General features: G+C 35.3%; 2 protein-coding genes across 6 annotated transcripts in view; both read right to left on the bottom strand.

Annotated features, from left to right (window-relative positions):
- The window catches only part of LOC110456159 (transmembrane protein 2-like), a 36478-nt gene extending 32372 nt beyond the window's left edge, over positions 1-4106 (bottom strand). The window contains exons 1-6 of the mRNA XM_021506731.1: positions 4089-4106; positions 3710-3944; positions 3210-3373; positions 2008-2170; positions 623-802; positions 244-465 (exon numbers count right to left, since the gene is read on the bottom strand). Coding sequence (XP_021362406.1) covers positions 244-465; positions 623-802; positions 2008-2170; positions 3210-3373; positions 3710-3944; positions 4089-4106 — 982 coding nt within the window. The remainder of the gene's footprint in view (positions 1-243; positions 466-622; positions 803-2007; positions 2171-3209; positions 3374-3709; positions 3945-4088) is intronic.
- An 18368-nt stretch (positions 4107-22474) lies between these two features.
- On the bottom strand, positions 22475-64895 carry LOC110456125 (outer dense fiber protein 2-like). 5 transcript variants are annotated; one of them, XM_021506682.1, is made up of 21 exons: positions 64771-64895; positions 63360-63472; positions 62403-62537; positions 59974-60129; positions 58044-58231; positions 57540-57669; positions 56196-56402; positions 54024-54095; positions 49751-49867; positions 44776-44891; positions 42879-43058; positions 37845-37980; positions 37013-37123; positions 34746-34850; positions 29823-29981; positions 28407-28427; positions 26951-27051; positions 26389-26470; positions 25502-25615; positions 24707-24799; positions 22475-24341 (listed from the first exon to the last, which is right to left on the bottom strand). In XM_021506682.1, exons 1-21 carry the CDS (start codon positions 64781-64783, stop codon positions 24174-24176), a joined length of 2517 nt encoding a protein of 838 aa, XP_021362357.1. In that variant the 5' UTR covers positions 64784-64895; the 3' UTR covers positions 22475-24173. The 5 variants fall into 5 exon arrangements, with proteins under 5 accessions (XP_021362357.1, XP_021362358.1, XP_021362360.1 ...); XM_021506683.1 differs by lacking the exon at positions 28407-28427; XM_021506685.1 differs by lacking the exon at positions 34746-34850.
- Positions 64896-67642: the final 2747 nt, after the last annotated feature.

The following is a 67642-nucleotide window of genomic DNA, read 5'->3' as shown; positions in this document are numbered from 1 at the left end:
AGACAGGAGAGACGACGGTATGAGGGTGGTAACAGTACAGACAGGAGAGACGACGGTATGAGGGTGGTAACAGTATAGACAGGAGAGACGACGGTATGAGGGTGGTAACAGTATAGACAGGAGAGACGACGGTATGAGGGTGGTAACAGTACAGACAGGAGAGACGACGGTGTGAGGGTGGTAACATTAGGACTGGGAGGGTATTTGATTAACTCGTTTGTGGTTTTTTGTTTGTAAAGTTACCTAACTCCCACGAGGAAATGTCTTCGGAAAGCTCGATTGTTGGTTCGGAGTTAGTTCGATGGGTCACCTCGACGAATGTATAGGAGTTTGCATAAAGTGGATTCCTGGTATAACTCTTGCCGTAATATTTCTTGTCTCCATCAAACAACACAGCTTCAGATACCTGATCCACGGAATTCGTCCTGTATTTGCTTGTCTGCTCTATCATCTTGTTCGGGTCACCTACAAATTACATACGGAACAAATAATATTTGAACAATCTGCATTTTTAATTTCTACTCGTTTTTTTTTTTTTTTTTAATAATAATCACCTCAAAGTCCCCAGCTCTCAACTTTCCTTCCTTTTAGTTTTGATTCCTGTAAATCAAATATAGCTTACCTTTCTTTTTAATCATCACATATCCGTCGTAGAATTGAAGATCGCTGATCACTGTATCTTCTACGTCTACGCCTAAAAAGTCTGCTATTACATCGTATAAAATTTGGAAGTCCTTTTCATCATCTTCTGCCGACAACGACTTCCGAATAGCAGCAACGACTATGTAACCATCGGGTGCGTCTAAATAGAAAGGAAAAAACAATAATAATTTATATCATGTACAATGAAAAAAATATATTATAGTAACCTTTTATATATATAATTACTATAACCAGATAACGAAAGAGAACAACTTTCAGACTCGTGGGCGTCGGACTCACGACCTACGGCACCTTATCGCCTAGCCGAGACATATCCTCTGTTCCTACCACTACACCAACCAGACCTTCTGAATAAGGATTCGATATGGCAGTGGTCAACAGCCCAATACTTTGGACATGGTCATAGTGACAAATCGTCTATTGATGATGCGAGTACCTGGGTCGCAATGTATAGAGGATCTGTCACAAATTTCCCTTGATATTAGGTTTGAAACGAATCTAGCATATCATTATATATTTAGTTGTATTGCCGTCTATTATTGATTATTATTGCCGCCAGAGACTCGCAAGCATGAAAAATCAAAAACTTGTCTCATAAATCTAATATAAAAGGGAAACGAATGACAGATTCTTTTTTATCATATAATACAAAGTAACCTATATCATAATTGTGATCTGCAACGAATATGTTGTACTTGGGCGCCTCTGAAACGATGAAAATTGCGTTCGCTTCACAATGACGTGACGTCACATTGATTGTTCCTATTTGTTACATAAACAATGATGGCTTTATGGCAATGCATAACACGGTATTCATATGATAAATATGGATACGAACTGTACTAATATTATTACATAACAGACTAAGTACGAAATATGTAAGTGCAATGAAATGAAATATGTAATGAATATTATATTAGATTGTAAATAAAGACATATAAACTATAAGTGAGAGTTGGCAGCGCGTTCCATTGGGCGGGCCTCATCGAGTGCCTAATGGCCAAATACGCTAGCCGCTTAGTCTTATACTTTTTATCTAAATATTTGTAAAGCATAACCACTGCCATAGTCCAATTAAGCATAGTATGCCCGTTAATACATGTTATACGATACTATATAGTTAATAGGATAATTAGGTCGTTGTTTCATCATTGGATTTAATAAAAGGAGCAAACGATTCCAGTAATGCGGCACTTTTGAAGTTCTTCAAAATGATATTATATTTGACCTATAACACTATGTAAAAGTTCTGTTTACTTGATATTTTGTTGCAAACGATTCATGATATCAAATCGATATCCAACCAATGTTGTTTAACCGTTTATTTATATTTCTTAAACTTACCATTAAAGTACTGTTTCAGACCATCAACGCTTTCATTGAATTTTTTCTCTGAGGCCATCTTAAATTTGAAGATTTCCCGCTTGACATCATCTTCAGAATAATTGGTAAGGTCAGGATCAAATTGATACACAACCAGACCTTGGGAATCGTCGCCTTGTGTTACCTAGTTATAAAGTATAAACTGTAATTTGTAATGTTTATATCAGAATTCCAAGCTTGCTTCATTACCTTTCTTATTCACGTGTAGAAGGCAAAACACTGTTTACACGAGTTTGCAAAAAACGATATCAACTTATCATAAATGATACACGTCGTAAAACCTATCTCTATTTTTGCATCTAAATTCTATATTCTGTTTAAGATGTTTGTAAGGTTTTTGACGGAATGGTTAATGAAATTAACCTCAATAGAATCGTAACAGCTTGTATCTGTCCTGACTCGTTTGATATCCTCTATAACATGCAATGACGCGGTTTGGAACAGAACATCACTTCCTTATATCTCATTCATTTGAGTACCATAAAAAGCAAATATATAAGTGAAGAAACATCTTAAAACCTACCAAACTTATGAATGATACAGTTAAGTATTGATTTTTCAAATAATAAATGAAAACTTGAAAATAAGTTGTGTGACATGTGTATGTTGTTGACTATTTTGATAGAAACAATACAAAAACGACACTTTAGATGACAGCAACATTTCTGCATTTCTGCAAATATCATCTAGCACATATGGCAAGTGATGAAATATATCAAACACATCAAACTTCAAAGTATTTTGTGTGAACTTATCTATTTTTTGTAATGGCAGTCGTTGATTAAAAAAAGAAAAAATAACAAACTTTATTTATTGAGGATTAGCACCTGATTAAGCCAAAGGCTAATCTCCCTCCTCAGGGTTTGGTGAAAATCGGATGCCATGGTTGTTACACAATTTGTCATTGAAAAGAGGCCATGGCACAGATGTAGAATAACCAGCACGCAACCAGGTCAGATATAAAGATGTTAAATGGAAAGGAAACTATATTACAGGAAGCGTGTGTGTGACTCCACGTTGCGAGGAACCTTATGTTTTACAATCAATTGCGAAAACGTTACCCCATATTAATACCAGAGAAAGACTCAAATAATCTCCAGCTTTTCAACAAAAAACTGACAAAATGTAACGTAAACGTTAACACAAGGAACAATCTCAATTACCTGCTGATTAAACAATATTCCTTCATCTGCAATCTTTGGCAGTGGTGCATTCAGCGTGGTCCACGAGACCTTTTTGGGTCCCCATATATTGAGATTGCCTCCCTCTTCGACACCAATGGTCTTGTCACCGAATCCTTCAAGATTATTAATCGTATCTCTCTTGCCTGAAAAATGTATGAAAGCAAGTCATAATCGATATATTAGTACTTTCGTTTTAATAGTCTTTCAGAAAGCAGACCTTTTGCAAAGTATTAGACGTAACATTTAACATTATTCAGTGTTGTGTGACTTTCTTCAGCAATACATATGGCAAACTACATGTATCATGCAAAAAAACACAGTTACAGCTGAATTGAGATGCTAATGATAAAACCTATCCGTTTGGCCGGCCGGGCGAAAAAACCCACTTTTATATCTATCAATCCATCTGTAGATAGTATATCTTGAGGTTGTGTAATAAAGTTAATTAATTAAGAAGTAAGTATGTAAATAATAGCTACCGATAAGCTGAATGGTCAATTTGCCAGTGTATCGACATTCTTCAGATCCTACATCCACACGGCCACCATTCTTAACAACGATGAAGTGAGTCTTCAGGATGAGGTCATCTGTGACATCGGGCTTGAACACAAGCGTCCCACCATCGACTACATAGATTCCTATATACTCGTCAGCAGAACTCTCGTCATAGAGGACCCCCGTGTTAATTGTAACGTTTGTATTAGGATCAGCATTCTGAAATGGTTAAATTAAATGTTTAGATATCCATATACAGCTACGTCTATGCTTTTTAACAATTACTTGTGTTAAGGTAAAGCAACCGAACAATCTACATAATTCATTATTCTTTTTGATAAAGTATGGGCTTGATAAATTTACCAAAGGAATGACATCCATTCTTTCTTTCATTATTATAGGAGTATACATATTGCAGATTATTGACTGATAATGAAAACATTGATTTCGAAACGTGGCATATAATGTTGGTCAGAATAAAAATGTGACTTTACACTAGCCCTTGATTATTATTAATTATTAACTAATAAATTAGTTTATTATTCAACAGCAGGAAGCACTAAAAAAAGAACAAGATTAAAAAAAAAATCCGTTAAAATTCAAACTAATATAAAAAAATAAATGTTTCAATGCGAAGGGGGCGTAAATAAAACCACGTAACTTAATATATAATTGATATTAAATGCTTGTTTCATTTCAAACATGTCTTAACATTTGTTTAATATATATGTATAATAATGGAAATATTTAACAAAAAATATGACTTAAGTAAAATGCTTAATGAAGCAATTATGAAGCATTGATAAAACATGAATGAAACAGCTTGGAAGTAGTTTAAAGTCTTATATGACATCAGATTTGGAACGATATCAGATAATTTTGCTTAAATGTGTACAGAAATACACATGTTCGTTGTTAAACACTTTTGGTCCCCGTGTATGCTTACTGTAGTTTTGTTGGTTTTCATCATCGCCTTGGTAACTTATTTCATCAAGATGTTGAAATTGATTTGCAAAAGAAGATACACAGTACATCTTTTGCTGAAAATATCATTAATGTTGTCAACTTTATTGAATTGAAATATCCCACAGTATAAATAATCCATCACGCATACATCAAGCGATAGTCAAATGTCCTTTGAAACGCATGTTGTAGAAAGCCTTTATGTAAAAATCCCTTAATGCTTACAAATAACATTTAGGTGATTTTTTTACACTGTGGTTGTCATAGTGCAATCTTTAAAATAAAATAAAATAAAGGTCTTTTTTAATATCAACGGGTAAAACAACTTAACAAATAAGCAGTGCTCTGAAATTACAGAAAGAAAAACAGCCTGGCCCGTATCCATGTAATTTCGTAAGTAGTAATCAGAAACTACAGAAATTAGATTTTATAAATATGAAATTTTAGAAGCTTGTATGTGTATGTAGTTGACATGAAAGTACAGAACTAAAACTACTGACTTGAATCACATAATAAGTATGCAGTGCCCTGAAACTACTGAAATAAATAGTACATAAAGTATGACAAACACATTCTGAAACCATGTAATTTCATATGTAGTTACAGAGACCACCCAAACTAGAATGTACAAGATATGAAATCATAGAAACTTGTATGTAGTTAATCTGAAACTAGCAAAACTATAATGGAAACTTTAATTGATTAACTGCAAAGTGGATTGGCCTAATTTAAAACCACAGAACCAAGTTTGTGCGGAATTCATACGACAAAAAGTACTATGTGGAACCAACTTTACACCACAGAAACTAACCCGTACAAATCTGAAACCAAATAAAATAGTATGTAGGGACCTGAAATCACACAAACTAAACTTTGTGCGGACTTGACACCAAAAGAAAACTTGGATGCATTGATCTGAACTTTAGAAACTGATATTCCTTGTTTTGAGGTCACAGAATTCAGTAACTGGTTACCTTCAATGATCCTTTGAAATATAAAAGAACATCAAATATTACAATTCAGGTTGGTATTGTCTATCTTTTTATTTTCGACATTATAACGGACACACACCTCCACAATTAGTTGTTGATAATAATACTTACCAATGATGACCATAGTGTAAGTCCAGCATCATCCCACGGACAATCTACACCGTAAGCGAACGAAATGGATGCTACCATCAAGATGGCCGAAAGAGAATGTGACAATTGCATCCTCTTCAAATGCCAACGTCACTCTCAGTGGTGTAGTTATCTGTAAAGAAAACATACTGATGATCATTGATATCAAATGATAACAAATACATCTTTCGCAAACTGTAAATATAGCTCATGTTGCAGCCTTTATTAACATGCATGCGGAAAACTGCGAATGCGGGTAATCATTGGATTATTCTACATTGAAATCGTTGCAACGACGATTTATATTGGCCACAAAATATGGATTTCTGTACGATAGGTCAAGCACGGTCATCAACAATATATGCTTACGCAACGCTGTTCTTGTAATCTTGTATATAAAAAGATTCTTTCTATTGACAGTGTGGTAGCAAATCATTCCACACCTGAATTATTTTGAATGTCATTGATCCAGGCTAATGGTTAATAAAGATGCCCCTTGTGGTATGTAGTTGAGACCCCGCTCACTTTGTTTGTATTTCGGTTCACATCTGTTTTGGTAAGGTTTATGGTGTCACCTTGATTGCCCTATGGTTCCTTTTTTATATTTGACGTCATCATAGAGTTTTTATTGCTTTCTGGTTTTTTGAAATTATCGTTTTTGTTTGTCGATTTTCGAGCTTAAATATAATTTCAATATCTTAAATATTGAAATCGAGTTCAAATATTGTTATATCGTCCGGACGCTTTGTATTTCTGATGCTGACTTAGTGAAAAACCGTGCTGTGTTAATGTCATTTCGTATCCTTTAAGCTTCATTTGCAACAGAAAATTTAAAATGATATATCTTTTTTTTTGAAGTGATGACAAAACCTGAAATCTAGATCAATAATGTTTTGAAAGACTTTTGCAAATGTCAAAGTGCCATTGTAGACTTTTAGCTATGATTAATGTTGATGATGATGTGAGTAATGTTGTTGGTGATGTGATTAATGTTGTTGGTGATATGATTAATGTTGATGGTGATGTGATTAATGTTGATGGTGATGTTAAGAACATCTTGTTAAGACAAATCTGTACCATGCTCCTATTTGTTCACATCTCCATACATGATACGATAGCCACTGCTAAGGCGTTCGTATATAACACACATCAAGCGATATGCCGATTATCTGATGGCCGCGAGATCAGTACATATAGTGCTTGGTGATTGTAATGGTTGTAATCATAATCTACACACTAAAAATATCAGCAGCGACTCCCCCGGGGTATTTATATAATTTCACTTTTAATTTTAAATTCTATGATCTGACAGATCACTAGTCTATTCAAAATATGATAATATAGAACAGAAAAAATACATTTTGATTAGTGATCTGAAATATTTTCCCTGGCCAGTGGCTGACACAGATAGTTGATCAGGGATACTATACGACTGTGATTAATCTCAACTGGACCTAACTTATTTGTTAATTACGTTTTCGTCGGTCTAAATGTTCTCTGAGACACCTGACGTTTTCACACCGAGGAGACTGTAGACTATTTGGATGACTGAGAGAAATTACCCATTGCCCTATCCCAAAGACTGTATTTGTTTTTTATGTAAAGTCTGACATTTTATAAAGTAGTAGAAAAAAGTATTTTATTTTAAAAGATCCACGAAGAGCATAAACAACTAGTCATAATGAACTTTTAACCATGCTTTTGAATGTGATATGTGATACTCCTCTTCGGGCGACTATTATAACTTCATGAAAAATATCTTAATGAAAATGTCGCCTGCCAGTTTTAACCTTTCCGTCAGTTCGTACTGATAAAATAAAAAATGAAGTTACAGAAATACCCCGGGGCAGTCGCTGCTGACATTTTAGGATAATGAATAAGTTAACTACCATTAAAATCACCTGGCACCACAGGTCCTGATCAAATGACCATCGCATGATATGTTTTTATAAGTCAACGCCCAAGCGACGACTTATAGTGGATATGTAGGAAAATAGGAGAATGGTACAAAGTTATCCTAACAAGATGTGTTTTTTACATCAGCAATATCATTTAAAAGGTTGTAATGACACTTACACTTCTCTTGTTTACTTCCATAGCATTTCAACCTAGACTTCTCGTTCTGTAAACTCTTAAGATAAATAAAGATAACATTTCTGATTTCCTGTTGCAAATGAAAGTTAACTGATACGAAATGACATTATATTTTATTTTATAAACCAAAGCCTCAGCTTCGACTATGTCATCTTATGAAGAGATTTCAGCAAATCAGAGAATGGTACAGAGTTGTCTTAACAAGTTTTTTGTTTTTTACATCATCATTCATATTAACCAAAACTAAAAGGCCGTAATTACACTCTGATGTCTCTTTTAAAACATATTTAACCTAGATTGTGAACTCTTAAGATAAGCAACGATAAAAAAGTTTAAATAATACGAAACAATATTAATATGGCCTGGTTGCTACTAAAAAAAGAACAACCTAAAATACAACGCCGACGGGCGATATAACAATATTTCTTTGATTCAATTGCAATTTTTGAGATATCAAAAACGTAGTTAGGGTTAAAAATTGGAAATAATGAAACTTAATGATACAGAGAATAATGGAAAGACAATGACGGTGTCAAAAGGCAAAAAAACCCAGGAACTTTAGGGCAACCAAAGTGACATCATAAACCTCAAAAACATAAATATGAAACGACAAATAGATATCATGAACGGGAGCTCAATTAAAAGAGACATCCACAAAGGGTTATCTATTCTAGCTATTAACCTTGACCTATTAAATGATTCAGGTCTGGAACTTTAGTTGTTTAATTTGTTTTGTTTGTGTTTAACGTCCTATTAACAGCTATGGTCATTTAAGGACGTGTCAGGTTTCGGTGGTTGAGGAAAGCCGGAGTTCCCGGAGAAAAACCACCGACCTACGACCAGTACCTGGCGACTGCCCCACGTAGGCCTGGAACCCGCGACCCAGTGGTAGAGGGCTAGTGGTACAGTAGCAGAATGTCAGACGCCTTAACCGTTTGGCCACCACGGCCCCCTTACTTTATTTGTTACCACACATTAAATATAAATAAACACTGTCGAAGTGTTCTTTAATATCTTGCACAGAAGCTTATTTGTACTTAAGAAATGACCAATTGTTACCATTGAACCTTTTCTCTTGATCAATGACCATTAAAACCTACTCAAGTGTAGACCAACTTGCTATAATACGCTGATGTAAAGCACAAACTGAATGTATAAAATTGTTTAGAAATCTCCCGTACACCAGCATTTAACTAACTACGGATGGACTCACATACGCACTTTCAGACGAACTGATAAAGTGATTACTATATGCCACGTCAATTATGTTGGGGAAGGAATAACACTAACATTGATATAAAGTCAGTTCAGACTTCTGGTGTTTAATAAAGCAATAGAAATACAATTCCTTTAATCATAATCAGACGAAAACTTTCACTTTTTGATCAATGTTCATATTTTCGTGTTGAATAACAGGTTTATTTGATGGATAGGATAACTATTTGATATATTCCTGGAGTGCCTTTTACCAGTTAAGCAGGAAAACATAATAATTAAAAAGATTAGTAAACAATAAACAAAATCATCCCTTCGAATTAAATATATATGACATTCATCAAGACATCAGGCTTATTTTGTTTATAACTTTTCTATATCAAGATATGGCCTTGTGCAAACAGATACTCCACCCCGGCATAAGATGTGGAAGCAAAAAATGTTGTATTAATACGTAAAAATAAGAAATCATCAGAGCTTTCATGTCATTACAATTGACAAGTCGCCCATTGTTTGCTATTTTCACATCCTAATAAATCGTTTTTATGAGACTCTATTTTTAGAACAAAAGCCTCAAAAATCCTGGGTTCATTGGTAAAAAAAAAGGAATTATTTCAAACTAGGTGTTTATCTTTACTTATTTCCATGATAGTGCAAGCCATTGCTAAAATAAGGTTGATAACAATAGAACAATATATTTTAGAAACATTTGTTGAACATTGACAGTTGTTGGTGCCCTTACTTAGTAAATGTCTGCAAGATATAGTACCACAGTAGTAAATTGATTCTTACGGACGAATAAATAATTTAAAAAGAAAACATATCAACATCATGTCATTAGCGCTTATGATACGATATACAGCATTTGTATTAAACCATCAACACAATACAGTCATACAGAGCAACGCGAGATACAACGTGTAACAACAAAGACACGCCAACAAAATCATGTAGTGGTATATAGCAGGCCTATTCCTTTCCCCAAACATTCAATGATTAGATGTTTTACATAACATGATGCTCATGCCAATTAACTTATAGCATATAATGATATGCTGTTAGAATGCAAATAGAATCAGATAGCACTATAAAATGTTAAGCTTATAATTGTGAGACACATATATAATGAGCATAAAAGTTACGAGTATTCCATGGCATGCTAAAAAACCTTTATTTTTCAAAATAATGCTTTTATCACAAACACCTTGCTACCAATCTACTCACGTTTTAAGTTCTCTTTTTTCTGTGTCGTCCGTCTGTGCCCTCTCCGACGCAAGTGATTATCCAGGGTCGCGGGGTCATTTTTATAGCAAACATGCGTGACGTCCGTCGAAAGTACTTATATTTACCAGGGATAAATGCTATATTTTTAGATTTTTAAAATCTATAAAAGTTCACAGTAAAAGTGGTAAATCAGCATAGGTCAATGTGCGTGACATGCTTAGCGCATGCGTCATCCTTGCTGTATATCTGTCATCCGTGTCGAGACGCAATTGCTAGCTTAGCGTATAAAAAAAAAATACGGGTACATGAAAAAATAACCTGCTTCGCCTGCTGTGTACTAAAATATTGTCATAACTTATCAAATCATTCCTGAGATTAGCTGTCTACAAAATTTTATCGAACGACAGAACATTGAAATGCTTTGTCGATTCAAACATTCAAACCCTTTATTTCACCACACCCATCTACAACGATATATTGTCATTTTTATTGGCAATGCCCTTCTATGACTTTTTTGTTGCGTTTCATTTGTGAAAACATTACCGAAACAGCTATTTGCAGTGTATGAATACATTCACTACTGCTACAGTTCACATGTGTTACTACGCATTCGGAAAATAATTCTTTGAAAATATTACCTGAAACGTTCCCTGGCACTTAAATCGACGCTTATCTAATAGGATCATTCTATTCATTTCAACTTTTAGTTATTTTCTTCAGACAAAAACAAATTCATCATACATGAAATCTTTGCTTTATAGTTCTTCGCTAGAAACAGCTGGTAATATCAGCTGTTCCTCTGTTGCTGTTTTAGTTATTGATCTACCCTCGCCAAAAACAAGGGGGAAACTTAATGAGATAACATCAACCCTACATGCAATTATGTTTTGTATGAAAACGAAAAAACAAGCAATAAACTACATACATGTTGCAGATATACTGGCATAACTGCCATATGTGTGCAAACAAACTTTTCATGGTGCGCTTCAATTCATTTGTGACAAATGTGGCAGTTATGCCAGCAGGTTTACAACATCTATGCAGTTATTTACTTAAATGAATTCCGACTTATCTTATTTAAAATATCTGCAAGATTCGGTGCTATTGGAAACAGAATTAATTTAGGGATTGTTCAGTAGATAACGCACTCGCCTTCCATCAAGACTGCCAGGGTTCAAATCTACGATCGAATGCGAATTATAGTATGGAATCACCTTCCCAACCACATTGAGTTTTTGTCTAGATATTTCAGGGTTTTCCCCAAATTAAAACATCTTATACGCTACCATTCAAGCATAAATGATTAATAGAAGTCAATTATCCTATTTTATAAAAAAAACAATATGTAAAATACATAGAGATGTTTACCAGAATTGGTCTACTGTATTTGTGAATTGGCCGACTTCATGCCCAGGTAGAGTGTGGTGATTTTTCCTGTGTTTGTTATACTGTATGCGAGATTATTTTCCCATTCAAATATGCTACAAACGTTAATTTTGAATGACTTTCACACGCATATCTTTCTGTATGTTGCGTACCAATACTTCCTGTCATTATAAATTCACACCTATAACAGATGGTGAGGGGGAAAAGAAGAAAATAAATTGAGTCGAAAATTCTCCGGTTCACAGTAAATGGCATTCAGTTGAAAATTTTTGCTGTTCATATTTTAACAGGATTTTTATGAAACAAAGGTGTTTTCCTTCTCAACAAAATCAAACAAAAATGCTGTCTCTCAAATATATTTGTAACAAAATCTACGAACAAAACACAATTATATACGTAATGTACAAAAATAACTCTATATGTAAAGAAAACACAATCCTCTACGTTACAAAACATAGAACCCCATTTGTGACAAAAACACAAGACACCAACCCTATGTGAACATGCATATGTGACCGTAACACATAGTCACTATGTATTATGAATATATAAATAAGTTCTACACAACACTTCTAACTTATCTGCCTACAAGTGTAGCGTGCCAATATGTGAAAACAACCTAATTTGTGAAAACAGGAAAAACTAACATATTGGGTTGATATGATTTGTCCTATCATGTGCAACCCAATTCGTGAAAAGTAAAAAAAAGATAGCAGGTCTATTCAAGATAAAAACAAAAAACAGCAAAACTCGTGATACATCATCTGTGGAGCTCTTCTTCTTCACTGGTCATAAGAATCAATTTAACGCGTTTTCCCATTCTTGAACTACGTCGGTTAACACTGTCGATTGTCCTTGTAGATATATATATACACATGTCACACATTCCGAATCGTGACGAGAAGATTATATTTGTTAAAATATAGTTTTCGAACTTTTCACATAAACAGCTGGGGGTGTTTTTCCCCTGAAGAATTGATCTAGCTTTTGACAATACACCAACCGTGGAACATTCAATCATGTTTTATGATATGGCTACCATCACGTCAATGTACATAGGGTTAAGTGGGTAAGACTCCATACCACTTTAAACCAGTCGTCTAATGTTATGTACATATAATATAATATATATAAAAGATTTTTTAAGTCCTCACCTAGTACTTTCACCTCTTTAGAAGTTTATCAAGCGAAACTGTATATTTTTTATATAGATATAGTATCAAGGAGGTGAGATGCTTTAGTGGTAGCCTAGGAAATACGGATACGTTTTGGCAAGACGATCGGGTGCCTTAGGTCGTGAGTTCGAGGCCCGGTCAGGGCACAAGTCATAAGATTGACTACCTTCGATTTTCTTTTATATGTCAATTATTCAATTAATAAAAAAATTGGATCATATAACCTAGTATATGCTGATACGAAAGTTCAAGGTACGAACGACTTGTCAGAATTGTACTGCGTCTATTATATACTTTTTTTTATACAAAGACGCATTGTTCACTTCATGTTTGTGTAATATTTAAAACGTCATCAAGTATGTCATTAAATTGCGTCTTATAGCAATGACGTCATAATAAAAGTCAGTTGCCTGATGAACCTATCAATGGACAAAAGCCATTTATAATAATATGTATATATTTACGCATCTCATGAATAATAAAATTATCACACACAAAAAAATGAAAATATTAGAGAATAATACATGCCTTTTTCCATATCACACCCAGTATCAACCCGAGACTGTAATATCAGCCCAAAGGCCGAAGGCCCTAGGGCTGATATTGGTCGAGGGTTGATACTGGGTGTGATATGGAAAATGCATGTTTTGTTCTGTTTATTACATACTTACTAATAAAAGCTACTATCTTATGATCTATTTTTCTTTTGAAATATCCAAAATCCAAAAGGGTTGTGATACGGGTTTTTCGGGCTGATACGGGTTTTGGGGTGTGATACGGCGGGGGCTGATACGGCTTTTGGGGTGTGATATGGCGAGGGCTGATATAAGAGCAATTGTGTCGTATCACATATACAAAAAAACGTATTTATTAGTAGGTATATTATAAATCAAAATAATTCCCAGTCTTTCATATTTTGATAACAAATTACGTTATGAGTTCATTAAAATGTGGTCTTTTAGCAATGACGCATTATAAAGTCAGTTAACTGATTAACCTATCAATAGGCGAAAGCTATATATAATATACAAAATATGTTTATAGTTACGCATCCAATAAATAATGAAATAATCACAGAAAAAATAGAATATATGTCAAAACACTTTCCAGTCTTTCATATTTTGAAAACAAATTACGTTACCTTACCAGGGTGAACATTTTACGAACCATTGATGTATCATTGTGAACTACGCCAGTGTTCCCAGAATTATGAGAAGTTTCAGCTTATCAAGCTGATCAAAAATATTTCTGCTCAATAACCTACAGTATGGGGATGACAGCATTGTATTTTTTCATTACAAGCAATATCAATTTGGCAGACTTTCAGAGTAAAAATCAAGCCCCAACAACTCATTAACCTTAGGGTCCTGGTATGACAGATTTCTCACGACACTTTGTAGAAATAACACAGACCATTAACCCCGATCAAATAACATAAGAATATTGCTATCAATACAGACTTTATCAATTTCTAAAGCTTTAAAACACAGACCCCGGATTTATTTAACTGCACGAGACAAACAATACGCGTATGTATGAAGACAATCTTATGACCATGAACTTTAGTTGAATTAATTGTAATTAATTAATTTCGCAGAATTTGGAATTGAAAAACTAATCCCATCGATCCTTTTATAATTATATTGCAATAAAACAATGTATACCTCTGCATTAATAAAATTTTTTATCAATTACCCGATCAGGTTTCATTTATAGAATAATAATACAAAGACGATATATAGTGCATACGCAGAGTATTGACAGGGTTTCTCTTTGAACTATTATCAAGATAAATACAACACGAACAAGAATGACTGCATGTCGTCTGCCAAGCAATCAAAAGTGTAAATATTATGAAATATTACAAATATAAATACAACGCGAACAATAATGACTGCATGTCGTCTGCCAGGCAATCAAACGTAAATACCGTGTTATCATTTCAAATTCATTTCCCTTGTTGTTGGGAAACACGATTTTCGCCTTCTTGAAACATGATTACGCCCATCGAAACAAAGACTCGTGTTTCCCTATCACATGGGCAAATAATATTTGTAACAATAATTGAATCAATTGTGAAGACGATCAGGTTCACCCGCCCAAGTTGTTGTTGTCTGCTTCAGTCATTCGGAACCTCGTTGTGGTGGCTCTCGTCCAGTTTTTAGGACTGCGATAAAGAACAATATGATCCTGTTTTATTGGTCACACTTTCCAATGTGATGGTTATATATGGAGACGTATAATGTATTTGCATGAACTTTTACATTTTATACTTATCATCAACACATGATATGACTGGTCATGTCGACAATAACAAGTTATTGATTATTGCGATATGTAAAATCCATTAGGGGGTTGCAATGGTTTGGTGGCTATGTTCGTTGATATTTCTCTGCTGGTTGGAGACCCAGACAATGCACAGTCAGATTACATATTATTTTTCCTTCAAAAATTGTATTTCTATTTTACAGAAATATACAAATGTTTAAGGGTGCTCAGTTTTTAATCCCGACACATGTCAATCTTGTTTAAATGAAAAAGTCACTGATTCCAATATTTCTCTTAAACGTGTCATTGAGTTAACCAAACTTGTTTCACCTGGTCGCTCTTGACTAACTCGACTAACGAACGCAATGAAATTGGCATATAAAATATTCTAAATGTCGCCAATTATGTTGATATTAGTGTCTCAATACCCAGTACTTAACAGTTCGATGAAGAAATCAAGCTCCGATATATATAGTATTTATAAATGGTGGTCACACAATTATACGCGATGCTAGCACGCAGTGTCGGTAATTAGATGACCATTGATTGCCGTTCATGACATGCAGCAATGGTGGAAATAAAGGAAGCGACATCCATTAACTTTTTAAAATGTTTGAAATTTAAGTAACGTGGTTCTTCAAAACAGGTTTGATTACGATATAAATGTTCATCAATGTAATATAATTTCAATGATACATTACGATACACGATGAGTTGTGTAGTGTATAGGTATGCTAATAGAGTTATCATTTTGATATCTCTCGTTTTATCAAGTACTATTTAACGATGATTGATTTCTATTTAAAAAATCTGCAGTCTGATGGAATAATGTATTACACTATACATGTACATTGATGCGATGTAATTACATGTAAATAAAGACAACTTTAATTTCAAAATTGTTGTTTTAATATTTCTCGGTTAAACATGACAGACTCTACTAACTATGGTTTTCATTTCCATATGTTATAGTTGTCCCTACTCTAGATACTGTTCAAACAGACTAAAAAGCCGGGATTTCTATTTGAGAGTTTGCAATATATGGTGAAAAATTTAACTGATGTCCTTGTGATATAATATTTTAGTATCTACCACGATTAAAACATGTTCACTTCGTCTTACATCGTTATAGCCCTATACACATCATAGGATTGACTAAGATATGGGTGCAGCACGTGGTTTTGTTAGTGATTACAATTTATGTCTTTTTGTTATGATTTCCCTAAAGTTCCTGTTGCAGTCTGTTAGTAATGGCTTTGTGTTCATATTGTGGCATAGTGTGAAGATGTTTCGGACGTTTATATCATTTAGTCATGTCCTTGTCCACCAAACCTGTTAAGTTAATTTATTTTTCTTGTTGATTCAGCAATATTTCATGTTGACACGTTAAAATACATACTGTAGTTCGTATTGAAGTTACCTGTTTATACAAATAACACTTTGTTTTGTTTTGCAACATCATCTTACGCACTTGCGGTAGCGTTAACTTGCCAGTCACACTCATGACGTCACGCAGTTTAAGTTCGATCACTTCGCAAGAAAACGCATCCCCCAATTTGATTAAAACTTGAATAGATCATTCTTATGTTAGCTTATAAAAAAAACTAAATATAAAAAGCTAACACGCTCAAGTTGACCTTTCACGCAATCAAAGTACCGGAACTAAATGGTTGTATAAAAGGTTTTCTTTTATTGAAAAGGGAAATTTATCATTGATCTTTCTATAACACACGTCTTTCAGCTATTATAAAATATCTCGTTTTTCATCGAGAGTGGTAATGGAAAAGGTGCTGTAAACAACAATTCAATCAAGGGAATATATCACTGCTGGTATCTTAAACATTATTTTGTGACGTATACGCAATTTAGATCACGAACTGTTAGTTAAACTATTCTTGTTGTTTTTATGTTTATGTTGCCTTATTTAAAAAAAAAATGGACATTTTCTAATATTTTATGATTGGTTTATTTTCAATTGTTACATTTCCTTGCTAATGTTCAATGTTTCATCAATTAGTTTATTATATGTTCAATGTTTCAGACATAATGCACTTTTGTTTTCAGAACACATCATGCGATACGGTTTTAGAAAGGCAGAACATTTATCTCTTGGATTTCGCTTTGTTGTATTTGTATTTTACCTACAAACTTTATTGTTCTTGGGTTTCAATAAAACAGTATGTCACATACACTTTTTAACGAACCAATATGTTACTTGACCATTTTCAATTAAGCATATTCTGCCATAAGATTACTGGAGTGTAAACCAAACTAGAAGTAGAACTCAAATTCGATAAAATTAGGGCAAAAAATAAACAAAGGAGATGTTCTCATAGGGATTGTAGAAGTTTAAGGAAAATAAGAATATCAAGAATTGGGGTAGTGAGAACACAACAACAAGGTGAACTCATGATCATAAGTAAAATCATAACCGTCGACCTTCGTATCACACAAAGTAAACGATATCACCAAAATCAGTGCATGCTTTAAGACGGGTAAGATACAAACAAGCTTTACGGGTTAAAATCACGCTCTAAAAATTACCTTCAACTTTGTGTGTACACGTGATACTAGTCAGTTTTGTTTTAAACGTTTAAGATTTTACAGAACTCATAGCCAATCGGCCGGGTTAACTGAAATTGTGATTTTTTTTTTAAATACATGAATTTCCAACTTTTTGGCCCCTCCATCGTCACCGATGAGTCCCCGGAGTGCAATCAAATATGTGTGTCTCATCTTTAAAATATAAATTTGCACAGCGAATAAAATACTGTATACTTTTGAAAGGTATAGATGTACAATGAAACACAAAATCTTAATTGTCATAACATCATGCAGTATGCCCAACAGTGACCTATCATTTTAGCAACATTTATAAGCTAATTGGAAGAGTTTAGCTGCTTTCCTTGCCTTTACCGTCTAATAAACTACGCTATTGAGTATGGTAAAATTGTGGTGGGTGTTTTATAACAAATACATCGATCGCCAAGGACCTATAACTATGCACGAGGGATACTTGACGTTGTGTTAAAAGATAAAACTAACCGACGATATACATCACCAACATGCAAACCAACCATCATCGGTTGAGGGAATGGTTCATATGACACTAGCTGCGGATTTGGTATGTTTGTGTTTTACGTCCTATTAACAGCGTACAGCTATGGTCATTTAAGGACGTGCCAGGTTTTGGTGGTGGAGGAAAGCCGGTATTCCCGGGGAAAAAACCACCGACCTACAGCCAGTATCTGGCGATTGCCCCACGTAGGACTCGAACCCGCGACCCAGTGGTGGAGGGCTAGTGGTAGCAGCCGGTCAGACGCCTTAACCACCGCGGCCCCATTTGGCTGCTGTTAAAATTGATTAAAATCACATCGAAATAGGAATGTTACAGTACCGTCGCCCTTAATATGGGATAACTGATGGGGTTAATAGCGAAAATCTGCATACAGCTATGTACTCATTTGAACATCGACGAAATGCATTACAATATTATAAAATAATAAGTTACATAGAATTAAAAATGATGTATCTTATATTTAGTTATTGTATGTGTCCATATGTTCTATTTCTACTTTCACTGGCCTAAGGTAAGTACACTAACTGCGAGTTTGATGTAAGCAGCTTTGCTACATGTACCATGAACTATCTTGCAATACCTTTACTATGCTTCCTTTTGAAATATAATTATCATGCATTACACATTTTAAAACATTATTTATAAAAGTTCGTCGTCGAAAAAGATTGATGAAGCATATTATATGATATTTACAGTTATCTTTCTAGGTTTATGAGATTATGAATAAATCTTGAGTCATTATGTTCCGTTGTAGACTCACAAGTGAAGTTTTATCAGGACGTTATTACAAAAACGATTACTTCCTATGATACCAACCGGCTCTGGAAGATACCATCAACACAATGTGTAAGAAAAGATGCTGCTTGTAAATCGTTCTTTCATAACCCAGATGGCCAGATTTATCACTTTTAAGAATTAGGCAACTAACTTCGAAAAAAGTGCTGTATTCACCAGTTCAACAACAACCAACAACTGCGGTTACCACGGCAAAGAATCCCGATTCCCTAAAAAAACACCAAAACGAACGCCGTAAACCCCCACTTCCGAATAAACAATACCTGCGGTAACCATGGCTTTTGAAAAACGTGAGAAAGTGAGAAACCCACTCCCGAACAACCATCAATTGCATTTACCACGGCTGCAATTTTGACAGAAAAATTGGGTGTGATTGATTAAATGTATGTATGGATTAAATAAAATGCTTGTCGCTATCCATGATTCCATGCACACTTTGGAACGATGGTGCTAAATGCAATAAACTGCTACATTGTCAACATTACCCATTATATTAGTTAGTATTTTTGGTTTATTTGAAGCACTAGATTGTTCCTACTAAATACTAATGGAAAATGTCTGTAGCCAACTTGTATTCATAACGGCACAGACATTCAAATTGCCGTTCAAAGAATATCACCACTGGAGGTCGGAGATTTAGAAAATAATTCACCTGCTGAAACCCACTGCATGCTCTTAAAAGGCTACTAATGTGGGAATCCCGTGCAGAATTGGTTGGCTTGCGTTTGTGCCCTTTACCTGGGGACACAAAGGCCACCAAAATTAATCTGTTGCACCCCTTGCAGTTTTGGGGATTTTTGTATTTCTCTCTGCTTCTAACTACAGTTTCAATCCTAGTGCCTTGCTTTGCAATACCTCGTTTTTGGCTTGGATGTTGCACGTTCGCCCAGGTGAGGAAGGCAATGGGTTCAGTCCCCAGGCAGGGCATACCAAAGTCCTTATAAGTGGTGGTTGTTATTCCTGCATAACGTTCAGTATTTTGGGTAATTGCAACAACTGGTACACCCGTTGTCAGGACCTGTGATCGGGCGGAAAGTTATGCCAAGTGCCTTCAGCGTGGTATTTCAGTGAGGCAGCACTATAAAGTCGGAATCAGATCTGCGCTATCGCAAGGAGGCAATTACACCAACATATCCTCCCTCCGACACACATACATTACACACATGGAGGCACGGCACTTCTTAAAGGCACTTAGCTGTTGATAGGACGATAAACAATATAAAACAGCATGAAAATAAACTGAAAAAAAGAATATTGAGACTATGAGTTTGAGCAGGCAGTTGATTGCAAAGTGTGTATTGCGTGTCAGATTCTACTTTCATCCAACGTTACATCACGATCCAGATCACAAGCCTCCTTAAAAGTTGTATTTACTAAGGCTAACACAGGTTTAACCTTGTGATAAGGGTCATGTCAGCATTGCGAGAATTGCAATAGAAGCTAAAATCTATTCATAGTCATCAAAAAGGCATGCATTTTTTGGCTTGATGCAGTGTAATTCAATATTTGGATTTTCGGTCCCATCAATAGATGGAGGCAAAGGAACGCCGATATTTCCACAACATTGGTGGCCATCCAATAAATGTATCGTGGAAAATTGACCAATGACAGCACTTCTTAAAGTTTTTTGAAGCATTTGTTTATCTCTTAAAGCAATATGTCGATGAAGTAATCACTTTCTACTTTTGTTTTATAAATAAAAGTCTTTAAAATTGGACCACAATGCTCATAGAACTATATCCCTGTATGAAGTTGCAGGTATTCTTCTGTGTGTGTTATCTGGACACTGGGATGCTAGGTATTTCAGACTCAGTCAGTATGGTAAAGTGTTTATTAACAGATTCAGTTGACAAGTCGAAGGTTCCGCAATCAAGATGTTTGAACTTGCTAATCATAATCATCTCATATACATGTACTCAACCGATGAGGGAAAGGTAGCACCGTTTGCAGTTTGTTTATTCTACTTAATTAATCTTTATTAGCGGGGTATTAATCGTTCCCCGTCGAAGAGCTTTTTTCAACGAAATTTTTCATCCATTTGTGTGACCTGCAATGACGTTAGACGCAAAAAATGGATGGTTATTAACAGAAAACGTAAAGGTTTATCTTAAGTCACTGCTGTTTTCACTTTCTTACAGACTATGGGTCATTCTCCAGCATAAATAATATCTCAATACACTTGTCGTGTGGCCAGAGCATTCCTTCATCAACAAAACGTGATTTTGTCAGACTGTCCGACCTTTCACCAGGAGAACCTATTTGGGATGATTCGGAAGGTCAAGAACTTGGAATAGGAGGAACAGCAGAACACTGCAGAAAACATTTCACCAACTATGTGTTTATAGTGTAATGCTATTGCAGAACGAAGTAGCCACACCCGCTACTGAGATCGCAAACTAATAAAACTATCCCATCCATATTTCATTATCAAAAGTTAAAATCAGTCATGAGTCAAGTGAAATTAGATACAATAACACTGGAAAAAAAATGTTCAAAGGCTAAACTTGAATTCCAAAATGAAATCAATCGCAAATTAAATTCAAAGAAATTATTTTTCAGTATCCATGTTAGCCTTTTAGCACATTTCCACATTCATTTTAATTCTTTGTGTGAATGGTGATTATAGCTAAAACTAGAACAGGACAACTCAGCAATGGTCTATTTTTAGTAACAACAGTGACATAGACATTGGTCTTAAAAAGCTATTGAACCAATCTTGTTCATTATATTACCAAGTCAAATTTTAAAATGATAGCCATTGGGATTTTTAGTAGCAGTGACCTTGACCTTAGTCTTTTGGATCAGAGATAATCTCAGGAAAGGAAAATATGGATGGACAGACACAATGTTTACTATAGCGCAGCCACATCTCCAATGCAGGCCCCCTTATAATTAAGGTAAGGAATGATAACATCACACAATAGCTCCATTTTATACAGTTTATTGCTGTACTATATTACAATATGGTACACAAGTTCGAAGATATATATAGTTTTCTAAAAAAGAATGTTCAAAATTAAAATGCATCCTGCCTATTGTTATAAAAATGATTTAAGGTAAAACAATGCTGTTTAACATAATGCATTCAAAAGTATGGTCATGTAATGAAAATGATATTTTTTTACCCATACATCCTACCCAAGCAATTTGGGTGGGTCTTGTGAAAACTCTTCTTCTTGGTCAGTGTGATGTTTGATTTAGAGGTCAGTTTGAACCTGAAGCACCATGGAGACTTGAGAAGTAATGTTGTGATTAGCATAAATGATTTTTTTAAATGTTGGACAATTTCACCTTTATCCATGATTTCGTACTGGTATATATGAACCTAGGCCTGTAGCACACTAAAATGCTTACGTTTTCATACATTTCCAAAAATTCGGTAATTGTGAAATTGTGAAAAGTCTATAACCAACAATAACATGTTTTTAATTTTCATTGTAGAATCCATAACAAATGAGAAGTAAATTATCTACTTTTCGATTTGATCTTCAAAATGTTACCATGACAATGGAATGAAGCTTTATATCAAAACAAATTTTTTGAAGTTTAACAAGTTCCAAGGGCTAAAAAAATGCTGCACGCTATACTTCATGTTTCTTACACAACAGACTGTTTTAAAAACAGCTCATTATAGCAATACTAATAAAACTGAATCTGTTTCAGAACATGTAAATGTGAACCACTTGTTCCATTTCAAAATTCTAAAGGAATGAAAGTCTCAATCCGTCTATAATGAGCCATCTTACATGTTAATCACCTAATCCTATACCACAGGTGCCATCGACAGTAATATAACGAATGCTCAAGTACTGATTTAATATTGACATTCAAGTCCTTTGGTACAGATGATTGAAGAAAGTAGGAAACTAATTGTCTAAAACATACATTATTTTACAATAAAGTATAAAGCATGATTGTGACTCTTCGTTTATTACAACGATTATTTTTCAAATAAATTATCTGCTGCAGGGTGCTGTCATTACAGCGTTGATGAGCTTACCATGTTGCTGGTATTATGATGTCATGATAAGAACATTATGTATATGTAAATAATAAAATTGTATAATAAATTATGTACAAGACACGGAATTCAAAGGAAATATCACAGTCAACAGAATGAATTTTTTAAGTTATTTTCATTCCAATTTTTTTTTATAATTTACTAACCCCCCTTTTACTTCAGATCTGTAATACACGTTTGTGGACAAACAATTTTTCTAATGAATATCTATGATTGGAGAAAAAAATGCAAGATTTTGTTTTACCCAACATTGGCACGAGATGTTAAAATCAAATGAAGAAATGGCTTTTTAATCAACATCAAAGAATACATCTGATGCTGTAAATGACTTCAAAATTTGAAACATACCACTTGCACAAATAAAAGATCTGGTTTGAACATGTTCTTTTGTGTTCATTTCACAGGCAAGAGGAGCAATGAACTTGATAATCTTGATTTAAATAACATGAATAAATAAATAAATTGAAGTGCTGTAGTTGACTTTGAATTCATCGTATCAAACTGTTTTCTCCTACTACCAAATGTTTTATGAAATCTGAATAATGGAATCTGTAGTCCAGCTGAACTCCATGGAATATCCAATGGTCATATCATAAATGGACGGACAATGTGTGTATACAAGGATAATGCCTTCCTCAGATCTAATTAGACTTCGACTAGCACTTACGTCTATACGCTACCATGTATATGTTTCAATACAGACTGAATTCTCTGCATTAAGTTTTGTATCTAAATTTACAAAAGAGGAACAATGTCCACTTAACCTAAATTACTTTGTTTGAGTGAATATGGCCTTTAAGAACTGAAACAACTCTACCGCTAAAAAAGACGGAGGACACAGGTTAACGTTTTTTCCTTGAACCAAAACATTACACATTCAGTCAACCTTCCCATCAATACAATTGTTAGAAAAACGGAATGTCATCCAACCCACTTCAAAACAAATTTTCTTGTGTTCAGTTACTATAAAATAACAGTGTTTAACTGGCACTTTGATAATAAATAATGCTTTCACCCGACTAATAACTCATTATAATCTCTAGCTAAAGTCTGTTTCAGGGAAGTCCTGGTGTTGATGGATATGATTATCTCTAGCTAAAGTCTGTTTCAGGGAAGTCCTGGTGTTGACGGATATGATATAGAGCTTTCTCCAAATACGTTGGCATAGGAATTTTTCAGAAATTGTACATAGTTTTGCATACTCCTGTTGGTACTGTGGCTCTGCTCGAGACGATCTTTGAGGTCATATAATCTGGAGTTGAACTTTCTCTCATTCTGAAAATGTAGAACTTATATTAGATATATGAAATATGAAATAACAAAAGAATTACTATAATTCTTATATTTGTAAATTTTCTCGTGTAATAAAGGACTTGGGGCATTATGGGTAATTTTCAACGTAAATAGTGCACAATATCATCTTTGTGTTCTTCATTTTCTAAGATTTTGAATATAACAACTAATGCTAAATCCCAGATGAGGCCGGAAATGACCTGTAACGTTCCTAGTCCTTTACCCAATCTTTTAAATCTTTTCCTTTATAACTTCTTTGAAGATAGCACCAATGCAGAAAGCGGTAATTACTTGTAGTTAAATAAAATAACATGATTGACAGATAGATATAGGTCATTTTTATTTACCTCCTCTTTTTCCCGTTTGAGTCGGGCAATCTCTGCCCTACACTGACTGATTTGTGACTCCAGGTCAGTTATTCTGGTCAGGTAAGTACGCTCCTGAAAAACGAATGAAAACAATTATACAAGGGATTTCTGATGATTTTTGCATGTTAATATATCAATGATTTAGTTTGGCTTAAATCAAAATATCTGGACAATTCTACAATGGTCAAGCCAGAAGACATTTATAAATTTAACCAAATGACGAAGTTAACCAAACGAGTCAGATTTTTTATTATGTTTATGAATGAAAACTCTGTGGGGAAACTTATACTTGTATTATTTCCTGGGCATCATTCATTTATTTATTTTTAATTTTTCTACTTATAGAGCGTACTATATACAATGTACATCTATATATACAAACTGTATATATTTTAGCACAAGTATTAAAACAAGCTATATCAACTTATATTAATCAGTCCTGTTAGCCCGGTTGTTAGCGTGTGGAGGGTCTTGGGGGGGACGACCGGACTACCCAGAGAAAACCCATGGGGGGACGGGGGGGAAGGACGGGTCGGACGGACCGGACACCGGACTACCCAAAGAAAACCCATGTTGTTTGACAGGTGACCCCATTCCTTTCAACCTCCAATTGGGGTATCAAATCATGGCCCTTTTGGTGAATGGCATGTGTATTTTACTCTGCGCCACCCAACCATCGTATACATTTATTGTATATATATCATTCAAAACTAATTGTACCTGTTCCACATGGCATTTTAACAGGACACAACTCTAGAAGGTCCACATGCCTACCTTTTGTGAAGCTTTGTCTCTACTCTGGTCATTCTGGCGCCTTATATCTGACAAAGCATTCTCTAACTGCCTGGTCAGACTGGCATTCTCACGATTCTTCTCTTCCAGGCGTAACTGAAATTTCAAAAGTGTAAAGTTTAAACACAAGCAAGATGTATTTTTGAAACTGTGAACCAATGGAAACACTCGCAACTGTTCTATTCGTATTCAAAAATCACAATCAGAATCACTTTCGATTTTTCAAGAATATTCTAATGATTTAATAAAGAGAAATGCACACCAACATCAAAGCTAATCAGGGAAAGTTTCTGAATTTTCTAGTCTAGGTGTATTGCAATCAGATATAAAATTACTACGATACATATATCTAAGGTAAAAAGCCTTTGACAATTAGCACAGTAACAGTTTTGAATTCAAGATTGATAATGGTACCTAACAAAGATCTTTTCCGATAATTTATTTTTAGCTAGAATCATGCTTCATCTCTAAAGTATGCTATATACAGGAGTTTTTTTCATTCCCCACCAGACTGATATTGGTACAATGTTCCATCTGGTGTTGAAATATGTCATAGCAAAATAGAAGGCATGCACAGCTAGCTATTTGATTGGTCTCGGGTAAAAAACACCTGATCAATCACTAGGCTAGTACCTGTCCTTTGAAGATTTAATACAGAGGGGCGCGCGACAACTGACTTCAAAACCTGTCAATTCTACTGTTTCGCAAACGACAGATTCTATTGATGTACATCAAAGGATCAGACTTGTCTTCTCGTTTCATCCACAACGTGGTGCACACTGAGCCTGCGATTTTGCTATGACATATTCCAGGGGAGCATAAGTGAGCGTTATCCCTGGAGTATCAAGGATGGTGTTGACTTGACTCACGTTTTGCTGATGGGCAGTCTCCTCAGCTTTGGCTACAGCTGTCATCATCTCTCGGCAGTGGTCTTCAGCATCATGTAGCTTCCTGTTACACAATCAATTTATAATACAGTTTATAACAGTAACCTTTTTATAAGCCGAGGACCAGAAAGTTTGTTTACATGTGCAATTATGGGAAGTTCTTTGATGTTTTCTTCTGTACACTAAATCGCCTTCATGAGGAATACAATGTAGATTTTTTTCACATTTTTGTTGATAACTTATACCTGGTCATCAAATTATTGAAATTATTATTTCATTGAAAACATGGAAGTTTACATTTGTATGGCATTAACACTGTGTAACCCAACCAAATATATAGTACCTGGGTAATGGCAAATAAATGTAATCCAACCAAATACATAGTAATAGCATGTCGGGCACTGATCAATTAATTAGAAAGAATTAGGAAGGAGGCAACATTGACTTAATTTGCTTTTGCCTCCAGCTCTTTGAAACAGTATCAAAAGTACCAGTCCCCAAATGTATAGGTATTTATATAGTAATGTTAATAGTGGCAGCTTACCTTTCCACGGACTCGACTTTTCCCTGAAGGAGGCGATTGTCATCCTGCATGTCGTGACATTTGGATCGCATCTGTTCCAGCGTGTCAGATACGTGCTCCACCTGGTCAGACAACAAATCAGAACTGTTACTACCGGAAATTCATAGTGTGACTCTGTGACTACCTACACCAGATATGTATATTCACAATTGCTAAAGAAGCACAAACCAACATCTTTAATAGAAACAACTTTATCATGAAAATCATACTTCACTTCCACTCCACAAGTTCCTGTCCGAGTTAAAAAGGTCGTTTAGTTAAGGGTTTCATCACGAAGAAGTTGAAATGGGGAAAGATGATTAAGCTAGGAACTCTCCCGCTTCCAGATAAGGGGCAATAACTCTGTTCAGAAATAATCAGCTACAAATGCACCAATTCCAATCTGATACTGTACTATTAATGACTGTGATAATGATTGGGAATGAGAATGCATTAATAATATTACAATATGAGTGATTGTTTTCAATGACAGAACAGCAATCGATCAAACTAGCAATCAACTTTTGCAAACAATTAACTGATCACTGTCATCACTGGTTAAAAATTACTGTTAAGAAATGACACACTCCAACTAAATTGTAAGCACACTGCAAATTATAATGGAAGATTCAATTGAAATTTTCTTAATTCATGTCAAACAATTCCTTGCACTACAAACTATTAAGATTCTGTCAAACAATTCCTTGCACTACAAACTATTAAGATTCTGTCAAACAATTCCTTGCACTACAAACTATGAAGATTCTATCACACTGCCACATGCATAAACTAAATTTTGATTTCCAGTCATTCCTATTTATGTTATCCTAATATATAGTCATTCAAATATCAACATGCAGGAAATGATGTAGCCTTTACCTTTGACCTTCACCATTTGCCCTTTGACCCTTGCCCATTGCTAATACCCAATATGCACTACCTAACATTTTGTGTCTGTAGATCTACCAGCAGATCTTGATCTGTTGGTTCACAACTTTTTATGCTTAATGCTTAATCTTCAAATCAGTCAAACTTACGTAAACTTAAACTTCAGAATCAGATTCATCAGTTGGTATGAATAATAAAGGCTAAGTTTGTTTTGAACACAAACAGGAATTGAAAACTTACTTTGCGAGACTTAGAAAATGTCTTTTTCTTTTGTCAAGCAAAGAGTGTAAATGACCGGTGTCTCGCTGAGCCTAGGTGGCATTTAAACTGTTTGCTTGACAAAGGAAACAGAAGTTTTCGAAGGCTTGCAAAAGTAGGCTTTAACAAAACTTAAACTGTTTCATTGGACACAGTCAATATCTAGCTAGCGTAAAAGTTTAGTAGGTTAATACATGTGACATTAAATATGGATAAAATGAGTTATGAAAAAAATATGGAAGTTAAAAATGGAGAAGGCAATTTCACTCGTTTAGCATCACTTTTGAATTACCTTGTCTGTGGAAATCTCAGACTGAAAATGATTGTTAGACAGAAGTATGATCAAATGATTTTACTTCACACCAAACTTTCCCTCTTGTTTTTAACGAAATTTGAGTTAGAATATAACATATATACACTGCAACAGTAACATACAAGAGTAAACGTTTTACTTTTTGTTTCTGATGAAACAATAGTTTATACACATTGACATTCAGGTACAACACAACCATGCAATCCAAAAATAGTTACAATGGACTCTGAATACCAGTACTTAACAAGATAGCAGGGACTTTGCAATACATGAAACCATCAAGATACATTTTACGTAGCATTATCTACATTTTTTCATTCTTTTAAACAACAATACATCAAATATATTGATCAGAATGAAAAACAAACGGTATCTCCGAGGACTGCTGGACTGCATCACAGTGTAACTGCTAGTAGAACTGGACAGAATGCAGTAGCCATGCAATGACCATGCAGTTGGGAGAAGTTAGTAATTCAAATATAAACCCGATACTGGGTCAGTGTTAGCATTATGGAACATGTCTTTAGTTGATGATATGATTTTGTGAAAGTATACGCCAATCATAATCACAGTCTCAAGACAGCCTAAATGCACTTCAAAATGACATCAGTTTTTAAAATAAGTCGCAGTCTTTTATATGGTCTAGGTAACCCTGGAATTTCAGCATGTGAAAGACAGGCTTACTCTGAACAATTATCATCAGATTTCAGCATCACAATAGCAATACTTTCAAAAGAAGTATTGTATGATGTTGATAAATAGAATCTTCAACTACAATGAGGGTAATTCACAGAAAAATGTTAACCTGAGGGTTGATATTCTTCATTGTGTAACCTAAGGGCTTGTTTTCATCCAAGGGTTAGACATTCAATAATCTAATCCTGAGGGTTGAGATTTCTTTGACAGACCTTCACTTTAGGGGATGATTCTTTAATTTCCTTATATCAATCCTTTCAACACTTTTATTGAAAAAAAAAAATGGTTTTCAGCATTTGTAATCTATTTTTTTTTAACCCAATTTGCATATGACCTCTTCTGTGGAAAGCTGAATTCAGTGTAATTTTTATTGGTCGTGCGACATCATAGTATTGTTTTTCTTAAAATGCTACATGTAACTATCTTATCCCCAGGGTGACAAAGAAACCAAGAACCGGTAAAAGGGAGACAGTTCTGTGAATGGTGGGAGAATGACCGATCTGCCATTACATACATCTATAACGTAGATCAGATCTGCCATTACATACATCTATTATGTAGATCAGCTCTGCCATTACATACATCTATTATGTAGATCAGATCTGCCATTACATACATCTATAATGTAGATCAGATCTGCCATTACACTAGCAATTCAAACTTCGCCTTTTACAAATTCGCAACAAGTGATGTACCTACCTTGGCAGTTAACTCAGTGATGAGTTTGGTGTTTTCTGTATTTTTCCGTTCATACATGATGATCCGTTCATTTGCATCATGGAGTTTGAGTTCTGTAGTTTTGAGCATGTCGGGCAGCGGCTCCAGCTCCTGTAGGCGGTTGTGGAGCCTCGCCTTCACCTGTAGGCAACACAAACCACTCACTTAACTAGACTGTATGTATCCAACTTTATTTTCTGCATCCCTATATAAACTCTACCAAAAGATATTGCATTCATGAGGCTCTAAATGGAATTTGATCGTTGCCATGTCAAGGTTTCCAATTGAAAAGAGACCATTGTAATGTATATAACAAACATTCAGATGATGTTTGGCTGTTCCAGCAATGTTGTTTTACACTCATGATAGTTTTTTTGTTTCAATATCACAAATATCAAGAATATTTATGTTTATAGATCACTGAAAACTACAAATTTAGAATGTGGATATATATTCATTGAAAAGCAGTTTTTAAGTTCAAGCAAGAATGAATTCAAATCAGTTACACCCATTCAAAATGCATGTAAATGATTTTTTGGTCATAATAAGCATAAATGTTTGAAAATATTTTTGCTCAATTCCAATTCAATTTCAATATAAACAATTGATTGTACAGCTAACACTTCTGAAGAATGTAAAGAAAAACAGTTACACATCCTCTACAAATACACACAGTTATGGATTTGATATAATAGGGATAGTACATGTATTTCAAGGACTACAGAGATTTCTTGGTTGGACTGATATGAGGAAAAGGAAAAGTTACAGTATGAAAGGTTCAATGACTAGCTTGATAAGCCGAACAGCGATGTTGTATACCTGGATAAAACATCAACAAGCACGGTTTCATGAAACACATATATGACATGACATAACTTTTGCACTCCTCAAGACAATATGGTAAGTTTTAAGACAAAAGAAAGTTTAATAGAACATTATATTACCATCAGATATTCATACCTGATATTTGATACCTGTAAGATAATGACAGGAAATAATCAACGGATTTGTATGTTATACTTAGGTAGCAGTATACAGTAGAGGGTACGTTGTGGCCATGGGTGATATTTTTGTTAAATGGCTAACCCCTGTTTAATGATGTGTAAAAAAAATATAAAAATAAAACTGTACTAAAATTGGTATAAGCATGATGAAGTGCGCTATATGTGAGCTTCACATTTGTAAAAAAAAATAATCCGAAAGGGTGCCTACACATGAAAAGCTAGCTTTACAGGAGGTAAAATATTGACAACAGCACACAACGCAAAATTGCAAAAAAACAAGTTTGACAACTTTACTGGGACCCAGATAATTCTGCAACCAAGTAGGTAATCTTTAATTTCAGACAAAACTTAGGAAAAAAATAACTAGTTGCAGGGGTCAAATTTTGGGTCAAAAATAGCAATTTTTGGCATTTTTTGGTAATTTTTGATGTGGTTACCATGGTTTTCACACAAGTAACATACACAGAAAAAAGAGGTTTATACACTTCTCAGTACTTTATATGTATTGTAAATGTAATGCAGTTTCCAAATATATATACATGTATACATGTGTTTACATTTCCTCGACATGTGCCTTGTTTATCAGAGTCGGGCCATTTCTACTGTATACTGCTATAGCTACCTTATAAAATTCTAAATATTTGGCAAAATCATGATTTTTTTTGCAATGCGTAATTATGCATTTTGTTTATTATATAGTGATTAGAAATGCATGCATTATGCAATGTTGATAGTAATGGTAACACAAAACACAGTTGGCATGCTGAATGTATTATCCTCCACCAATTCATTATAACTACACAACATGTTGTGTAATCTAGCACACTGAGTGTGCTACCGTACATGATGTGCACAAATGCCAAACTTGTCATTCTATTTTACGATATTCACTCACCCCTATGTAACTTTAGTAGACTCTACCATGTATTGATATGGATGAGTCCATTATGGTCTACAGTGGTGAAAGGGTAAAGCAATCAAGCTTATTATAAGTATATCATGTATCCAATGTTTTTGCATATCTTTTAACCTTGACTTTTGACCTACTAAAGCTAATTATAGATTATAATCTGTCACACATATTTATGTGACCTTCACTTCAGGCCAGAACTGTAGTGCAGAATGAATTATAATAGATAGAAGATTGGTTCATACAAGATACCAACCTAATCCCAAGATCATGACATGTATACAAAATTTGTAATGGTCAATAGAAAAAAATATTGATAATGTTATAGCTCCCTTAAGATGATGCAGAAATCTGAATGTGAATGCTACAGTCCAGTATTATTAAAGTTCCACAAAACAGCTGTTTGTCTTAGATAGAAAACCAGATAACTTGTTACCATGCAACATTCACAAGACCAAAACAATTTCTAAGTCTTATAGTCGGAAAGCTAAACACTTAATGTAATGTGAACATGCTTAAATGTGGATTATCTATTTAAATATTACCGCTTTCAGAAAGACAAAAAAATAACTGACATTCAGACAATTGAAGTGAATAACTGGAACGGGAGAGTCACAAGTGAGGCAATGAACACAAAATATGCTTTGATTGGCTGATATATACGTTGTTCAAACAACCAATCACATGTACCAGTGTCATACCTAAAAGACAGATGACAAAATGCTGTCAGTGATTTTTGACGAGGAAATCAACCTCCCTATGGATTGAGAACATTCAGTGACTTGTGGATGAATTCATGAAAGGAAGATGAGCTGATGAAATAAACGATTCGCTGTGAAGGATCATTCAATTGTGAACACATATACACTTACCCCGGGGTGGCTCTGCCCGACCCCCTCGTACCCATACACAGACTGGGGCCCAGTGCCTGAGGGTGGCTGGTAGTAAGACCCTCCCCCTACACCTATAGGTGTCCCATGTTGGGGTGGAAATAGACCCCCACCAACCACTGACGTCTGGGTCCCGGGATGAGAATAATATGGTCCCCCACCCCCCTGGGACTGTGGAACACCTTGTCCCGGATGTTGCTGGGAGATGGGGTAGTATGGAGCCCCACCCTCAGGCACTGGTCCTGTTGCTGTGGTATAGGTAGGTGTGACAGATGGCATGGACTGATGAAAACAATGGGAAAATGTAGTACCCTTCATGAATAATACAGAAATGAGAAACAGGGTTAGGAAAAGAATTGTTACGTGGTACCAAATTCATAGATAATGTCTGTATATACCGGAAGTTTATAGAAACCAATAGATTATAATATAAATACATGTACTGTTATACTCTGCAAAGAAGAATTAGTCTGGGCATTGAAGAATATTAAGTAACAGTCGAAGTATAAACATGAAAGTTTGCAATCATCTAGACTAGTTATGCACTGAACACGGATGAATTATAAGAAAATGATATGGATAAATTATAACACATTAATTGATTTCTCATGGAAAAAATACCAGTAATGAAAACTGAGCAACATATATTAGTTGAAAAGAACGTCTATATTTTACAGCAGTTAGGCACACTGTAATCTGCAAATGAGATGCCACCTTTATAAATCCAAGAATGGAGATATTTTCAAACTTTATCTTCATGATTGTACACTTGTGAATAATGATTTGACTGCTGACAGGTTATTTCAAGCCATTTCATCAATATTTTTGATATATCAATATGTGAAGTATACATGCATATGTGTGTACGTGTATGTAGAATGACCATAACAAGCTTTATGCTGTAACCTGTTATTGTTTTGAATTTTCTTTCAATTATTATCAATTGATATTGAATGTAAATCACAAGTAAATGAACTTTAATGACTAAAACATGTAGTATTACTAATAACAAATACCATGTGAAGTAAATGAAAAAAGGTTGTCAGCACTGTTATACAGTTGTTAATAATAAAAATATAACATTCCAACTACAGCTGTCTATAGATAGCCTACAGTACAACTTTCCAATTTTTTCTCTATTTAAAATAAAAATACCTAATAAATATCAATAAGATTAATCATGAAATTATTTTACAATCAGAAAGTTTAGTTTTTCATTTCATTTTGAGGATGGCCAGGAGTCATACCCCTGATTATTAGATCAATTTTGTATTTATGTAATAACGACCAATATGGTCGTTTTAATCCAATATCAAAAGGCTTAACAACTTTAACCTCAGCAAAGTTTGTGAGAAGACGGGTTGGAATGTTTTAAAGATGGGAGTCATACCCCTGATTATTAGATCAATTTTGTATTTATGTAATAACGACCAATATGGTCGTTTTAATCCAATATCAAAAGGCTGAACAACTTTAACCTCGGCAAAGTTTGTGAGAAGACGGGTTGGAATGATTTAGTAACATCATCAGACACAAGCCACTACAGGAAGTTTGTGTTACATAATTGAACCTTCAGCAATGCTCACTTTCCGTGACTGGTGTCTGATGAACATGAACAGTCGTGCATAGTAAATTGTTAATAAAACAGTGTGATATATGTGAACTAAGCATGCATATCTTACTACAACACACCAATAAATTAGTAACAAACATTCTAAGGGGACTAATAGCCAGCTGTTTTAACTTGGGCAAATGAACACATAAACATGCAGAAAAGAGAAATGTATGATGTATATCGTGTTCTTCTGATATTTGCCCACATTAAAACGCCTTTAACTAAAGCAAAAAGCACACAAGGATAAATTTTCATCATGGTAACAGTTTTGCTGTCGTGGTTTGGATTTGGGCCCAGTTTTTAAATTATCCCATGAGAATTACCAATGAATAACATTTCTTTGCATCAACACAAAACATAATAAATAGCATAATGGCACTTTAGAAAAACACCATGCAGAAACAATTAAATTACATTTGTTTCCTTCAAAATTACGATTTCCCGTGTTAACTGGTTATAATTATGTTGTGTAGTTATTTCCCTTGCCTTTTCTAATTCATATTCTCCATCTTCCTGGATAAGCTCCGATTCTTTTACAGTTTCTTCCAAACGTACCATTGTGTCATCTGCTTCAATCCGACAGCGGTTCATCTGGAAAACAAGCATCTGGCTAACACAGACTGCCATTCAAGCATCTGGCTGACAGACTGCCATTCAAGCAACTGGCTGATGCCTACTAATTCATGCTGAGTCAGTTGCATGTTTGTCCCAAATGCAAGCATGCATCAAATATTTCATCATAAATATTGTGGGTATATAGTATATTTTAGAAAATTATACCATAGACATGCATAGAGCAATAAAGTCTAGCTATTTATATAGACTTTTTTTACCCATAATAAAGAAAAGAAATATTTTATTGGACAAATTGTTTTCCTTTTGGTATTCACATGTTCACTGCTTTAACAGGACAGATCAAGAAGTTCAACTCAAATAATATATTGAAAGTTTCTGAGCTCTGTTGCATATCAAATGCTGGATTCTGACAAACTTGATGGTTCCCTGGTCCAAATTTGTTCTGACCAATATTATTCAAAGTATTGGCCTACTTATATATATTATACATGTGTAAGCCAATAATTTCAATAATATTGGCACGAAAAAAATACTCTGCTAATATATTTCTGTAACATGCAAGTTGTATGCATACATCCAATGCTGATTTTTTGATCCCTTTTTTTATCCAGTTATACTTTTCCGAGAATTAAGAAATCTTTAGGAAAATATGTTATTAGAGATAGGATAGCAAAATTTGTGTAAAACTTAAAGGATAAATTAAAACATAAACTGTTATCTTTAAACAGTGTTGTGGTTTTAAGAGAACAAAAAAAACTAGCTAAATTTAAGAGAATTTTTTTTTTAGAAAAAAAGATTCAACAGTGACCACCACTATCAAATACATTACTGTCAGTAATATGTGAATAAAAGAGCAGTGTTTCAATCAAAGACAGAGTTATGTGATAACCTCAACACGTATAATGTGACGCGGTACATCAGGAACAATCTCACGACAACAAATGTGACACAATATACAGATGCGCAAATTAAACATGAGTCGGTGAGATTTCGTGACACTGAATGAGATGAAGAATGAGAATACCTGCTGCTGACTGCCTTGTGTCATGAGAGGAGTTGACACTGTAACCTTGGACACAGTAGGGGGAGGTAACTTACTGATGGAAACACCCTGTTACCATGGTTACGAATGACACACAAACAGGGAACAAAGGGAGGTAATTAGTTAATTCACAATTAAAAAAAGTTTTATTCAAGATACCAATACAAAATACTTAAAAAATTGGGAATCTAGTGAACATTTGGAGATCTGTGAAACACTATCCAAAACAAGAAATGTGTAAAATATATATACTTTTTTTTTTAGACAAACCAGTATAAATTGCTTATATTTTTTAATCAATAGATTTTTGAATTGTGAATAGTGTAACACAGACCATATTATGACTTCAGGAACATTTAGTACAGACCCAGTGCGCATCTACAACGGGGAGACTACCCAGTGAGTATTAGCCACTCGGCAGTGAACTCGGTCATAGCACACAATGAAATGATGTGGAAACCAATGCTATCCAAGTAATGTTGGAAAATTATGTTATTGCTAACAAGAGACTAAAGATGACTGATGAACCAATATTTGAAGTTTTTATGAATGACGATTACAATTATGTAGTTTTCTAAGCAGTAATTAAGTAGGAAAATGTGTAAAAAAAAAATAGGAAGTTTAGATCATTTTAAGAAAGTTTATTGACTTTTCATGTAGATGTTACTGATAATTAATTGATGAAACTATCGAGAGAAAAAAGTGATACTGAAATGCCTAATGAAAATTCTGTAAAATTATCTATGAACCTACAGAAATCTAGAAAAAAAACTACATTGCTTGGAATCTCTTCACGTTTGAATTAAGCAAGGTTAGCATAACCTTTCACAGAAAACTTTAAATTCAAAAGAAAAGAAAAGGAGAATTGATAATTTTTCCTACAATTGGTGAGATTTGACTTTTATTATCTCATGATTCAAATGAGTTGCTTTCTGTTTCAAAAATATGTTTAAACTAACATTATTTCACACCATCTGAAAGTGGCGTTGAGTGAACCGACACCTACACCAGTAGTTTAGAGATTCCTAGCTCTTACACGTACAGTACTAATGCTAATTGACCAGCCACTGTAACAGTGGGGTAATATAAGGTGGAGTGATTGTCGGGATGACACACAACACGCCTGTCCACATACCTGAGTTTTGTACTCATCCACCAGGTTTTCGTAGTGTTTAAGATTACCACGCAGTTGAACCAGCTCCTCATCTGCTGCTCGGAACTTTTCCTCTATTGTAGTAATAGACGTCTGTACAGATCAAACACAGCACAGGTTTATTTATAACGTCTACTGTATGTATACTTCTCCAGAGAAAAACAAATTAAGTATTAAATTGGGTGTCAGAATTCACTGATGAAAAACATTTTAAAGTTCATTGTACCTTGAAATATTAAGAGTAAAACATTGGTTATATCATGTTCAAAACCCATAATATAAACCACTAGACCATGAATTCTGCTTACGATACATCAGAAAAAGAATTCTAATTCTCACATAAAAATGTAATTATAAAATAAGGTAGAATATCTGTGTTCTAGGTTACATCAGGAGGAATACAGAAAAAAAACGCCATCTAGGTTACATCAGGAGGAATACAGAAAAAAACTCAATCAATTTTTGTAAAGGACCATTTCTATATAATTATATACAGATTATCTATCTAGGTTTGGAATATTTTCATTTTTCTCTCTCTCTTTTGCTCAAAAGAAATTCCATACTGTGAAGGTTAAATGAAAGGGAATATAATTCATCATTTCTATTTCAAATTTGAAGTGAATTAACTAAAATTTTAAGCATAAACTTTTTAACACCCGAAACTGTCAGTCTACTATAGCAAGTCTCTAATTGATAATGTTTAGAGATAGACATAGGGGTGACACATATTTCTTCATTAAGTGTGAATCACCCTTTCAAGAGATCAAGATTCCTATTGCGGCACTGATGCTGATTGAAGACAATAGTTATATACCTTAAGGCGTTCGTTCTCTATCTTGAGCGAAGAAAGCTGTCCCTGTTTGTCATGCAGCTCTGCTGTCGTGTTTTCTTGGTGGATCTTAGTGTTGTTCTCCACACGATCCATCAGGGACTCTAGTTCACCCAACCGCCTGTAACAACACAACACAAATATAGAAGGGCCTATAGCTCACCTAGCCTCCTGTAACAACAAAGCACAAATACAGGTCATCTATCTCACCCAGTCTCCTGTAACAACACAACACAAATATACAGGGCCTATAGCTCGACCAACCACCTGTAACAACACAACATATATATACAGGGCCTCTAGTTCACCCAACCGCCTGTAACAACACAACCCAAATATAGAAGGGCCTTTAGTTAACCTAGCCTCCTGTTACAACAAAGCACAAATACATGTCATATATCTCACCCAGCCTCCTGTAACAACACAACACAAATATAGAAGGGCCTATAGTTAACCTAGCCTCCTGTAACAACAAAGCACAAATACAGGTCATATATCTCACCCAGCCTCCTGTAACAACACAACACAAATATACAGGGCCTCTAGTTCACCCAACCGTCTGTAACAACACAACAAATATACAGGGCCTATAGCTCGACCAACCACCTGTAACAACACAACACAAATATACAGGGCCTATAGCTCACCCAGCTTCCTGTAACAACAAAACATATAAACAGGGCCTGTAGCTCACCCAACCACCTGTAACAACACAACACAAATATACAGGGCCTATAGCTCACCCAGCTTCCTGTAACAACAAAACATAGAAACAGGGCCTGTAGCTCACCCAACCACCTGTAACAACACAACACAAATATACAGGTCCTCTAGTTCATCCAACCTCATGTAACAACCCAACACGAATAACAGGGTCGTATAGCTCACCCAGTCCCCTGTAACAACACAACATATATATACAGGTCCTCTAGTTCACCCAACTGCCTGTAACATATACAGGGACTCCATCTCACCCATTCTCTTGTAACAACACAACACATATACATACAGGACCTCTAGCTCACCCAACCAGCTGTGACAACACATATACAGGACCTCTAGTTCACCAAGCCTCTTGTAACAACACAACACATATACATACAGGACCTCTAGCTCACCCAACCAGCTGTGACAACATATACAGGACATGTAGCTCACCAAGCCGTCTGTTACAACACAACACCAATATACATGGCCTATAGTTCACCTAGCCTCCTGTAACAACACAGCGTATATACAGGACCTCTAGTTCACCCAGCCGACTGTGGCGACACATACAGTATACAGGACCTCCAGCTCACCTAGGTTTCTGTAAACACATACACAGAACCTCTAGCTCATCCAGATTTCTGTAAGCACATACACAGAACCTCTAGCTCATCCAGGGTTCTGTAAACACATACACAGAACCTCTAGCTCATCCAGATTTGTGAAACACATACACAGAACCTCTAGCTTATTCAGGTTCCTGTAAACACATACACGAAACCTCTAGCTCATCCAGGTCTCTGAAACACATACACAGAACCTCTAGCTTATTCAGGTTCCTGTAAACACATACACGAAACCTCTAGCTCATCCAGGTCTCTGAAACATATACACAGAACCTCTAGCTCATCCAGGTTCCTGTAAACACAGACACAGAACCTCTAGCTCATCCAGATTTGTGAAACACATACACAGAACCTCTAGCTTATTCAGGTTCCTGTAAACACATACACGAAACCTCTAGCTCATCCAGGTCTCTGAAACATATACACAGAACCTCTAGCTCATCCAGGTTTCTGTTAACACATACACAGAACTTCTAGCTCATCCAGATTTCTGAAACACATACACAGAACCTCTAGCTTATTCAGGTTCCTGTAAACACATACACGAAACCTCTAGCTCATCCAGGTCTCTGAAACACATACACAGAACCTCTAGCTTATTCAGGTTCCTGTAAACACATACACGAAACCTCTAGCTCATCCAGGTCTCTGAAACACATACACAGAACCTCTAGCTTATTCAGGTTCCTGTAGACACATACACGGAACCTCAAGCTCATCCAGGTACCTGTAAACACAGACACAGAACCTCTAGCTCATCCAGATTTGTGAAACACATACACAGAACCTCTAGCTTATTCAGGTTCCTGTAAACACATACACGAAACCTCTAGCTCATCCAGGTCTCTGAAACATATACACAGAACCTCTAGCTCATCCAGGTTTCTGTAAGCACATACACGGAACCTCTAGCTCATCCAGGTTTCTGTAAACACACACACGGAACCTCTAGCTCATCCAGGTTTCTGTTAACACATACACAGAACTTCTAGCTCATCCAGATTTCTGAAACACATACACAGAACCTCTAGCTTATTCAGGTTCCTGTAAACACATACACGAAACCTCTAGCTCATCCAGGTCTCTGAAACATATACACAGAACCTCTAGCTCATCCAGGTTCCTGTAAACACAGACACAGAACCTCTAGCTCATCCAGGTTTCTGTTAACACATACACAGAACTTCTAGCTCATCCAGGTTTCTGTAAACACATACACGGAACCTCTAGCTCATCCAGCCTCCAGTTACACCAAGGCACACTTACATTTTATGTTTGACTATGTTGACAAATCTTCTTTTCAAACAACACATATACACATGTACACCCAACTGTACACACAAGTCAACAAACACATACAAATATGTTTATTACAGGCCACATTTACACAGTATCTACACGCACACACATACATATATATTTAGAAAGAAAACACAAATGTATCAATATTGCTTAAATTTCAATGTTATAATCACTGGTATACCATAATCATTAAACATTCAGAAAACCCCTTTACAACCGAGAGAAAACAGACACATAGCGGACACAAATTTAACCTTTTTACTAAAACAACAGAATAGATAATTATTGAAATATTTATAATTTGGAAAGGAAAAGTAATAGCTAAACAGTCTGGTTCTACAATTTCAAGACTAAAGGAAATGGAATGACTACATTGTGTTTACGTTAGTAACCAATGAAAGTTAGTTAAATCCTTGGGTGTGTTACATCAGCTACATTGATAGTATAAGCCTGGGGATGTTTCTGACTATACAGAGACTCGAATGGGAACTAAAGATAACACACAATATCTAAAAGAATGATATTGATATTACCAAGATATATATATATAATCTACTCAAATGTACGACATTCATGAGATAGAAAAAAAAATCAAAAAAATCTAAAAACAGTTCAGTTCATCGTATACATGTTTACATAGCACAATCAGTGAAATGTTTACGTATAATGTATTATTCATCAAAACATCACACATAAAATGTCACTGAATGTGCTGTATGAACCTATACATTAAAAACATAAATGATTTGATCCATAAGTCGTTAATTGTAGGTATTGCTTATTCATATGTACTACATATTTTCCCCAAGTGAATGACATTCAAAGCCATTTATATCTAGCAGGATAGAGTTGCTTTCAAATTATAGTAGATGAAACACATTGAAAACTCTTGATTGAAAATGATTTTGGATAAAGTAACAGCTTAACTTAAGGCAAATTGTGGTGGGTTTTTTTCATGCATATATAGTGAATAAATGTGAAAGCACATATACAAAGTTATGGAAGTAAAATCGAAATTTCCTACAATAATTTCCTACATTACAAAGTTATTTCTAACATAACCTTGTACCATCATAATACCATAATATCATAATTCTAACATGATTTCACCATTTTATTTACATTCCCATCAAAATAGTTATCACTTTATAACCATACTCCATGTGTTCAAAATCAAAATGTAATGTGAATATCTACGGAGACTTGGACTACAGGTGGCATCACTCACTTTGTACCGCGCTTAACATCAGACCTGTAGAATGTTAATGTTGGATCTGATTAAATAACACACTTGCAATATGTTCAGCAATGATGCAAATAAATAGCAGGTGAAAGAATGAAAGTAGAGACAGACTACAGCCAGCTGCGGATTGAGCCACACTGTGGAATGTTGCTGGTAAAAACCCTTACATCAATGTTGAATATTTTACCAGTATCTGATACCCATTATGGGTCTGACTCCATAAGCAGGTAGAGCTGTATTTCTACGTCTCAAAACAGACAGACAGCATTTTAGCCTAAATATACACCACACATAGCCACCAAAGCTGTTAGATATTGCCAGCAAAGCTTTAATATCATCTTAGCTTAATCCTAAAATAAACATTCTGATCATTTAATGCTTTTTCATGATTTTAAAAATGCTTTCTTTTTTACCAATGAAATTCCATCTAGCTAACAAGTCCATCACTTGCAATTGGGTTGTCTATATCACACAGTTTGGGAGTTGTAATATCAAATGCATAAATATGCACTAATAATCTTTGTAACATTCACTGTGAAACAGAAGTCAGAAGTATGATTTGCTGTGAAGCATGTGTTTGGACATTGGTTATAAGTTTCTGCTCTCACCAAGTGTTAAACAGCTGTACTGTTAGTGAAGCAACACCCCAAACAGTGCAGTTTAATTAGTAAACACAAGTGTTAAGTGTGTTGTAATTAGTTGTAAATAATTAGTTAAACCCTGACATTTTAACCGAGAAGCTAAATACACTGTTACTCTATATATCTTTAGTGACTCTCTAAATGTTTCAATATAGCAATATCAATGGTGGTAATGATACCATATTTGCTCATCGTTCTTCTTACTATATTGAATAAGTACTGATGCACCTAATCCTCCCGTACCTTTAATTTTCAGGAATGTTTTGAACTAGTTTGCAGATTGTTTAAATAGTAATATATTTTTTATTATTATTATTAAAATGACATTTCTGGATTCTCTCTCTCTTTGTTTTTTTGTAGTAGTCGTACTTTAGGAAAAGACACTAGACTTTCAGGGGGCACACAGATCAAGTGCAATACAAAACAATGTCATATTAAGTTAACTCTGTACTACTGACGAAACGGGGACAAAATATACAGCGTGCCACCTTAAACTTACGTGGTAAGAGCAGAATTTTCTGCCAGTAGCTGTGATTTCTCCTTAGAAAGCTTATCGTATCTCGGACCCATCTGGTCGAGCTGAGTTCGCATATCCTCGAGCTGCGAATCACGCTCCATCATTTGAATATTAAGCTGTTCGAGAGCATCCTCACTTCGGGTAGCTCTCTGCTTCTGTACTCTGTAGAGGGATGACGAAACAGGTAAAAATACACCTGAAAATTCTGATATACCGAAAACTTCACTCGAAATTTCAAATAGAAAGCTCAATATTTATCCAAACATTTCTCTTTCTGGGAAAGAAAAATATGTATATTTTCATTCCGATGTTGTTAATTTGATATTATAACTGTATAATTTATGTATAATAAAATAAATAAATGTAAGTACATCTGTACTTAAAAATCTTTTTCTTGCAAGCTTTATATTTAAACAAATTTTAAATTTCAATTGTTGTTTCACTCGGAAAAGTTTATATTATGCAGCTCTAGACTAGTTTATTGTTTTGAAACCCAAATTGAATTCTCATATCGTAAAGATAAATTCATTTATAATAAATAAATAATCTCTCAACAACAATCGATTGTTAAATTTTCATGGTTTTTTTATCAGCTTATTTGAAATTGTATTCAATTTCTGAATTTCATAGGATGCATGTTGTTGAAATATGTTTTAAAAGAAGAATGTTAATGAATGATTTATACTTTATTATAGATACCTACATCTGTCAGGAAATATGGTAAATACTAAATTTAATATTTCTACAGAGAGTACCACACCATTACCTAAAGGGTAGAAAAGCTAACACCAAGTATCTTAATGGTACATAAATTGAATATAGAAAATAGGATTCACCAAAACCCAGACTACATGCAGGATTGTAAATACCACCCACCAAGTCAAAAATATTTTTAATTCACAAACTACATATATATTTCATGGATAAAAAAATTGAAACAGATGATACAGTAAACAACTTTAAGTTCTAAATTGATGTGTAACTGCAATTCCATTCCATGCATGCCACTAATCAATCAACATCTGCAAGCTTTCAGCAAAAGAATCCTCATGCAAAATAACTTCATACAGCAAATACACATCAGAATGTAACTACAAATGTCATGCAACTTTTTTCTTCAAATAAAAACAAATGTTTCAAATACTTTAAATATATTCTAAAAATTAATGCTAATCTATCATAGTGCAAATCTACAAGTTTGCTTTTAACTAAAAAACAGCTAGAACGTCTAAAAAAAACCTCTTTTATTGACAAAGCAGCTGCTAATTCAGTGCAATTTTAAGTAATTTTCTAGTATGAAACCATGCTATGAAAAACATGATATTTTTTGTTTCATATTCCAAAAAAAAGTACCAGTAGTACCGTACCTAGTTATTCTTATATATAAAAAAAAAATTAATGTAGCTTCAAGCAAATTTACAATATTGTTAATTTTTAGAGAAAAAAACCCACCCATAAAACAAATTGAAACTACACTAGATTTTCTCTTTTGTCTTTTCAAAATTATTAAAAAAATTGAAAAAGACTAGCAGAATCTAGTTTTAATTCTGTAGACAAGAAGTTATCTACATATAGTCATTTGGTACCAAGGTTAGGCTCTGTGAAGGTTGAAAACACATCAACAAAGGTCAGGGAAGTGACAAGGCAATAGGGAGGAAAACAACATCAAACTGGTGAAGTTACGTCGGGGAAACGGTCAACGCTAGCATAGTGCAATCTATGTTATAGCCAGACATATACCTGTAGGTACCTGTTGGATCTGACCACTTCAGCTATAATCTCACATATCACAAGAGAAGGTCTTGTCAAGAGACGCTGTATTCATGATAAAGTCAAGAGCTGTAGTTTCTATAGATTTCCTGTAAAGAAATAGTCAAACCTTGTAGCCTTTTTGAGGGCCTCCTTGTCACGTTCTGCCTTTTCCTTGGCATTGGATAGGAGCTCCGTCAGGTGCTCAATCTCTATCTTGTCCTGGGCCTTTGATCCATCAATTGTCTGAAAGAAAAGTGACACTCTCTCTCAGGCTAATTACATTATTTCAATATTATAAATATCATTACACTTTAGTCTGTTTCTAGAATACAATACGACTCAGACTTCAATATTATATGGTGCTCTCGCAGACAAATACACAGAAAAACCGGACAGCGTGCAGAAATGTCTGTAGGGTCTTTATTTTATTTTTTTGCTAACAAGCTAATTTAATGTCCCCATCTATTAAAGCATCAAAATGAATCAACATTATATAAAATGAAGGGAGTAGAACTTTATACAATCGGTGGGACAAATTTGAAATTGGTTTCTCATAACTCCAATGAAAATTGCAGAATTTCTATTTTAAAGTTTTTAAAACAATTAAAGATACCTAGTTTATTTTATCATAGCCTAACAATATTGGTGGGGCTATAACATAAAGTAAACATTTCTGGAAACGTTGAATTAGTAAGTTTCCTTTGGCATATTCACAATGATCTTGAATGCCAACTGAAGGCAGTTGAACACTTATATCACAGGTGATCTAAATTTCCACTTAGACAAACTATCTAATGTTGATGCTCGCCAGTTCTCTGGTCTACTAGATTCCAGGGGTCTGATTCAGCATGTGACAGAAGCTACACACATCCATGGCCACACACTGGATGTGGTCATAACGAGGGAAGATAACTCAGTCATTCAAGGAGCTATTTCAGTGATTGATCCATGTCTAAGTGATGTAAAGGGGAACCAATCTGGTGATCATCTTGCTGTCCACACAACACTGAATTGTAGTAAGGCAGCTCGTGCAAGGAAAGAAGTGAGCTTCCGGAAATTCCGCGAAATTTCAATACCAGATTTCAACAATGACATTCAGTCTTGTTCCGGCCTTCAATCTTCTGAAGGCAAGGTTGATGATCTTGTTGTAGCATACACATTTGGTATAGAAGCCCTCATAGAGAAACACGCACCTCTGCAAACTAAGGTGATACCTGTGAGACCAAATGCCCTGTGGTATAATGAAAATCTCTGCGTGGAAAAACAGAAACGTAGACAAGCAGAGAGACAGTGGCGACGGACCAAATTAACCGTTCACCAACTGATTTATAGAGAGCAATGTCAGCTAGTTGGTTACTGCTCTTTCAGTCAAAGAAGGCTTATTATTCGGAAAAAATCGAAGGATGTGGCAAGGATAAAAGACAACTTTTTAGACTCACCAAAAACCTAATGTGACAGAAAGGTGAAATTATCCTACCAAGCTGTAATTCTGAAAAAGACTTAGCAAGCAAGTTCAGTCATTACTTTCTGAATAAAATCAGCTCAATCAGGAAAAATATTACCGAAGTGAACACCTCTGCTGACATTGACATCTCTGTCATGACTGCTGATCATGACATTGCATTTGATGGGGAACCATTGACAAAGCTCTCACCAACAACACAGGACGAGTTGCGCAACATTATCATGACCTCGCAATCGAAGTCCTGTGAGCTTGATCCACTGCCTACAGACCTATTAAAGCAATGTCTTGAAGCACTGCTTCCTTTGATTACCGCAATCATGAATAAATCATTGGTTGAGTCAAAGGTTCCATTATGTTTCAAGAAGGCACATGTCAGACCATTGTTAAAAAAGCCTGGAATGGACAAGGAGGAGTTGAAAAACTACCGCCCAGTTTCAAATCTGCCTTTTCTGTCTAAGATCTTGGAGAAGGTTGTGTCCCGGCGTTTAGAGGTTCATCTCCATGCAAACAGTCTCCATGACAACATGCAATCGGCCTACCGCATGGGACACTCTACTGAGACGGCCCTCCTACGTGTACATAGTGATATAGCTTCTGCATTGGATAACAAGTGCAGAGCGGTGCTTGTCATGCTGGACTTGTCAGCTGCATTTGACGTCATCGACCATGGCATACTTTATAAACGTCTGGAATACTCTTATGGAGTGACTGATACCGCACTATGCTGGATACAGTCATACCTGAGTGAACGACGACAGTGTGTTGCCATCGGATCTGCCACCTCACATGACAAAGTACTAGATTTCGGGGTTCCTCAAGGGTCGGTGTTAGGACCACGAAAATATTGTATGTACTCCAAACCGATTGGAGAGATTTGTCGTCGCCATAGCCTTCGCTATCATTGCTATGCTGATGACACACAAATTTACATGGTCATAAAACCACAGGACAGTTGGAATACAGTCTCAGAAAGTCTGGAAGCTTGTCTGACAGATATCAGTATCTGGATGAACGCCAACATGCTTAAACTTAATCAGGAAAAGACGGAACTAATCGTCTTTTCCCCAAAGTGTCAGCAAACAATGGCTCTCCAGCTCAAGGTTGGTGCCAGAACTATTGAGACTGTTCCAGCTGTTAAAAACCTAGGGGTATACTTTGACAGTTCTCTGAACATGGAGAAACAAGTGAACGCTATTGCCAAATCCTGTTACTACCAGATCAGGAACATCGGCTGTATTCGGCAGTTTCTAACTGCAGATGCATGCAAGATTTTGGTGCATTCACTTGTTACCTCTCGGTTGGATTATGGTAACGCCCTGCTCTGTGGTATATCTGACAAACTAACTAGTCGTCTGCAGAGGGTTCAGAACACTGCAGCACGGCTAGTTACTCGTACTCGAAAGAGAGAGCACATCACACCTGCGCTTTATTCGTTGCACTGGTTACCTGTACGATACAGGTCGCAGTACAAAATTCTGGTATACACATACAAGGCACTGAATGGAACAGCTCCTCAGTACCTACAGGAACTTGTTACCCTGTATCAGCCGTCAAGATCACTGCGGTCGGAGTCAGAATCTTTGTTGTGTGTCCCAAAATCTCGTACTGTGACCTACGGAAACAGATGCTTTGGGAGGGTTTCGGCTACGTTGTGGAATAGCTTACCATCTGCTATTAGGAAGTCGAATACCCTGGCCAAGTTCAAGAGGGACATAAAAACTCACCTCTTCACGTCTGCATTTTAGAATCTTTGCAAAGACGTCATGTAAATACCACCCTTTTATTTGTTCAATTATGTGCACATTGCTTGTTAAATGTATGAAAGTGATTGCAAGCCTTTGTTGTTTGTTTTCACAATTATAACCATTACTATTATCCATATGTTGTAAAGCGCCTTAGAGTAATTTTACAAATTATATAGGGCGCTATATAAATGCTGTATATTATTATTATTATTATTATAATAATTTTATGATTTTCTGGAATATCTTATTTCAAAGAAGAAGAATTTGATTTTCAATATTCACCATTGAGTGAAAATTGAATTGAGTATCCTATATAATATATATCTGCTTGCATTGTTATATATAGACAAGCAAATCGGATTGATATGTCTCGCCTGTGCCCCGCTTTGACCATCAATGCAAAGTATGGTGTAAGTTAAATGGTTGGTCAAGCAAAAACTTAATGTTGATGGAGATGCTGACAAAGTCAATGGACCATGAACTGTACAACAAAGTCAATGGACCATGAAAGGTACACTAGTGTAGGCCGCATCAAGCATTTGATGCATGGGTTGAGATGTACTACCTCAGATACATCTTGGTTCCATGTTTTGTTGGTCTAGCACTTAAACTTTCAGTGAAACTAACTTAAACGCAAAAACTTAATGTTGACGCGGCCGCCAGAAAAGCAACACCTTAGTCACGCTTCCGCAACTTTGTCATGACGAGACAAAAACAGCATCCTTTCATGATGGACCAGTGGTATCCCACATTATGACACCATGATATTGATGACCTCACAACCCGATCATGCATGCCATGGCACTCATAACTGATATAAATGAAAAAATGAGTTTGGCAGGGTTGTAAAGTGTATGGAAATGCAATGGTAATTACTAAATGTTACATCATATATGTCAAATTGACTTTTTGTGAAATATTTATAAATTAAAGTGAAGCACATCAGACATTCAGGAAAATGATGCAGGTTACTCTGAGCATATACAACACAGGTGTGACAGATTAAAGATGGATACAAAATTAGGAATAAAAAACAAAACTTGCTCATGTGCAAAAATGAAAATCCGAATATTTCATGTTTGGAAATTAGTGCTATTTTTTTAAAATAAACACATTTTTGCCCATTTTCTAAAAAAAGAAAATATTATATACAAAATTAAAGAAAGTGAATTGAAATAAAGTATTTGTGTATTACTATATTTATTCCATAACCAGGACTAAGTGGTGCTTAAGTTTATTACAGAATACAAATAATATTTTCAGGGACACAAACCATAACAGAATAACAATCAGGACAAAAAATCTCTAAAACAGCTTCTATAAAAACCTATAGGCATCACTGTAAATCTAAATGTAAAGTAAAGGTGGCAAGCTGTGCATGGATCCAAAAACATGCACAAAAAAATGATGGAAAAGCTCTGCTCTGATCGAAACATGCACAATATCAGTAAAAAGACTGACAAGCTCTGCTCTGATAAAAAAAACACATGCGCAATAACTAAATGAAATTAACCAATCCAGTAGTCATCTATTTGCTAGCTACAGCAGTAAAAAATAAGATAAAGACACTAATCAGATTCTGCGTGCAACAAATGTAAGAGTTCATGTCAAAATAACAGTTATTTTTTCAAAGATAAATCAATTTAAGACAATAATACCAGCTTTATTTAGTTTGAGAGTTAAAGATATGGGATAGGGAAGACCTATTTGCACTTATACCTGTATAATGCAGTTCTGGTTTGCAACATTATTAGCAACATCAATTTTCTCATGTGTAAAAAGTGTAAGAAATTATAAAGAAATGTGTATGATAGCCTTTTTCATAAATGAATGATCTTTATTAGCTTTTGTTCAATTATATATTCTGAAGTAAGTTGTCTCCCTTGACTCACCCTGATTTGCACTGCCATTCGATTGCAGTCGGCCTCTTTGGTTCTCAGCTGTTTTTGTAAGTGTGCTCGAGTACTTTCTAGGGTGGTTTGGAGTCCATTAAGAGCTATATTCTCCTCCTACGAAGAGACAGGAACAGGATAGGATAGGTAAGGAGGGGCTTCGAGAAATTACACCAAGTCATCGGAACAATTTGTCACGAACATGAAACAAGGTACAACACAAAGCAACACTGTAGGTAAAAGTACAACTTTTGTACAAGAAAAGGTTTATTTGATATACATTGTAGTATATATGTTTTTGTAAGCTAACAGATATACATAATAAGTAAATATGCTGGGATTGGTTAACGGCTAGTACAGGATGCAGGAAGACATGTAATAAGTAAATATATTGGGGTTTTGGTTAACAGCTAGTACAGAATGTAGGGAGGCAGTACAACGACAGTAAATTAGCACCACATAACAATATACACTTAACGACAAGGTCTTTAAAACAAGCTCCATGTGATGAAAACCTATCATACAACTAACATTTTTAATATAAATATATCTTAATAATGAGTATTTATGTATTGGATATATATATTCACGTGTCATTGTTACAAGGATATACAACTATACATCATAAATATAACTGTGAATATACAATGTACTTTAACTCTAGTTAAGCAAAGTTAAATAATTCTAGAAGATTAACTTAAACTCATTCACCCCTGAAATACCATAATGAACTATTCCAACCTTTGAATTGGAAGAGGTCAGATGTGGTTTCAGGGGTGAATGAGTTAATTGCTTTAGGTAAATATGTCTTTTAAAAGTATGAAAGAACTAGCACACATACTAGCAAAACACCTTGATGAAAGATTGAAGATTAAGCTGCCTGTTTCAATATTAAGATCAAATCATCACTATGATATTATTTTTCGTTAAAATGTACCTGGTATTTAAATGTAATTTTGAACATTTAACTCCTCTGACTACTGGTTTAATAAACAAGAGGCCCATGGGCCTTAACGGTCACCTGATATATTTATACAGAGAGTTGATTTTGTTTTTAACACAAACAGAAATATTATTCTGTGACAAAAAACAACAAAACCACCTTATTCAATATCTAGCATACAGATTTAAGTTTTTACTAAAAAGTATTTGAAACTAGCACCTCTGATTCTAAACAAGGAAAATGAAGAAATTTTAGCACACTGACTCCTTTGGGCCCCACCCTAGTCCTACAGCCCTTGGGGATAGGGCTGGCTCAAAATTTTCAAAGTATCAAACTGTCAACTCAGGGTTATAATTCCAAGCAAGTTATTATCATGTAATATTCAAAGTATCATTTGCCATTATCAACCATAATAAATTTTGCCCCCCCCCCCCCCTCCTTCCCCAGGGGGTAATTGTGAGACCCTAGGGTCATAAACCTTAAGACCCTTCCTTCTATGAAGAGTATTTGATTCTACCATATGTGGGTCTTGAGAAGAAGATTTTTGAAATTTCAGTCAATTCAACCCTTTTTAGCCCCTGCCATCAGCCCCGGGGAGTCAGTCAGGTCTCATATGTGCATACCATCAAACTACTACCCAATACTGATAATGCTAACCTAAACTTAATTACCTCCAATGGAAATTAAACAAATGTTGGTCCAAAATGTAATTTCCCTATATAAACTATAGTAAAGTTTACCCCCTCCCCAGGGGGAAACGTGAGACCCCAGTGTCATGAAATTCACAATTTCGGTAAAACTCCTTAAGACCCTTTCATCTATGAAGAGTGTTTGATTCTAGCATATCTGGGTCTTGAGAAGAAGATTTTTGAAATTTCAGTCAATTCAACCCTTTTTAGCCCCTCCCATCAGCCCCGGGGGGTCAGTCAGGGCTCATATGTGCATACCATCAAACTACTACCCAATACTGATAATGCTAACCTAAACTTAATTACCTCCAATGGCAATTAAACAAATGTTGGTCCAAAATGTAATTTCCCTATATAAACTATAGTAAAGTTTACCCCCTCCCCAGGGGGAAACGTGAGACCCCAGTGTCAAGAAATTCACAATTTTGGTAAAGCACCTTAAGACCCTTCCATCTATGAAGAGTATTTGATTCTACCATATCTGGGTCTTGAGAAGAAGATTTTTGAAATCCCCTTGGGGCCGGGGACCAAACCGGCAACAATTTTGTTGACCTTTGGCCATGGAAGGTTTCTGCAAAATTTCATTGAAATTGGTTCAGGGGTTTTGGAGAAGAAGTCGAAATTGTAAATTGTTTACGGACGGACGACGGACGACGACGACAAAAGGCGATCGCAATAGGTCACTTGAAACTTTGTCTCAGGTGACCTAAAAACTGTACTCAATTTCTGGTGAACTTAAGATATACATCAGTAAAGTTAGGAGTGAAGGTTAACTCCCGAGAAAGAAGGGATATAAAAAATATAATAGGTACAAGAAAGAAAGGAGGAAAGGAAAAGTAGGAAAATGATAAAGATTTAATGAAGAAGTATGTGAGAATGATGAGTTAGCTGAAGGCGAAATGGAAGGAACAGTCAGGAACAAGTAGAAGAAAATGATGAGGTAAAGGAAAATGACAAGAGGAGATTAAAAACAGGAAAGGTCTACTGACGATTTACAAATTGTTTTGATGTACTACAAAGTAGTATCAGAACTGGTGTGTTCCTGTGTTGTTATTGTAGTGATGGGCAACGGGTTTAAATTCATAATTTGTTTATAATCGGAAGTAATAAACCGATCGATGATCGATTGTAAAATCGGTTCATAATTTTATGGAACTGAATACCCAAATTGGAAAGGACAAACTGGTCATAATTGATCATTTGCCGATCACTAGTTGTTACATAAGCAACACTCTAAAAATCTCCAAACTATATACAGGTATACACACAACATGCATTTATACCTTAAAGATCAAATTCAAATCCCTCAGCAAATTAACAACCTCAAAATTATGTTCACATTAATATTTTATGTTTACGGTAAGAAAATACTTTATTATTGCTTCAGTACATTAGAATAACTCACCCCTCCAGAAAATCTTGCACTATATTATCATGCATGCTATGAATAAGTAAAGTTTGGCTGGTTAATAAGAACACAGTTGAATGTTAATACACATACATTTTGTATTTTGTGCAATAAACCTCATCATTTTTCAGTAATTACGGAATCACTTGAAAACTTCGTAATTTTATACACCCCGTTAAATCACTTAATAGCCTGTTCATTTAATATTTCTATTGACCAGCTACAGATAATTTTCTTAAAATTGTTGATTTTTAAGAATTTCAAAACATATCCAAAATTGAAAGTGACTCGGGAAATATTACATACATGTAATTAGATTATTTATTCTATTTTTTTCCTTAATAATATTATTTAGCTCCAATGCAACCTATATATAGCAATAGTAATAAGAAATGATGAGGTTTACTTCTGTAAATTCATATTTAAAAGACAGTTGCAAACTGGAAATTTGCAACCAGAAGATGACAATTGACTAAAGAGGAAACTACAGGCTCACAATTGACACTTGTCAATTGACATGAAGGAAGAAAGAAGCAGCATCTATATAACTGTAGCAGATGCCTCTACAGTTTAACGTTCCAGACACCTGCTGTAATTTGTAGGGCTCCGTTGTTGTGTGTCAGCTAGCCAGCAAGTTTTATACAAAGGTTTTGAAATTCAAGCACATCTCAAAATAAAAATAAAATCTGAGTATTAAACATTAGTTCAATAGAGTCAAAACAGACTAAAGGAAAAAAGTAGAATATTTTCACCCTTTTCCGTTTTGTTTTTAACTTTGTGCATTTTGGCCTTGTTCCACAGCCTCTGCGTTTTGCTAATTCCAGCTGACCCAAAACAAGGAAAGACCATCAAAACCTGGTTACAAGTCCATCCTTCCACTCTTTACAACGAGTGGAATTATTTCTACACTGTAGATTTGTGTAAGCATAATAAGCTGATAGCCAAAAGTTCTGAAAGTTTCCCAATTAGTTTGGAGTCAATAGACCAAAATAATATATATTTCCATATAAAGCTTGTTTGTTGACAAAGTTTTTATCCAATTACATTAGAATAAAAAATTCTCCATTATCTATATAGAGTCTCAGGAACTATATAGTATACATGTGTGAGTGAATTTTCAAATACAAAAGAGTGTTGATCTAATGGGTGTCACTATGCTTGTGAATGCCAGTGTTTTACATTAAAATCTAGGTATAGAACACTATATAATATGACAATTATCAGATGACCTACCTTTTGTGCAGTAATGTTGGCTCTCATATCTCCAATGAGACGGTCACGGTCCATTAATTCTATCCGTAGCCGCTGCAACCATACAACATATGAAATACAGGTTATAAACCAAATCCCGATTCTTAATTATAATTTATATTGCAACAATGTTTATATTTCTTAACATATGACAGATAAAATTGAAGATAACAAAATAACACATTTTGACAAAAGGGTACAATATTTTGACAAAGATGACATAACAGCCATGGGATACAGTACAGATAGCAACATTTTTACTGTTATGTCTTGAGCTTTATTCCTGTAATAAAAATATCTATCACCTGTCAGTGACATTAAGCACCCTGCCAAAAGACTTCTGCACAACTAAGTCTCCTAAGAATAGTATTCAAACTTGATTAAATGAACTATTGACATATTTGACACATACACAAGAACACATGCATCAATAACACTCAGGTAACTATAAGTTATTGGATTGGTTTCAGTTTTGCAAGGGAGATAACTGTAATAGAAATCACAGGTACAATGTGTAAGTAAGATAGCACATAACCTTAACTTTAACAAAAATTGTATAATGTGTTTGGTAGCATATAACCTTAACCCCTACAAGTACACAAATCACAGGCATAATGTGTCATAAACATATAAACTTAACTCTCACACAAATCACGGTTGTAAAGGAAGATAGCATAACCCTTTTACACTAACCATATGTATAGTGTAGGTGGTAGCATTAAAGATAGAACCTTGTGTGTGAACCTGATGGGTGGCTCTGTAAAATATGTGAAGGCGATTTCTGTAATAATAATAAATAAACTATAAAGTGTTATGCTGTTTGAAGCCGTCACCAAAAATAAAATTCTTCCTGGTAACAGACTTTAAAATTATGTTTACAACTTAGCCATGATAACTCAAAATTGTGTATAAAAGTATCAAATGCAAAATAATTGTGAAACAAACAATTTTTCTTTGTGAAAAACATGAATAGTTTACAAAGAATGCAAAATGTTAAGAACTTATACATGGAGGATGCAGTTAGAGAGAGTACTTTATCAAGTCTCTTTTCAATGGCATCATCAGAAGACATACATTCATGCTGCATCATTCTTTCACATAACAAAATATCTAAGGGTGATTCCTACATGTATTTTGTACATATCCCTTTGTTTACATACACATGCATGAACATAAAACACAACAGATTCTGGTGACTATTGGAACAGACATACAGATGCTTATTACCAACCCTGTTGTATCTCAATAGGGATCTCACTGGCTGTCAATCAAATAGAAGGTACCAAGTTCATCAAGTCAGTAAAAACTTTTGTGAAGGGATGTAAAGTTTTAGGCAGTTATCTGGATTGTTTCACTTTACAAGTTTGCATTGTCACTCTCAGGATAGTATTTATTATACCTAAGGATACATACATTCATGAACAGGTTTTTTGTTGTTGTGTTTTTCAAATCAGAGATTGAGTACAATAAATTGTTTACATTTATCACATAATGTACTGTGTTATCCAGTGAATATACCAATGTCATATTTTTTGGCGTATTAACCAATGCAATATTATGACCTATCAGCCCTGTGATTGGTTGTAAGTTTCAATTGTGACTTCACACCTAGGACAGGTATATGACGTCACTGACGTACGCAAAGGAGTCAAAATGGCGGCTTTTTACATTTCAAGGTTGCATGAAAATTGTCGTTTTACACTAATAAATGCCACAAATCTTGGTCATGTGATTAAAAGGATCTTACACTCGTTTACATTTCGCATGAAATTTATGAAACTCGTCACAATTTTTTCATTTTAGCTTGCCAGTCTCGCTAAATTGAAAAATTCTTAAGACTCCTTTCATAAATTTATCGCATATGAAATGATAACTCATGTAAGATCCTATATATATATTATATACAGCACAGTATATACATGTACCTTATCATTGCAACTGACCAAAGTTTTGAATTACATCAATATAAGCTTTTTTACTGAACCAAATCATAATGTTTATACACTGTACTTCGTTTCAATATTTTCAAAAGTCTTGAAATGTGTTCTTATCAACTTCTCTGATGATTTTCATGAGATTAATAATCCAAATATAAAGGAAATGAATACCTAACAGAATGTTTTTCAATGAAAACCTATGAACTGATAAACCTACCTCATTTTGCCTCTCCGAGTCAGAAAGTTTCATCACCAAACCATCTCTCTGCTCCCCCATTCTGAGAGCGGCAGCCTCTGCATGATGCTGTTCCCTTAGCAGCCGTCTTAATGTGCGGTTTGTGGCCTCGAAATCAGCAAGTTTCTCCAGGAGAATGTCTTTCTGTTTGCCATACCGTACACTGTCACCATGAGTAAGTTTGTTTTCCTGAAAAAAAGTATGAGAAAGTTTGGTATCCTGAAAATGTACTATTTTTGTTAACACTTGTATCAACCAAAACACAGGGTAAATATATCAGAACTTTACCATATGAAAATCCTACTGAAGTGATGAAAAACTTTCTAAAATTAAGATTTTACCTTACTTTGATCTAGAGAGTGTTCATTTAACTGGGGCCAAATCAGAAATATTCCTTACACTTATTGAACAGATCATTCTACTTCATATCAGAGCAGTGATTTTTTTTTATATTTTTAATGCAGTATTGGTGTTAAACGATAAATGCACAACCCATGTACATATAGGTTTGTGGTATAATAATCTCGCTGCATGTCACTGTATGCTATTGTATGAGGCAACTGATGTGGGTCCCCATGCAGAATCAGGGGCTTTCTTCTGTGTCTTCTACTTATGGGACATTGAAGAAACCAAAATAGATCTGCTGCCACATTGCAATACTTCGGATCTAGATATATAGATGATATTGAATGGTGTCTTCAGTCATAACAAATATATTTGTTATTACTGAAGACACCATTAATTTTCTATTTATTACATTTTTAAAGCATAAAACATGAAAAATGTAATGCATTAAAAAAGGGCGGGAATCAGAAGCATAATAATTAGCGCCATATTCTAATGACGTCACGCTTAACAACAAGGCTGTGCGCCATTTTGAATGGGATACTCAATGCAATTTGTACGTTATCTGCTATTATCTGGTGTGATTGCTTATGAAAATGTTATTAATTGTATATTCATGTAAATATTTAAGTGTGTGTACCAAACATCTACCATAACAACCACTTATTCTACCGTCGCTTCATTTGAATCTGAACAAAAAAATGTTGCCTTTGAATGCAGCGAAAAGAAGATACCGTTATGATTGGTCAATACCAAAAAGTGATATTTTCACAGTGAGAAAATATCTCTTTTGATATTTGTCACAGTGTGAAAGATATCAGTTTTATCAAGTTGATGGAATCCGATATTTCACTGGCAAAAATGTAATATATACATGATCTTTTCACACCTCCCTACTTTCTCATTCCTCTCGTTCCTCTTTAAACCCCAAAAATGAATGCACCCCTCTTATCCTTCCTTAACACATAGAATTGTTTGTACCTCTCGTAGCCTGCGTACTACATCCCGTAATTCTCCAATGTGTTTCACTGCTGTTTGGCCATCCATTTCCACTTCAATGAGTTTCTTCATCAACTTCTCTCTTTCCCCTGATGCAATACTAACTTCAAGTCTGTTGAAAAAAGCAAAACTACTGTCAATTTTAAGAATTATTCTATTTGTCAGACAAAATCACTAAACATCAACTTATTCTAAATTAGATTCTACATCTTATTACGGTATACAATTAGCAAATACCACTTTTCTATGAAAATCAACAGTTATGTATTTGAAGTAATATTTTTACTATCAAAATAAAAGAAATCTTATAAAATAAATACTTATACTAATATTAACCCGCGGTGCTATATCTTCAGGAATCGAAATCACACATACTGATGTCATCAAAAGCATTTTATAAAATAGAATGATATTTGTGTGGGGGCTAACAATTATTATGAAACATATTGCATCAAGCTCTGAAGGCAAAGCCATACTCATGCCCACCTTGAGTAGGCAGCTTCATCATTAAGGTTCTCCATGCTCCGTCGAAGGATTTGGTTCTCGTGTTCAGTGATGTCCAGCTCATCTTTATACTCATCTAGCTCTCGTTCCTGTTCATGCATCACATGCCGTGAAGCGTGTAGTAAGTCATCCTTATGTACCATCTCCTTCAGTGTTTTTTGCAGCTCAGCCTGTGGTCAGAAACGAAACAAGCAATGACACAAAAACCAATTCAAGCAGTCTTGTTTCTTGCGTACATGGATTCAAAAACTTTCTGTAAGAAAAGCAAATGTCCTGTTCTTTAACTGAACTATATCTTGCGGACAGGGTGGAGGGTGGGGGTTTGGGGTGTTACAATTTTTTTGATTAATTCACTGTTCATAACCTCAAGTCAAATGCAATTACAGTTATCCCTTCCTGTAAAGATGTGTATATAAATGTATATTATTTGCATCACTGTTTGCTAAGAGTGTCATGGTTAAGCGCGGGTCAAAATCCCACGGTTCAGTGCGGTTTGCAATTTTCATATTTCGGTGTGATCTTGAATAAGTAGCAAAGGCGTGTATTGTTTGTGTTTTAACTCAAACGATACACTGTAACGCCTTTGCCTATGTAGTCGTGCCAACCATAATGATAGGTACCACTGATCTGTTTAGGATAGTTTAGACATAGCGACTTCAACGAAATAAAAATTACAAGTTTGGTATCATTTTGATTTCTTCATCAAAGATTACAAAGTTGCCTGAATCGAACCGAAATAATCGAAAACAGACATAAAAACCAGAGGGCCTGTATCGCTCACCTGGATACCTACCTAAGCAATCATGACAAACTATTCTCAAAATGAGATCAAGGGAATAGGCCAGACCCCAAGGCCAATCCTTGTAGCATAGCTATATTACATTTTTCATGCCCAGCAATTTTATGTATGGTTATGGGGTGGGGATCTCAACTGTTTCCAAGCTTTGACTCAGAAACTAGGTCCCTAGAGTTGTGGCCAGACCCCAGGATCGATTCTAATATTGTGACTGCATTTGTCTCTTTTTGCCAAGCATTTGTATATATAGTTTTGGGGTGGGGATCTCAACCGTTTCAAAGTTATGACCCAGGGGCCAAGTCTGCAAGGGTGGGGCAGACCCTGGGATCAATTCTAATGTCATGACTGCATTCGTCTCTTTATGCCCAACAATTGTATATATAGTTTTGGGGTGGGGATATTAACCATTTCAAAGTTATGACCCAGGGGTTAAGTCTCCAAGGGTGGGGCAGTCCCCAAGGCCAACCTGGAAGCATATGTGCAATCATCTCTTTATACTCAGCAATTGTATATATACGGTTATAGGGTGGGGCTCTCAACTGTTTCCAAGCTGTGACTAAGAAACTAGGTCCCTAGGGGTTCGGTCAGACCCCAGGGTCTATTCTGATATCATGATTGCATTCGTCTCTTTATGCCCAGCATTTGTATATATAGTTTTGGGGTGGGGATCTCAACCGTTTTAAAGTTATGGCCCAGGGACTATGTCTCCAAGGGTGGGGCCAGACCCTAGGGACATCCTGGAAGCAAATGTGCATTCTTCTCTTTATACTCAGCAATTGTATATATGGTTATATGGTGGGGATCTCAACCATTTCCAAGTAATACATTTTATTGGCCCCACCCCTTAGCCCGGGGGGTCAGCCCCACCATTTGTACAATTTTGAATCCCCACCACCTAGGGATACTTACAGTCAAATTTAGTTTAATTCCAACCAGTGGTTAAGAAGAAGAAGTCGTTTAAAGAAATTGTTGACGGACGGACGACGGACGCCACGGTATGGCATAAGCTCACCTTGGTCCTTCGGACCAGGTGAGCTAATAATAACGAACCGAACTGAATAAATGTGGACCGTGACACCCTAGCTTACTGTTTACAAAATTAGATTTCACACTTACCTCATTCTTCAGCGTCCCGACCTCCGACATGAGACCCTCTATCTTCTTCTCGTAGTTCCTCATTTGTCCATGGACTTGTTCTTCCTCATCTGTGTCTAAGTCGCTCATGTGAAGAGTTTCACGAGGGTTGCTCATCTCTAGGCGATGGGTGGGGCCCTGAAACACAGATAAGGTTAGCATTCAAGCTGGGACCAGGTGAAGTACAGTAGGTTATATCAATATTGTTGTTCTAATATCACACACTGTGTGTCGGTCTTTTTCCCCCCGCAATTCCTAGTTTTCATGGATTTGCTAAACTAGTCCATTTTGCAGGATCCTATTTTTTTAACAAATGCTATGTGTAGTTATCATGGCAGAAAGTGCCACACTTAAGATGGGTACTTGCTGGTAATGTCACAGGTCATATTTTTCACTGAAAAAATAATGACACAAACCACTAGAAAAAACAACTTTAGCAGTACTCAACCTAGGCATGTTAAACAGCACATATCAAAGGAAAACATCATCAGTTTGGCCACTGTGGATGATTTTGTGACCCCATTGCAATATGTCCCGTGTGATGTCACAATTGGTAATTATATAGAGGATCTGTCATAAGTTTCTCTTCATATTAGATTTATGATACAAGTTTTGGATTTTTCATGTTTGCGAGCCTCTGGTGAGCAAATATGAAAAATCCAAAATGAGTATCATAAATTTAATATGAAGGGAAACAAATTCATGACAGATTCTTCTTATTATATAATACAAAGTAAACTGTATAATTGTGATATGAAACAAATATTTTGCACTTGGTCGCCTCTGAAATGATGAAAATTGGTCGCCTCTGAAATGATGAAAATTAGTCCACTTCACAATGACGTGACGAGACACTGATTGTTCCTATTCGATTGTGATGTCATTTCTGCAGTGATATTACACACGTTCCATAGAGAATAATACATACTTACTAATAAAAGCTACTATCTTAAGCTATTTCTTTTGAAATATTGAAAAACGAAAAATTTCCAAAAGAGGTGTGATACGGGTTTTGCGGGCTGATACTGCTTTTGGGGTGTGATACGGCGAGGGCTGATATGGGTAAGAGCAATTTTGTCGTATCGCATATACAAAAAACCTGTAAGTATGTAATAAATAAACATAATTTATGTGATGTCATTATGACACTGTATAACACAGTATTCATATGATAAATATAATTATTACCTAGTACACTATAAACATTTATGTGACTTTGTTATTCCATCAAAAGCCTGTTTATATGATAATTAATATATACTTTGATTTTTTTGTTTAAATAATTGCTATTGGATAATAATGCCAATGATCCTTGAGACAATACGATGTACTAACATGTACATGCACACATGACAACACAGGCAAGCATGTCACTGTATTTCTTAACACATGTACGTAAAACGTGTTAATATTTCACAACACTGTGAGCAAGCTGTAAAATTGAAGTTACATAATATCCAGATTTTGATATTGAAATAAAACATGTGTCAATGTCCATTCAGAAACTTCTTGCTTGAACATCAACTGCTAAAAGAGTATGAGGAAAGTATCAGAACTGTATCTTCCTTTCAGTGAATTTGGTGTTGCTGTGATTACTTTTGATCCATGCAGTGAGTTTCATGAAGTGTGTCATAAATGAAAAAAAGGCAAAAAAATAAATAAAAATGATCACCTACCAGTAAACTGAATATTAAAAACTGTTTTACATAATGCTTCAAGTGGACTGGTTGTCTGTCAATCTAAGATCTATTTGTGATGCTAATGTGAACACATGAAACAGATGCAGAGTTTAGCATGCCATTTATTCACCCGATATGATCTGGAGCGATGGGTTTTTGTTTTACGTGGGTTTCTCGGTCTTGGCGTGTATGTGCGAGTTTTGCACAGACGAGGAACACAGTAACCCTGATAGAGACGCAATCAACATAAGCTGGTTATTAGGACTGTAAAACTTTACTGAAGCAGTGATTTGTCATGATACATTCCAGGTATCACAAAACAACTGTGATGGTGTATTGTGACATTCACTTGTCATTAAATTAGTTCTTGATTATATATGCACCCATACGATTTTTGAAATGTTATTCCTTGATGAAGGACATCTTCTGGTGATATACACTGTATGCTAATCGTTTCATAACATACCAGCATCATATCATAACTTTAAGTCTTGCTTGAAGTATCATTACAATCAAGCTTGCTTCTGGAACCTCGAAGTGTAAATGAAAGAACAGCAAGACTATAAATGTCCTGATAATCAAATTCTCTTTAAACCTTTGAACAAAATTAAGACACATTGTATGTAGTATTAATGAATAATTTCAAAAATCATATTTTAATTATCATGTCTTATTTGAATTATCTGTTAAAAGCTGCAAGTGCAAGATCAATGAGCAATGACCTTGACCTACCTGCCAAGTGACCTTTGACCCCTTAGTGGCCTTGCCTGGAGGCGGAACCCATGCTCCTCCAGGACTTTTGCTTCTTGCAGAGGCAGTGCTTCTTTTGGACAAGGCTGGCCTTACTGGTCCTCCCACTGACGGAACCTGGACAGATGAAATAGTTACAGATAACAAGTTAAGTGATTCAACGATTAAAAAACTAGCAAAAGTTACTTTCTGACTAAAATGTTACATTGTATTCCTATGTCTAATAACAAGTTTAGTTTAATTTATACTGCAGTTTTAGCTGAATAAAAAATTATGTGATACTGTTGTAAAATTTAAGTCAGTTGAACAGCTGGGGCAATGGAAAAAGAAACAAACAAGAGTTCCCTTTACTTTTCTGTATTCTGAAGCATGAATATATAACATGCTTCAGTTATGAATTAAAAATGGTGAAACAACAATACAAACAGTAAGAAATGTTTGCTTGGATGCAATATCATTTCTACTGTAGTAGTCAAGTCTCGGACGCTCTGAGGGTAAGATATATTGAAATAATTAAACCCCTCCTTCCAGAAAAATTGACAGTGTATCAAAATAGTGTCAATGGTTCTGGGGACATTTCAGGACTTGAGGGTCTGTACACTATTGAATGCATACTTGCACACTAAAAATGATTTTTTTTTACACTAGAAAAAGCATTAAGGAACAGTGGAGCACAGCCGAATCCACGCATATATAACCTGGTGTTTGATCTGTTTCATAGGACTTTTTTATACCTTTATTTAGACAAAGCTGTAGCTAGCTGTTATCACATTATATCTGTTATTATCTTATGAAATAAAAACATTAAGTGAACCTTCATTGATGAAACACAACTTACTTACAGCACTTGCTGCAGCTTGTTTCATTAATTTATATGGTTCAAGTGTATAATTTTTAATTACATATATGACGGTGAAATGTCACTATGGACTAACCCACCTTTCTTGTCTTTGACTTCCCTTTTTGTTTTACATGGACATGAATTGGGATATCATCATCCACATGGACATGGACAGGAGAGGTTGGCCGCAGGCCCTTGTCAGCAGACACGCCTAAACAAATGAGGTTGTAATTAACCAGTTTTAAACTGTAGGGTGTACAAGTTATAAAAATAACAAAGAATGTTAAGCGATCTTTTTGAAAAAAGTTTAAAATTTTCCTATTTAAGTTATAAAATTTGTGAATTTTTAACTAAATACAAAATTAATGTTTCCATACTTGCTAACTCTCCCAATTCTGGTGGGAGACTCCCGATTTTTTAACCTTAGAAAATTTAGCAGTTTCCACCAGTGAATTTTATAAACTATTCCTTTTTTCAATGATCTGATGATTTCATCTGAAATATCAGCTCAAAAGATGCCACTTAAAAGTGTATTTGTTTTACCTGGATGTACGTATACCTACACACACTTTATTTATGCTTTTAATTCTGAGCATACGTAATCTCGCCCATGGAAATTTCAAAAAGATGTTAAGTATGTGTTTCTATGAATGTCTGCAGCCTTGCAATATTAAAAGGAGCCCATCAAATTAATTTGGGACTCATTGTAGCCTAGATTCGACAATGTATTCCACATGTACATTGGAGCCGGAAAGTATCGTGATATGCTATGTCAAAAAAATATACAATGTAGTGTCCTCTGTAATTATTACTGTTGTATTTTGTAAAATGTCAAGACATTGTCATTTTGATATCCTGTGACCAAGTAAGGCCTGCATTAAACAGTTCAATTTTACCAATTAATAACTACTATGCCCCTTTCTGGAAACACATATTCAAATATATATGCGAGTACACTACTGCAGCAAAACTGATACGATGACAGTCAGTGTGAGCAAAACAAGGATTAATTATCCGGCTGAAAATCAATTTGCATTTGCTTTCTTTCTTTGTCTAACCAAATTTAAATGACTAAGTATGATTTTATTGACTGAACACACTTTATCGAACATTTTTTCCCCGATTAGGTGAAGGCTTAGTAGGACACAAACTAGACACAATGCTACAATAATATTTTGATGGAATCGGCGGTAAACTCATACTTGTTTGAGCAGGTCAGAAAACAATAAAATATCACCAAATAGTGAAATGCATTTTCTTTTCAAAATGACGAGTCTTGTGTATTGATTTGTGTCGATGTCTTAATTAACGCCTAACCCATAAAAGCAATGCAATTACCAGGATTGACCTCATCAAGTGAAAATCCTTCATTAATTTTGTATAAAAACATCTGTCGAAACTTGTCTGGCCGACAGACGAGTGATCGGTCTATACCATTATTTCGTTGTTATTCATCGGCAGAATGTTACTAAATATGCATTTTGCTGCTTATAAAGAAATATAACTCACCTCTCTTCCCCATTTGGTTATGCTTCTGAGGTAATTTACTTGAAATTCATCTAATTTTTCCTGGATGAAACCCCCCTCTACCGTTCGGTTGACAATCCCTGCACTTCTCTGTTGTTGTTTGCCAATGCTGAAAGCGTCAATTTGATTGGCTAATTCGTTTTTGGTTTGCGTTACGCCTCCAACAGAAAAGATTTCTGACAGAAGAGAGACAACTATAAAGTATCGCTCGAACATATATATATATATATATATAATTTATATATATTATAATGTCAAGTCGATCCGTAAGTAGATATATATACATGGTTACCAAAATTGACGATGAACTAATTTAACGTACATTTGAATTAAAAGATCTAATGGAATGTTCGATCAAAATCCTTTTCTTCTGCATAAAAAAATTACGGGATGGATTGAAATTTTAATGTTCAAAAAACCCGTTTTCCTTGATTTACATTTAAAAAATAAATAATTAACGACTAACCGTTAATTTATTTATTGTCAACAGTTTTTGATATTTTCCAATGAAATCAAATAATCTTTATTTAATGTCATTTACATAGTCAACAACAAATCAAGAGATAAACAAATATTTTTTAGTCAAAATTGTTAACATTTTTCTTTTTCTATCGTTTTCAGTGTTCTTGTGTTCTTTTTTCGTGCATTTTTCGTCACTTAATTAATTTGATACGCCTGTGGTGAATCTGCCCGGTGGCTTCACAGTCTAAAGGGAAGAACGTTAAAGGATAATTCTGGAAAAAAAGACGTACAGTGTCTGTGGTATTTTCAGGTAAACATATGTGCCGCGTTGTTTTAATTTTACTTTTCTGGAAAGATCAAGTTTTTCTCGAACTGGCAAAAAATGCTTGTTTTCTAGAAGATTCTAGGGGAGATCGGGGCAAGTTCGCTTTTGTCCCCGGAGTAAGTCCGACCACCCATGTGATACTTTTGGTCTTGAACAAATATTTCAGACCTTGATGATCTGAACGGTTCAAGACTGGGCGGGACATTAATTAATTTACATGAAAAAAATGGCGAGGAGAAATCAATTATTAAAATAGAGGAGAAAGTTACTGATGGGAAAGTATAAAGAATTTAAACCATACTAGATATTTCTCCAATTTAAGCTATATGGCCTGCCTTTCTTTTTCTATCACTAACCGAATCGCTATACTTAGTGTAAACTTTATTTTATTTCTTTCAATTCGCACACAATGTAAACAAAGCTTAAAGCTTACAATTAATCCAAATACTTTGCTACACTGAATTAATGTCATACGTGTAACACGTACGTGAACGTAATGACAACTTCGCATGATATGGTATACATAAAAGCCAATGACTTTTATATTGCTGTAATTTTTTGAATACATTGAAATATCAATTTGGAGCAGGTTCGGTCCATATCACATAAATGGAAAATCGTGAAATTGGCGGGAAAACCTGACGTTGAATATTTATGACGTCATAATTATAATGCTTCCAAAGTTGCCCGACCTAACCCCAGATTGCCTCTCCGAACTGGTCGCAAGTCACTATGTGAGGATCTCAAATTTGGAAGAAAACTATATTTTTATTGATTGTGCAATAATATTTATCTTTAAAAGTGGTGTGTACGCACGCAACGAGTGTTAACGAGGAAAAATCAATCAGATTAGGAAAAGTTTGATAGATTTTTTGTTTGTTTGTTTGGNAGCTTATAGGGAGGACATATAAAGACGGGTCGCCTAGCTTATAGGGAGGACATATAAAGACGGGTCGCCTAGCTTACAGGGAGGACATATAAAGACGGGTCGCCTAGCTTACAGGGAGGACATATAAAGACGGGTCGCCTAGCTTATAGGGAGGACATATAAAGACGGGTCGCCTAGCTTATAGGGAGGACATATAAAGACGGGTCGCCTAGCTTACAGGGAGGACATATAAAGACGGGTCGCCTAGCTTACAGGGAGGACATATAAAGACGGGTCGCCTAGCTTATAGGTAGGACATATAAAGACGGANTGTCAGCAAACAATGGCTCTCCAGCTCAAGGTTGGTGCCAGAACTATTGAGACTGTTCCAGCTGTTAAAAACCTAGGGGTATACTTTGACAGTTCTCTGAACATGGAGAAACAAGTGAACGCTATTGCCAAATCCTGTTACTACCAGATCAGGAACATCGGCTGTATTCGGCAGTTTCTAACTGCAGATGCATGCAAGATTTTGGTGCATTCACTTGTTACCTCTCGGTTGGATTATGGTAACGCCCTGCTCTGTGGTATATCTGACAAACTAACTAGTTGTCTGCAGAGGGTTCAGAACACTGCAGCACGGCTAGTAACTCGTACTCGAAAGACAGAGCACATCACACCTGCGCTTTATTCGTTGCACTGGTTACCTGAACAATACCAGGCCGCAGTACAAAATTCTGGTATACACATACAAGGCACTGAATGGAACAGCTCCTCAGTACCTACAGGAACTTGTTACCCTGTATCAGCCGTCAAGATCACTGCGGTCGGAGTCAGAATCTTTGTTGTGTGTCCCAAAATCTCGTACTGTGACCTACGGAAACAAATGCTTTTGGAGGGTTTCGGCTACGTTGTGGAATAGCTTACCATCTGCTATTAGGAAGTCCAAAACCCTGGCCAAGTTCAAGAGGGACATAAAGACTCACCTCTTCATGTCTGCATTTTAGAATCTTTGCAAAGACGTCGCCTAGCTTATAGAGGGGACATATAAAGACGGGTCGCCTAGCTTATAGGGAGGACATATAAAGACGGGTCGCCTAGCCTATAGGGAGGACATATAAAGACGGGTCGCCTAGCTTACATGGAGGATATAAAGACGGGTCGCCGAGCTTACAGGGAGGACATATAAAGACGGGTCA

This window comes from Mizuhopecten yessoensis, unplaced genomic scaffold, assembly GCF_002113885.1.
Source record: "Mizuhopecten yessoensis strain PY_sf001 unplaced genomic scaffold, ASM211388v2 scaffold8537, whole genome shotgun sequence".
NCBI classification, from domain to species: Eukaryota; Metazoa; Mollusca; class Bivalvia; order Pectinida; family Pectinidae; genus Mizuhopecten; species Mizuhopecten yessoensis.
Note: the sequence above shows the minus strand (reverse complement) of the source record. Positions and strands in the feature narration are given on the sequence as shown.

Coding starts and splice junctions, on each gene's coding strand:
- LOC110456125 (XM_021506682.1), bottom strand. Junction 58,232..59,973: donor TCGGGACGCTGAAGAATGAG/GTAAGTGTGAAA, acceptor TTCTGACCACAG/GCTGAGCTGCAAAAAACACT. Junction 34,851..37,012: donor TGGATGAGTACAAAACTCAG/GTATGTGGACAG, acceptor CTTGTTTTCCAG/ATGAACCGCTGTCGGATTGA.